The sequence below is a fragment of the Anser anser genome (assembly GCF_964211835.1).
Source record: "Anser anser genome assembly, chromosome: 2".
Taxonomy (NCBI): Eukaryota; Metazoa; Chordata; class Aves; order Anseriformes; family Anatidae; genus Anser; species Anser anser.
Window position 1 is genome coordinate 30,660,051 of NC_139721.1, and position 60,948 is coordinate 30,720,998.

General features: G+C 41.1%; 1 protein-coding gene and 1 long non-coding RNA gene across 2 annotated transcripts; one reads left to right on the plus strand and one right to left on the minus strand.

Moving 5' to 3' along the window:
• Window positions 1-20,049: 20,049 nt before the first annotated feature.
• STMN2 (stathmin 2) lies at window positions 20,050-59,898 on the minus strand. Its single transcript, XM_083825749.1, has 5 exons — window positions 59,566-59,898; window positions 35,027-35,122; window positions 34,208-34,380; window positions 25,028-25,219; window positions 20,050-21,414 (listed from the first exon to the last, which is right to left on the minus strand). The coding sequence occupies exons 1-5, from the start codon at window positions 59,582-59,584 to the stop codon at window positions 21,355-21,357; spliced, it is 540 nt and encodes a 179-aa protein (XP_083681875.1). The 5' UTR covers window positions 59,585-59,898; the 3' UTR covers window positions 20,050-21,354.
• LOC310894995 lies at window positions 35,129-58,205 on the plus strand. The gene is made up of 3 exons (XR_014580338.1): window positions 35,129-54,096; window positions 55,177-55,249; window positions 57,694-58,205. It is a non-coding gene; the product is annotated as an uncharacterized lncRNA (long non-coding RNA).
• Window positions 59,899-60,948: the final 1,050 nt, after the last annotated feature.

The window sequence follows — 60,948 nt, forward strand, 5'->3', positions numbered from 1 at the left end:
AAAAACAAGTCCAGGGCTATACAGCAACTTGTGCTGCTAACTCAGTATTTCATGCTTGGCAATCGCTTAATGATATCCGTTTTGTCAGCAGGGAAAAAGCAATGGTATTGCTTGTTCTCCTTTCTTCAGGAGACAGTGGTAGCTGGAAATTTTCTGTTTAAATGACAAATGCTGTTGTTTCTCAAAAACTGCAGTTCTGAGACATTCTGCTATTTTTATTTCCTGTAGAATGCTAGCTTTCTGCAGACAGACTGAGAAAGGCAAGATAAGCTTGCTCCCATAGGCAGCGGATAGCTCCTGAGCCCAAAATATTTACTTGTTTACCCTAGTGCAAAAAAAAAAAAAAAAAAAAAAGCAATTCAGGAGCAAAAGCTGAACCAGAGAGGTAGTGGAGAAGAAAGGAAATGCAGATGTGACTTGATCCCATGACCCCCAACTACCTTAAATCTCTTTGGATGAACCCTGTCTGTCCGGAAATCCTCAGGCTAGCATTTTGTGTGGGATGTAAGACGACGTGGTATTTTATATAAGCAAATATTGTCTTCCTTTCTTGAGGAAGCTGGATTCAAGTGCAGGATAAATTTAAGAAGCTGGAAATACTGCATAAAACCAGATACAAACCTTTGGAAATCCACTCCGATTTGGCGTAAAGGAATAGCTCATCAAAGTGATATTTTTTGCTTTTGGAAAGAAGCTGTCACTAGTTCTTAGGCCTGTTTCTGTTCAGCGCTCCCGCCTTACACTCGCAGTGTGACACAGTTTATTAGGATCATGATAAAATACATGAATCCTGACTATTGCCCTCTTCACTCACACATCAGCATGCGAGTCCCCAGGTGACAGGAGCCTTTCCAGACTATTACTTAGTGGTGGGAAGCCCACGGTTTTCCGAGAAACAAACAAGCCCAAGTGAGCGCAGATAAACTGAAACCCTTCTTCCTGTTTTATATTGTGTGCCTATTCACAAGCATTTCTTGCCAGAAACTCCCGGTTTGGATCACAATATACTCCACACTGAGCTGAAGCCTGCAGTGAATAATGTGCAGGTCATTGGCTTTGTGCTGGAAGGCAACAAAAACGATTTACAAAGCCCTTTTCTGAGGCCTTACATGAAAGGTTGCAGAGACGGGCTGTGGTGCTTGCCAGGTGACTCAGCACACGCGGTGTGAGCGTGCCCATGTATTAACCGGTCTACCTGGCCCCGTAGAGCAGCGCATGCTCTGCCAGTAACCGAATGCCTCTCCTTCCACTTGCTCAGCTTATAAATAAAAATGAGAACAGGCCCTTTCTTCTGGGGCCAGAAGATGCAGGCACTGACTCATGCTTGCAATATAGTAGCTTGACTGCAGTAATAAATGTTGAAATGCCGGTGCCAAGCAAGATACCGAAATTTGAAGGTGTCTTTTGGGAGTCTGAAGAATTCATCTGGAGAAAGCCTTTATTAAGGAAGTACTTGGGTATTTCACGTTGTTCTCTCTTATTCCACCTCATCCCATGTAATTTTTTCTTCAGCGAATTCTACTAATTAATCATACAGCATGAAGCAGTTGACCAAACTGCCTTGTTTTGACCCATGCTGTCTGCAGCCTGCCCAAGCCTTCCCAGGACCCCAGAGTTCATAGACAGAGGTTCTCTTCCAGCTGTGTCTTGTTCTTCAATATATCGTGTAACACAGCTGTATGATGCACAGGGGCTTCTCTAAGTGCTCAAAACATCTGAGCACTAGGGGCATTCTGCCCTGCTTAGAGAGCCCTTAACCACGTTCCATTGCTTGGACCTTTTCAGAGGCTTTTATCAGGCTTCTTTCTTCAGGAGAAGCCTCCTGGAAAAGAAGAGGAGATAGCTGGAGCCAGTTCTGCATATCTGCCATGCTTCTGCTTGTCAGGGCAGCCTCAGCACGGGGAAACCTCTGCAGACCACTCTCTTCTCTCTGCGTTGGGAAGTCTTCCTGGAGTTTTCCAGGCAGCTTGTATGGGCCCCAAGGTAAGCTGTAATATCCAGGAACAGACAGTAGTAATGGGTTAAATGCTGGTGGTGCGTGCATTTCTCCGTCTTGCCCTGCTTTCACAGAAGCAAGGATGTTGGAGCAGAAAAGTTGGTGGAACAGCTCTGTGAAGAGAATGGCAAAGAGCAGGAAGGAAGGCTAATGTGGATCAGAGGAAAGCTAAGGTTGTGAGCAGATGAATGAAGAGTTGCATTGTTTGCATTGCCTGTTGCAAAGATACGGAAATAACTGTCGTCAAATGACAAAATAAGCTGTATGCAAGTACGTAAATGATTTGGAAAGGGGAAGGCAATAATCTTAGTAAATCTCAGTTTTGCTCAGTCAGCCAGAACCAGATGAGCAACACACAAAAATTGAGGCACATAATTTAAAAACAGTAAGGTGATGGAACAAATATGTGTGGATATCTTTGTCTACTCTGATGGGTCATCTCCCCAGCTAGGAAGGAATCAGGACTTGGGTGATCTACTGCAAGAATGCATCGCAGCATGATTTGCTGGTTGTGTTTGTACAGCCTGGTCAAATGAGCATCAGGGGGTGAAGGAATTAAAGTGTGGCCTGTGAATGAGAGGGGGCTTGTGGCCCAACATGATGGAGAATTTGATATATCGGGATAACTGATGTAAGCTCCGAATGACTGGCAGCCATTTCCATGAATTTCTCAGTCGTAGCTGCTTAGCTCCCAAATTTTGGTACATTGTTTTTGGGCGTGTGTTAGTCAGTGACATAGGTGTGAGGTTTCCTTCACCATGAAGTGAATAGGGCAGGTGCATGTACTGGTAGAGAAAAGCTAGACCTAGTGAAAGTGAGTATGGATCCACTTCCCTCTACTTCTAGCAGAGAGCACCAAGAATTCCTGACTTGCTTTGCATTATATGTAGGCTATTTATAGTGCAGATAATAACTTTGTAATACTGGTTCCTATTATCACCAAGCCTGTCTTCTTTATCAGAGAGGCCATTTCAGGGACTGAATTTCAATATCAAAAGATGAAATGAAAATAATTGTCATCTATTGTTGTTCAGTGATGGTTATGTAAAATCTTGTGGGATTTTATGGTGATTTGAAAAAGTAGCGAAGGGAACTGAAGTGGGTGCTGTAGGAACTCTTTCACATGCTACACAGCAGGCAGATCTATTTTTTACTTCATAAGGGAAACATCAATTTGATTGAACAATGTTCCCTGTATAATGTCGATGCCTAACTGTCTGTAGATTGCCCCTTTGAATTTCTCTGGGATTCATTGCGTCTTCTGTTAAGAGGAAATTATCAACAACAAGAGGAAATCCTGTACTAGTACTGAATAGTCCTTATTTTAAAGGTACTTCCCTTCTTGTGGGAATTGTATATAATCAGAACAACACTCCATAAAACAGACGAATTATTTTAGAAGGAGACGGGTCAGCCTTTTATTTAAAAGGTCTGACGTTATCGTACAGAAGAAAATCAATTGTTAGAGTGGATGACATTCTTCCATGAGTTGCTTGTGCTTCACAAAGGTGGGGCAAAGTTTAAGGCATTGGTAACAGGAAGTTTGGGCTCCTTAGAGACTTGTTTTTTGGAGCATACAATGACAAAAGTACTCTTTTTCTTCCCAAATGCAGCACGAGGAATAAGAATGATTAAACTTTACCCTCTTAAGAATTTGCATTGGTGGGGATGTGAAGGGTGTGCATACCTGCTGGACAAAAACAAATACCCTTCACATTTGGTGGGGAAGGGGGTAAGATGCATCAGTCAGCGGTGTTGTAAAGGGCATGCAGAAGAGCAGCTCTTTGGAAAACAGACCCTTCCCTTACATTTTGGTTCCAAGGTACTGCAGTTATGACTACACAGTGTGTGTTTTTTCACCACATCAACCCATATGAGTTGAGCAAGAGGCAGGTGCAGCCCCAACCTGAAGCCAGGGGCTGGACCGCTGTGTCCCAAGACTTGGGGCACCAAATCAAACAAGCGCACCGACAGGCGTGATTGCAGATCTGAGGCCAAGTTGCTGTCACTCCCTCGCCTGTTGCGAAAGAGAGGTTTGAAACCCCACATACTCCCCTTGGCCCAGCCAGCCGCAAGCCAGACATGCACTGAAAGAAGTTCAAGCAAAATCTGTTACAGAGCTATAAAAATCTGTGGGTTGTTGTTGGTTTAGGCAACATTTGTCCAGTTTTTATCTCCTCTCTGGGAAGGAAGAAGGCTCCCTGCTTTTCCACGGTGCTGACAGAGGTCTGTGGGACTCCCTGTGCAGCCCCTCAGGAATGCCCTCATCTTGCCCGTTAACAAACCGAGGCCTCATTTTCTGCCCCGGCAGCACAGCAACATCGCAGGCTGAAAGCACAGCTTCAGTGACAGAGCTGGCCGAGAGCCACAGGGGCCCAATACTGGGAATTCCCATGGTCTGCCCCCAGGGACAAAGCTGAAGGAGTGACGCATCAGGTTTCCGGTTAGAAAAATCCCTGCTTTTCTTTTTTTCTGTTTTACACAGCATTAATATCCTCATAATGTGCTAGCCAGACAGTCTGACTTTATGCATTTTTTAAGCAAAAAGGGAGCTGTAATGAAATTGTTCATTAGCTTTCATTTTGGCTGTATGCTTTCAAGTGAAAAAAAAAAAAAGAAGAAAGAAAAAGAATCCCCTCTTATTGCCAGTTCCTATGCTAGGAAGTGCAGCCTTCCCTCCATATTATTTTCATTGCCTTCCATGAAATAGAAACCCAGTCTGTATCAAACAGTTGCTGAGAAAGCTGTGATTCAAGCTTTATATAATGAAATACTTTTATACCAAAGTCTGTTGGGACACAGCCTATTCAGCTCAGCTATCTGCATTGCATTAACTTTTATATCCCCAAACTCCCATCAGAAGGGAGATTTTTATGAGATTGCATTTGACACACCCCAAACAAGGTTCCTTTAATAACTATGTCTGAAGCTTCTGACTGCAAAAGGCTAAAGAAGACTTTGCCAGGGGCTAGTGCCACCTCGTATTTAATTTTCTGGTGACAGTATCTGCTCCTCACTCATTTGCAGCAGACAAACTGTTGCAACAATGCTGTTAATCCTAGGGAACAGTGAGAGATAATGAAGACAAATTTGTATACGCAGCCCATACTCAGCATCTAGTCCCACTTTGTTGAACGACTGCAGAAGTTGCAGAACGAATTGTATTCAAGGGGACCAGGTAGGGCACAGCAGAAAATTTCAGACACTTTTTTATATTTAAATCTGACTAAAAAGGGGATTTTTCTTAATCCTCCTTCTCCCTATCACCAAGGCTTTTCAGTTTCAGCAGTGTTTTATTTGCTCCTCCAGAGTTAGGTGGTCTTTGCAATGTCCTGTGGAGGTGTAGTTCTGGGACTCAGAAAGGTGAAAACAAAACAGCTAGTTGAAGTGCTTGGCTGAGGTGCATGGACCTGTTGTCTTTTTTTTTTTTTTTCTTTTTCCTCTTTCAGCACTTAAGCAAGATTTCCTGGACTCAACGCACAATGGCTTTTGACTTTCTGGAAGCCATGGATGATGAGTACTTCTTCACATCAGACTGAGTTAGTTCCCATGTCAGAGTTCTAGGCAATGAAGAACACCAGCAACCTTTAGAAAGCCTTTTCCTAGTATCCCAAACCATTTACGCAAATGGAAGGAATAAAAGAATCCAGTTCCCCCAGCACGCTTCAATCCCCTTAACAGAGTGGGCTGTATTTCTGTATTTCACACTCCAAAGTCTCCAAACACCTTCATCTATTTCAGCAATAACTAGACCCCTTCACTACTCCCTGATGAAAGAAAATCCAGCCTGTAGTTGGAATGAAACAGAGTTCTTAGGCAAAATTAACACTCCCTTAGATGCATTTTTGTGTATTTGACTTCACAACTCAACACTGTGTTTTTAACATCCTCATCTGTGTATTATGTGCTAGGTCTTAAAAAAATTATTTGAAGGCACAGCTTCCCAAAAGAGGCCTCAGATCATCATGCATACGATACATTAGTAGGGCTGAAGGTCTTGGATTTTCTGCTTAGACCCCTTCAGCTGGAAGGGATAATTGGTGACATATGAGGGTTATCTTCATGTGGACCAGACCTAGAGCAAAGTGGGTCTGGAGGGAAGGAAAATATCTGTCTAAGGAGCTCTGTGTGGGGGTGATGGTGCAGGATGCACAGCTGAAGGCTCTGTTAGGGTGGCACAGATTGCCGGTGTGCGACTGCGTCATGGTAGGAACATGAGGTGCAAGGCGGGATCCCAATGGGAAACCTTGCAGTGAAAAAATGTCAAGGAGGTGGAGTCCACAGTTATAGTGCAGCTTTGGGAAGGAGTTAAAGACATGAAAGGAAACTGGTTGGGACTGTGGAAAGAGGATAAGTTTGAGGAAAAGTTCGTACTTGAAGGGAGAGGAGGCTCCCCTCAATACTTCTCATTTGCTAGAAATGGTGGTTAGCAGCCCTATGTGATTCATCAGAAACTTGGACATGAGAAGTGGGGGACATGTGAGGTAGGATCACTATAGCTCGGACTGGACCCTTATTAAGACTGGGGTTGCCTCTATTTACAAAATGAACATAATTATCCAGATGAGAAGCTGGCAGTAAAACAGCTCTCCTTTTGCACAAGGTGGCCTGGAGCCTGACCTGCTGCAGACACGTCTGTGCTCTTACTATATTCTCTGGATATAAGCAGTACTGTTTTAGAATTTATTTTTCCTGACTAATTGCTTGTTTCCCTTCTGCTGCCTCTCTAGCTCTACTGCCAGATACCAGCAATAATCAGAAATATGTAGCACTAGATAAACAGCTAGATGCTTTGGCAAAGCATTTGTGCCGACACATGGCTCAGTTGCCTCAAATGGCCAATCTGTATCTTGCAGCGATGGCAAGAACCTATTCAAGAAGTGAACAAAGAGCCCTTATAAACTTGGGCAAATGGCCCCTCATGATGGCGTCAGGACAAAAGATGTAATTTATACAGGAGACCTGTTTAGGGATCCTCAGTAAAGAGAGAAAGACTGAATCTCTTTTGGGTAGGAAGGAAAACTCTTTTCTGGAGGACATACAAAACTATGTCAATTATGTCTTTCCTTAGGGAGTATACAGAAAACACAGTACAGATTAGTGTCTCTGGAACAGTTTTGGTTTATGCTCTGGCTTTCACAAGACTGGAGGAGGAAGCCTGTGAGGCAGCAGAGCAATTGCTGTGTTTATTTGGGTGGCCCATGGGAGCGAAGTAGCGCCATTTGGGGGCGGGGGTGTTGGCTCTACAATAGCAGTGGAGCTGTTTGGGTAACACTTGCATACAATTTTATGAGAGAGAGAAAAAATAGGCTTCTATAGAAATAACTTTTACAACTCTGTTGATTTAACAGAGAAGGAGAGTGCAACGAGAGTGCTTTTGTTCCAAAAAAGGACTTTATAGCATGTATTGTCTCCTGAAGTCTCAGTGGCTTTCTGCAGGTTGAGGCACAGGGGGCTGGCTCTGTTTGGTTTTCCTTCCTGTCCCTCTCTAAGGCCAGCAACTGTGGCTGAGCTCAGTTCTAACACATAGGGCACCAGGGAAAGAGGATTTCCTTAAAAACCCAAAACAAACCAAAAAAAAACTGTGCAGAGTCTTGGCACAACCCATAATAATTGGAAGTTTCGCCCTGCTGTTTTCGTGGAGGCGAGATTCTTGTAGCAGTCCAAGAATGCCTTTTCTTCCTAAGACCTGTGAGATCAAGTGTTACGTGGTCAAAACTGCAAAACAATTATTATATAACTGAGCAGGGAAATTTCCCTTCCAGAAAGTAATCTAGTGTCGGAAAGCGTCTTTCTGTCCCAGAGCTGTACTGGCAACTCTGTGGAGCAAGAATGCTATGCTCCTGCAAATGCTTTTTTCCAAATGAGAGGCTATGTTTCTGCTGGTGAAATAGTCACCATTATCAGGTTTGAATTAATTAAGAATGGGAATATTTTTCTGCAAAGGCCAGTCTGAAAAGTAAATCCCGGTGGACGCACTGAATTAGCAGAGCCCTGCTGGCTTACGAGCAAGCATACATAAAAAGTAACAGCAGTTGTGGGCATCCCTGCAAATCCTCCCTCCTGGCCCCTGAACTTTCTCTTATAATCTCAGAGATAACACAGCCTGTGCGTGACACACAGGGGATGACACTGTGTGAACTTAAAGGTTAAAGACACACTTGCCTCTAAGGTGTCCAGAGGAGCAGGGAAGGATCAGTATGACTTTTTTTTTTTTTTTTTTTTTTTTTTCCCCTAACAGATGCTTCATTCTGGATGAATCATTGAAGAAGTGAGGCATGATTTGAACCATGTACACTACTGGTGTGGAGAAAGAGTCATGCCACTTTGAATTTTAAGAAGTAGTGATGCCTTGACTAGAGTGGAAACCTGATGGCAAAGCACAGAAGTGCTGGCTGGAAGATTTGCATCAGTGCTGGCTTTCGTATCACCAAACTGACAGAAAGTAAGGCATCGTCCTGGGAGGGAATGTTTGCCATCTACTTCCCTCTGTTGACTGAGTTACTGAAGTACACTGAACTTGAGTAAACCGAAGGCAAATCTCACAGACAACAAAGTGGGATTCCAAGGCAGAAAATCAGCCAGATTCTTGGTGTTTGTAAACTGGTGGAGTCTTGCTAAAAATATTGTAATGGCTGAGGACCGGCCGACTGTGCTCGTAGTTTAAGCAGCCAACTTTGTGTAAGACCATGCTCCCAAAAAGAAAAGGCACGTATTACATGTACACACTTCTGCAGGTGCTTCTCCTTCATCTTTTTTATGTCTAGATAATAACACCCCGATCTAAACTTTTCTTTGCATCAAACTGTCAGTCATAACCTGCACTTGGCAACGAATTAAAAAGGAAAATGAAGTAGAACTACATTTTTCTTGTTCCAATCCTGTTTTTTAAAACAACAGCCTGGTATTAATCACCACAGCTACCGAGTGTGGGCAGTGCTTCAGGAGAGCTTTCCGTGAGTACTGCTTTCTGTCCCTGAAATGTTGGTAAACTCACACTGGCTATGAGAATCTGTTTCCAGTCCTTCATGGGGTGCTATGGAAATGTGATGTGCCTTATAGACAGACACCTTTATTGAGCCCCAGCAGCTCGTTTGCACTGGCGTCCAACTGCATAATATCTATCATCCTATCACGCTCTGCCTTGACCACAGAGTATACATTTCCCTCTTTTGGGCAGGCAGAAATGGCAGCAGTGACTCATGTTTGACACTTATGTCATTCGATATGAAAACCATTTCCACTGGAGACTTGCAAGGCCCTGTCTTGCAGTTTCTTTTGTTTTCTCACTACTTCTCTGGCATCCTCCTACGTGACATTATGTTTCAGAATGCTAAGAGGGATGCTCAGCTGGCACAATTTCCACACAATTGATTTTCTGCTGACAGAAGAGTGTTACTCAAAGGGGCTTCAGCTCTCCCTAAAGCACCCCTCAAATTTATGTTTTCATGGTTGCCTGAGACACTGCAAAACAGCATGTCTGTGCTCAGAACTGGACTTCATCCATGCCAAAGGCACCTACATGGCCTTGACAGGATCCTTCTTCTGGGTGCGTGGATGGCTTTGCCCCATCACCTGCTGGACACTGTTTCACAGCTCAACCTGCACTGAGATGTGACTGCTGGGGAGAGAGCTTAGAAATGCTGTGGTTTCTCTCTTTAAGAGAAGGTTTGCAAATCTCTTAAGGCTTTTTGGCAACAAGAGGTGATCATCTGTCCATCCACAAACTATATTGGCTGGCCACCACATGGTAGTGGTCAAAAATAGCCATGGGATCTCCCGAACTTGCCAAGGAATGCTGCAGCACTTTCTTGGTGGCCTTTGATCAGAGGCACAGGCTCATGATTTGCTTGGCTCTGTTCGGGAGATACATGCTTTAGGGCTCTGGCTTTAGCTGTCATCACCAGGCATCATTTATTGTTATCCTTACTTCAGGCCTGTGCCAGTACATATAACTACCAGTGGATTTACTGTTCAAAGGTCAGTCGTTTTTTAGCACTGGCACGAATCGGGTTCTCTCTTTCAGCTCCTACCCTCCCTCGGTTATTCTGCCAGAATCCTAAGTAATCCTAAGCGATGTGGGGTCACTGCTGAGCTCTGCTGCTCCCAGCACTTTCTTCTGGTTCCATCAAACGCTCTGAGTGCTGGGCCACTGGGGGCACGCTTGAAAATATACATCACAAAACAAATCGGCATCAAGGTTCTTCAGGTGAGTCATTTGCAAATCTCTCCAACAGGGCTGATAAAGAAACTCTGCTAAACATGGATTTTTATTTTTATTTTTATTTTTTTGTGGACAGATTAAAATAGTGATAAGTAATCTTTTCTGTCATCTCCACAGATTCCTAAATACAACCCATACATCATCTCCTTGACTTTAGGTTTAGCACAGTTCCAGATTAGCAGCAATATACTTCCTATTTTAGGGCATGTTATGAGGTAGCATCTAGATAAAAAGATGTTATCTGCAATGCCATAGCATGTGCCCTATTTTATTTACTCTAGAGACTCTAAATGTTTCCCTTTCACAGTGACTCAGCTTTTCAACTGTGAGATCCTGAATGACATATTTGGAGCTTGATTCATCATTTACTAAGATTAAGGAACAAATTCCGGTTGATATTAGTAGAATATTAAGGTCAGATCCTTTACTAGCCATGAAAAGATCAAATGAACGACCACACCTCTTAAATATTATTTTGTCCTTTTCTATGTTTCCAGTTAATTTTAAATTGTGTTTCTTTGTTTTAAGTTACTGTCAAAATGCAAAGGTTTAAAACTATAACTAAAATTATTTTTCTCTGAGGACATATTTATTTCTGGGTGTTAGAACACTACCGGTTTTTCTTGGAATAATAAAAATTGAGATACTGTTTCAACACCAAAAATTAATTCAGTATTCTCTTAGGGATGAAAACATGAATGATCAAGACCAAATAATGCTAACATCATACAAAACATTTGCAGCAATTATTAACAATGTCCAATTAAAATATTCCTTACATGTTCATAATGCCACAGTCATTTCACTATAATCCATACATTCCTCTTTGAAGCATCCATGAAAAGGGTCCAGGTTTAAATACAATAATTGCTATGTAATCAGATTGTGATTAACGGGAAAGAAAAGGAAAGAATCTTATCCTTAAGTAATTTTGCAGATCCACATCTGTTTTTTGAGAGGCAAAGTTAATTCTTCAAAAAGTAAAACACATCTCCAGTTTGACAACAAGTGCTGCATTCTGTGCAATTCCTTGTTTGTGACTTAAACAGGTTTTCACAGGGTAAGCACTGCACTGTTTCAAGAGGTGCACATGAATTTATGAGGTCCAAACACTCAAAACGATGTGCTACCTTGTTATTTATGTTGCTTTATCCTCTCATACAAATCCCAAAGAATGACCTATATTTGCCACACAGTGTTTTTGTCAGGGCTTGTAAGTATTATCTTATTTTATGGTATGATGGGCAAAGTAGCTAATATGGGGTGAAACAGACATATTTTAGAAACTGTCTTTGCATATCTTTCTCTACCATTGCCACAGGAGAACTCTTATTCCAGAAGACATTAAACAGTTTGTAGTAAGAGGGGGTCCTTTCTAAGACATTCATTAGCCCTTGAGAAGTTCGTAGATTCTCATTCTCTTTTGACTGCTGTACAAACTGAAGCACAGTGCACGCATGAGCTTACTCAGAGGGTGAGTAGCTTATGTGGGCAAGTCAGAGAGTTGTCTGGAGGACTTGGGTCATGAGAGAGTCCTACCTAACTAAGGTAGGAAGTATGTGAGTCATCCAAAGTGTGGGTGAAAAGACAAAATTAGTGAAGCTTTATTTTCTGCTATAAGTTGCCTAGAATCTAATACTCTTTATAGGAACAGCGTCCGTGCTTCCACTGATTTTCCAAGGAAAGTTTAAAACGTTATTGGTGACCTGTGTGATGGCAGCTACCTGAATGCAGGACATCTTCACCCAAGCTGCTATCCATCTGGCCTGCAGCAGTGGCCATTCTGTGCCTTGCAGGTGGCCTCTGGTTCACGAGCAGGCTGTTTCTGTGCAGGACTAGAGGCTGTTTCTCCTCTTCTGCATGAAGAATGCTCCTGATGGGTCCTTTGTCAGAGGGTGTTTTTCCTGTGTCTTTTTTGATGATTATGTTAAAATAATTTTATGACACTGTAAGTAGTTGCTAATGCTTCAAGGACTGTTTTTTTTTTCAGTGACTTATCGTACCCAAAGTCTGTGAAGTTATGTAGTTAATGCTTTGTCCAGTAGCAGGCCGATTGCAACACTTGCTATTAAACATGCCACATTTGTAATTTCATAGTAGGGTCATTTTATATTTAGATGTAATAAAATAACTGTAGTTACTGACATGGTTACCTTTATTGACAGGTAGCAGCTACCTCATGCAACGCAATGAATAACATGAATATTCATAGTATCACCCACATACACATTTGCTTTCGTATTCCCAAAGTCTATTGCTTCTTTGGTGTGATTTATCTCCATCTCCAGACATTTTCTCAGAATCGACCATCAAGACGGTAAGATTCATGACTCTTACCTGATTCTGTGAAAGTTATGGAGTGGTTCCAACTCTTCTCTAGGCATTTTGATACCTCACATTCATAGTCTTTCTCTGAGACAAGCAGCTGAATAAAACTACAACTGCTCTAGCTACTTGTAACTGTATTTTCAGCCAGTCCTTGTCTAGCCAAGTGTAATGGAGATTATTTCATATTTCATTTCTGCTTGCTTTCTTTTTTCTTTCATTTGAAGAACATTACTGTTGTCATAGTAATGCAAAGATGTGAGAGCATTTTTTAAGCCTTTTTCCTAACGAGATAACACGCACTGTGCAAAAGATTTTCTGTGCTTTCAGTCAACTATAGCTTCTAATAAAAGGCTAGTGGAAAGAAAATAAGTAATTGTTAATACCAGAATAATGAATAAATCTGAGCAGAATAAGGAGAAAGATCATGTTTTCCCATGTTACACAAAGATTAAGTTTATGTGTATCGCTATTCCGGGATTCAGTATCAGAGTATTTGTGTTTGATTTCCACTGCAAGGAGGCAAAACTCAATACTACATTCAGCATAAATCCATATACTGCTTGGAAACACAGTGTGTTTCTTTTTTAATAATTTGTTTTATTTACACTCCAGATCCGTACGTCATTCAGTTACTGCTAACTGGGTATGCTGGGCACAGGACTTTAGAGCTACAGAATGCATACAGAGCTCTACCACCAAGCTGAAATACCTAGCTGAGGTCTTGCTTTTGTCCCACCTTTACGCCAATTGGAAAATGGTCTGAAATGTGGTGGGAAAAAGGGAGAGATACAGGCTATGCCTACGCGCTTTATTCCCTTGGAAGCAATTATCTGTGCTTTAGAAACTCCTTGCCTTGTTCTCTTTGCCTGGAGAATCAGAAGAAGGCTACAGGTAAAATACTATCTGATTGCATGTTACCATGTGTTAAAGGACAAGAGGAAAGAGGAAAACAGGAATCCCTTTACAGTGTAGGGAATTATTTTCCTCTGAAAGAAGAAAAATCTAATTTCTCTGTGAAAGGAGTAAAATGGGAAAAAGACAAAATGTTCTGTGTATTTTATGGGTACAACTAAAAAGAGATGATTTTTTCCAGTATTAAAACTTAGGGGGAAAAAAAATCCAGTTTTCCTTGTAACCTGGGACAGTGCTCTGGGCTTTCAGTAGCAAGCAGTAGCATGTCTGGGTGGCCTGTGCCAGCCAGGAGGACTCCCATGGGGCAGGTCTTCACCCTAAGCCAGACACTTGGAAAACAGACAGTGCACATGGGTATCCATTTTCAGTGAGCAAGAAGAGGCACTCCACTTCTGAAACCCCAGGTGGAGAGAGGCCTGCTCCTCGGGGGCAGGATTACTCTGGGCTGGTGTTTGCCAAGAACAGGAGCTGGCTTGTGCAGGCCAGCAAGGCACATCTGCACGGCTGTTGTGGAGTACTGCGGAGCACATCTGTTAAAACAAACCTACACCCAAGAGTGCTTACGCTGGGAGGAAATAGGATGATTTGGTAGCATAGGCAGCCAAGCTGTACTTTTGAGGAACGACTCTGCCTTCGTACTGGTGTTTGAGCAGGGGGTGGGTGAGCTGGGTTCAGAGAGCTGGGGGTGCTGCTGGTCTGAAGGAAGAATTTTGTCCAGGAAACTCCCCTTCCGTGACAACAATTTCAAAGTTTTCTGTCTGCTTATGTCTCTGTCTCTCTCTTTTTCTCTCTCTTGAAAAAAACTGATGAGATTCTCAAAGATGTGTCAGGTAGCAGGCACCACTACCAGGTGAAATCAAACCCCTGGGGCCCACACAACCATGAATGCGAGTTCATGGGTTGTTATGGGCACCATGAGTTTGCACAGGCCTCAAAAAGTGATTAGTCATATTAACAAAAGAAAATATCCATCAGGGATTTTAAATGTACTACATAATTCTTGCTCAGGCGGCTTCAGAGGTGCATATTGTTGGAAGCTGGAGAAGAACTGCCATGAGCCTGTCTTGTTCTTATACTTGCCTGTGAGCATCTGTCACCACCCACCAGCTATGACCGAGTAGGTCTTGACTGGAAGGACACCCTCTCTTCTGCTCTGGGGAAAAGGAACAACAACAACAAAAACAACAGAGCTTGGTGCAAGACAAAGTGCCAGCCCTGCCTAGGCTCTATCGGTGCAGCCGTGGTGTCCCTGCCTGCCCTCCACAGTGGCTGATCAGAGCCAGCTGTGAGCTGGAGCCCATGAATTGCGCTACAGCAGCCGAGTGCTTGCACTGGCATGTCCTGGGACTCCCAGCATGGCACTGCTTGGCTGGGGAGCTCCTGTTTGCAAGCTGAGCTCAGCCAGCTCTGAGCCCAGGCCAGGGAGCTTGGGGCTGTTTGGATGCATCCTCACACATGTGCTGCAAGAGCCAGCAGCTGCCTTGGGCAATGCAAAGGACTTTCCTTAGCCAAGACTGCTTGCTACATCTGTGAGCATTAAACATGCCTCGGCACGGAGGCCAAATGGAGCAAACAGCCCACGTCTCTTAGTGAACTCTCGCAGGGACCAAACAACACGGCTGTGTGCAGGTGGGAGCATGGGGCCTTGCCTGTGACCCGACAGGCAGAGCAGCACCTTGCACTGGCCAAAAAGGCGCCCAGCAGCACTGTACTGCTTTGCATATTCCAGAGCTCAGAGTAAAGATGTCAAACTTATCAACTCCTTGTTAAAATGACCAGGTAGGGAAGAATGATTTTGTGTGGCTCTTTTATATTTAACTCTTTTCTCCTGCTCATCCACAGATATGTAGTTTTGAAAGAAAAAAACCAAAAAGGTCTGTGGTCTTGATATGGAGAGACAGACCACGATGGCTAACAATAAAAATAATGGGAAATAATAAGGGAGAATGACTCTAATTTTCATATTGAAATGTCCAGCTTGGTTTGCTGATGAGATGTATCAAAGCTGTGGAGGTACCCTCCTCAGAGCACAGAGATGCCTGCCTGCCTTCTGAAGTTATCATGAGCTCATAGCAGAAGCAGCACCCCCAGTTTTGTCCGTACACCCCCCAGCTTGGGTGCTGCAGCCACTTTTTCCACTGTCTCCAGGTGGCAGCCAGAGCCCCCTCCTTCCCTGCAGCGCCCAGGGGATGTCTTCTCGTTCCCCTCCAGCTCTGCTGCAGGCTGTGGTCAGGTGCAGGGACTCCAGCTATCAGACCAACCTGGGCTGAGTCAGGCTCCCTCCAGCATCGGTAGGGTGCCCTGGGAGCACAACACAAGGAAAACTGAGCTGGCCCCTCATGGGGACGTCTAAAGTCTAACAGAAACTGTTAATTCAGGCGCAGGCTGTGTTTCGTGAGCAAGTAGCTCTGCCGCTCCTAAACCTGTCCCTGGAGGCAGAAGACATGCATTTATCTGGCACTGCTCCCAAAATAATATCTATGGCAGGGATAATCTGTAGTCTGAGTAATATGTTCATGGTTGATTGAAAGCTGTTTATATGGCATTGTACTCCACCAGTTTTTCATCATTTGCAAAGGGGGAAGTGTAAAACAGTGCAGTTGTTGAGTCTGGTCGCTTCTTCATCATCCTTTCCTAAGCTGCTCTAAATTTAGCTTTAAAGGAGTTATATATAAAACACGTTATATACAACATCTTCTATATTATTTATATTATCCCATTCTATTCCAACGTACACACTCAAATCCAGATTTTAGGGCAAATAATAGAGCATCTGTCTTCATGGTGTCCTAAAGCACAATAATGCACAGCCAGTTTTTCAAAATAAAACTCACCGCCCACAGCTGCATGTTAAATAATCAGAGTTTGCCCTCTTCTGGTCACAGGTAGTTGTACATTCATTGTACAATGATTATTATGAACTTGTGACCCTATGGAAATCATCGTCTAAAAGACTCCTTGGCAAATTGCATATTTGAAGAGTTAATGTTTCAAAAACGTATTTTATTATGGAATAGTTGTATTCCACGGTTTGTTTTTAACAATCTGTTGCACATATAATAGATAAGAGAAATTTAAGTTGTAGCTCAGCTGTTTCCTTACATCATTATCTCCTTATGTCATAATTTCCTGGTATGTATCTTGGATAGTCTTTCATGTCCTCCGTCTTCAAGAGCTGCTCAAGAGCTTCCTTTTCTGGGGCCCATTTGACCAAAGCCAACCTGTTACAGTAGGAAGACATTTTCCAGCATCCATTTACTGGTACCCAAAAAAAGGGAAGCTGACATCCCACTGTAGGCCTGATGGAAGTGGATGTTTCCCTAAGTAAATTATAAAATATATGCATGACTACAGTCTTTGTGGACATTTGAATAGAAAAAAGAACCTCCCTTAATTTTCCCAGAGGAAGATTTAAAGCTCAGATGCTATCAGCATAACACTGAAGTTATGAAAGCTCAAAGCACAGGTGTTTTCTTGTACATCAGAGAAATTTACAAGATCCATGGGGAGTCTATAGCAGACTCGTGTTTCTGCAGCTCACAGAGCTTTGCGTTATATTTGCGTGCTTACTGCAGGCTGGGTTTCAGGGTCCTCTGTCTTGTGCCCTGGTTGCCAGTATTTAGAGAGGGAAAAAAAGAGTTCAGTGTTTTTGAAGGGTGACAGATCTAAGGGTGACCATCCTCTTTCTTCTCTCTGAGCTCTTTCATGGGTCATTTAGTCTCTGATCTGATGGTGGTTTTTGATGTTACCTTTTCTTGCTGTTCCCTATATTTCTGAAATTGCTTTTATCACCTCCCCAGTATCAATTTAGTGGGCTGCTGAATATTGCCTGTTGCTTTCTAGACATATTTGAAGCTGCAGAAATGTAGATACTCTCACAGTCACAAGTTTCTGACGATGGTATTGTAATTCACACAAAAAAGTCAACCCTTTTTTTTTTTGTTTTACAGCAACCCGTGGCCATGTCACTCACACTGGAATTAAATCTGAAAATATCTGGGCCCAGTCTCCAGATTTCAGAGCCACCATTTACCTTACATAAAGACCTAGGGTGAGCTGTGCAGCAGATGTAATGGGGATCCTTCAGAGGAAAGCCTTGCAACCCCCTGTATTTAGAGATTATCTCCGTTCTTAAAACCGACCGCTGCATGGCACTGTTGCACTACCGTCACTGCGGCACCACCTGCGGCACCACCCCTGGTGCACAGGGAATTTTCTCTATAATTCTCCCATTGCCCAGCGAGAGCCCTTCAGCATTGTGAAGTGCTGGCTCCATCCACCGCTGAGACGTGCTCAGCACGTGGCATGTGCTGCAAGGTGCAGGGCGGTCCTGCTGCTTCCCATGCAGTCTTCTTCTCCCTCCACCAAAAAAACTAATGAGAGGATTTCGTTTGACATGATGGTATCTGAAAACAGTTGGATAAGGTAGGTGTCCATGCTGCCCTAAGCGTAGGTTTTAAGCCATATCCCTCTTCTTCTGGGAGAAGAGAGAGAAGCACTTTTCTGTATGGCTTAAGGTGTCAGGAATAAAGCTCTTTCCTACGCCGATCACACCCTTCTGAAAGGCTTGCTAAAAAGTGGTCAGCTCTGTGTATGTGTGCACCCTACATCCAAACCTCCTGACTTTGGAAATATTTGAGTTTGTATGAGCATAAATTTTGTGGCTTCAGTAGACCACATGAACTTGTGACAGGTTTGCAACATTCCTGTCTGAGTACTCATCCAGCCTTGATGTGACTGATGGATTAACAAAAAACAGAGCCCTAACCTCATTTTGGAGGCAGTGGGGGGACATGCAGATGCCACAGGTCAAAACTGCCTTTCTCACTGGGCTGCCAGCTCTGCCCAGCAGCTGAGCCATCCCAAACCTCAGAGGGAGGAGGGAGCATCTGCTCTGCGCAGTGCCAGCGCTCCAGGCTCCCTCCTGTCCACAGGGAGGCTTCAGGCAGCCTGCAGAAAATGCTCCCCACTGCAGCACCAGCTGCTCTAAGCTCACAGCGTGCAGCTGGGCTTCTACAGTTAATCAAAGAAGCAGACTAAATTTTTTATTTTTTATTATTATTATTTTTTTTAAAATCCTGAGCATGCTACTTGCCAATGAATTAAAAAAAAAAAATAATCTGAGGTATTTCAAGTAGCCAAATGGTAATGCAGGGTATTAGCCAAAGGCTTTTAGAATATATTTATACTTTAATAAAATGAATTCTACACCCACAAACTATTAAAATATCCAAGTAAACCCAACAGGATCAAAACACCAGCTCTGACACTGACCTACTGAGGCCACATGGCCTTCTTCTTCATTCATTTCTCTGGTGCAGATTTGGTAGCCATGGAGAGACATCTACCAGGCAATGCCCAGGTCTGGTTCTGGGGAGGGCACGTGCCATGGAGCCTGCCAGCAGACACACTGGATGTGGACACCCTTGTTTGTGGAGGCTGAGAGGGCCCAGCACCAGAGGTTTGTCCTTGGCCTGTTGCCTTAGCAAGTGCAGTCAGCAGGACAAACAAGGAAAGGGCCTAAAACAACCAGGTCTTGTTATGTCAGTGGACAGGGAGAACTCTGTGATTTGTCATTTGGAAATGAAACCCAAATCCAGGAGACCTCAACCCAAAATCTGGGACCTCAAATAGAGATATAATCTTGACTGAATGACTCTTTTCATTGGGGCTTAAAGCAAAATGCAAACTTTGAAGACTTGGCAGCACTGAGGCTCGTGTCATCCAGTTTCAAAGTTTGCTCTCTGAGTTCCCTGCCAGGTTTAATTCTAGTAATTTTGCCAGAAAGACAAGGAGTTTAGGCAATGAAACCAACTTGCCATAAAAACGTTGGATTGTGCCTCTCATGCCATGTTACAGCCCATTGTGCACAGAGCTGACCTTGCAGCCCTGTGCCTGGATGAGCTTCTGCAGCTTGTTGACTGCAGGCCAGGACTTCCAGGGACATAACTTGGCTCCAGATTAAAACAGGCTGCATGGGTCAGAAACCGACTGTTGCAGATCTGGAACGTTTGGCCCATCTCTCTGAAAGAGCAAACGATGCCACTTTTATCACTTTAAATCAGAAAACTAATCCTAGGTGTAATTCTCGATCACCTTTTGAACCGCTGTAAATGAGATCAGAACCATTTTTATATCTCAGCTCTTCAGCTTTCCTAGAAATCTGATGTTTTTCCTATAAATGAACTTTCACCCTGAAAATCAGTGTGTTAACATCCAGAATCTTGACGCAGTTATTGATGTATATGCCCAAGGATACGTTATTAAATTTTCTTTCCTGATTTTTTTTTTCCCAATATTGAGTTAGGATTAAGGGTGCATGTGCATGTGTGTGTAGTTAGTTCTTTTTTAATAATCCCAGTGCTAGAGGTCACATTCATAGGCTCAGTTTATATGGTAATCTTTAAAAATAACCAGCCTAAGCACTGAAAACACATAGCAGGGGTCGGTCCTGTATTAGCAAAGAAATAGGCTAGATTTATTAATAGGTCTTATTTAAATCTAATTTCCATGCTTTTATGACTTCATTAGGCTTTCACCTCATATGGGCACATGTCAGAAGTAATGGAGCGAGAGAAGAGACAAGCCCTTTTTCAGTTCACAGAACCCCAATTCTTTATTAATCACAGCTTGCTCACAATGACATACAGGAAAATAGCACTAATGAAGAGTAGAATATGCAGGCAGCAACCTCCAGGGGGGTAGGGACAACTTCAAAACTGCAGGTATTTTGGGGATGATGTGTTAGGTTTCGTGATACTGTACTTGGCACGAGCACCCTGTCTAGTCATTCCTGCTGCTTCAGCCCTCTTTAGTCCTAGATGTCCGTCACTAGGTAGGGTTGGCTAACACTGAAGAGTAAAGGTCATGATGAATGGAAGTCAGCAGTGTCAAAAACAAAAACAAAAAAAGGTAACAACTGGCTCATGGGTTCCTGGTGAAATATTTGGTAGCCTCTTTTACTGTTACACACGTACTATGGTAGCATCAGAGAAGTATCATAGATCATGGCATCTACAAATAAAGCCATTTGATGCTATCTATTATCTGCTCCATTAATAAATTTTCAAGTGGTGAATTAAGCTCACTTTACAATTAGCATTTGTATGGCTGTTTGGCATCATTTAGAATTTGTCATAGCTGGATGGTTACAATGTGCCTTTCAAGTTCACCTCAAACTGATACCACTTGCTTTTGTTCAGTTGCAAAGCTGTATTTGTTGCCTCTTGCCTCGGAAGCAGAAGCAGCAAGTACTGCACACGGTGATTTAACCTCGGTCAAACAGCACGCTACAGAGTCCTGTAGCACAAGTTGCATTTAAAGAAACTACATTTTAAGAGCCTTTTGTCTCGGACAGCTGAATGTGAAGTCACGATACCTGTGATCTAGTCACTGTTTCAACAAAGCTTATCGATGGCAAAGCAGTCTAGGTTATCAGGCAATGACTGGTCTCTAGCACCATAGAACTACTACTGACCTCGTGGTGGGTGGGAATGAAAGTCGCAGGGAATGGAGTTAGACGTGAGGTGCTTCAAATGAACAGACTCAGCAAATTCAACCGAGTGGAAATAGACAACATCAGAAGCCTGTTACAGGACATGTAAGATTATGAAATAACTTGCATAATGCAATACTTGTATTTTTTAACAAAAATGTAAGTATTTACAAAATAAGATCCAAGTTTTTTAAACATCAAGCAAATCATTCTGCAAAGAGACCGCATTGTTTTGTTTTTATTTTTTGTTTCTTTTTTTAAAGTTTTTTATTGAGTTCTTGATTTTTTTTTTTTAAACCATGTCATACATTTCCCATACTGATATCGCATGATCCATAATAATATAGGCAGGGGGAGTTTACTAATGGTGGGGATGGGTCACATCCACCATTGCTGTTTTCAGCCAGACAGTTCCACCTGGAGCTCCTTGTTTCTACGGACCTCTGCAGCATGCCTCTCCTGGAAAACATCAAGAAGGGAAAAATCAAACCTCTTTCTCATTCTGCCTGCCTCGGAGGATCCTGATGCTAACACATTTAGGTTGTGCATTTGACGCCTGTGCAAAACTTGTTTCACAGCACAACCATCTTTAGAGGATGCAGCTCAGGAGAGGTGTCACCTACCAGCCCAGCCCAAGGCATGTTCAGTGCTTACATTCTGTTTATGCTCTGGAACCCAGTTTTGTTATATTATACGGCCTTATAGTTCTCAGCACCTCAGAAAGATTCATTTTAAGGGCCTGCATAGAGAGGTACTGCATGCAACATGAAATATGCCATGTGCTCACATTTCCTCTTTGAATTCCTAGATACTGAACTAAATAGAGGGAAGGATGAATGGTCTTGAATTAATTGCTTGCATGCTGTATGCAGAAGAAGTGACAGCTCCTATGTTATCTAGGAGCCACAAATAAAAGGTCCCAGATTGTAGTTCTGCCAAGAAGGGTCAATCTGAGTGTTTTGAACATCTGGTACAAGGACTGGAAGGCATTTCCTATGAGGAGAGGCTGAGGAGTCTTGGTTTGTCTGGTTGGGAGAAAAGAAGGCTAAGAGGTGACCTCATTGTTCTCTGCAGCTTCCTGAGGAGGGGAAGTGGAGAGGGAGATGCCAGTCTCTTTTCCCTCGTAATAGATGACAGATGTGCAGGAACACAGGCACAAAGCTGCACCTGGGAGATTCAGACTGGACATTAAGAACAGTTTCTTTACCATGAGGGTGATCAAACACTGGAACAGGCTTCCTAAAGAGGTGGTTGATGCCCCACGCCTGTCAGTGTTCTTGGACAATGCCCTCAATAACATGTTCTAGTTTTTGGTTAGCCCTGAAGAGGTTAGGTGTTTGGACTCAATGACCTTTGAAGGTCACTTCCAACTGAGCTGAACTGAACTGAACTATTTCATTCTATTCTATTATGCTCTGTTCTGTTATAATGTTCTTAGACTGAACAATGAGGTTAGCTGTCCTCTCCATTCTTACTCCTGCTGTGATGGAAAAGGGGAGTTTTTACTGTAAGTCAATGCTAGCCCCTTCTGCCAAGTTACAGCCATGTTGCGTTTTAGAAAAACAGCCACAATTAATTTAGATTTATTAGAGCCACTGTATATTCAGATAATTCTGTGGAAATGGGACTGTGGTCAGGAACAACATCTGTTAAATGTTAAGAATGTTCCACTCAGGGTGTTTATAGTACTGTGTTATTTTTGGCAGCTTATGGGGTTTGGGGCTTTTGGATTATGCCTATCTCTTTCTAACTGTCAAACTATCAGACTTTTACCTCTCATGTCTGACTACTGGAAAAAGACCCAACACATTAGACAACTAAATGACAAGTCATAAGGTAGCTATAGAAGCAAAATTATCTCTAGCTGTCTTCTGTTTATGGCACTTCCTAGGTATTTTTGTACATTAGGGGATCTTTTATGGGGATTGGTCAAAATGAACTATGGATCACAGGCCAAGACAGCTTATTGTACCAACTGAATCTGTAAATCACAGGTTCTTATAAACTCCATAATTTTGAATGCTAGATTTTCTAAGGGACTTGTTTCTCAGGAACTCAGGACTTGTTTCTCCTGTTAACTGCAGTATACAAAGTTATCTTTCACTGTAGGAGCTTCTAAACACCACAGCCTTGGGTCATCCACAATTCTTGGTCACTCTTGAAGTTATCTCACTTCATCTTTTCCTGCGTAGTCAGAGTTGGCTTTTGTGTTGGCAAAACTATAGGCATAAAATTTTTAATTTCTGGTCTGTAAAAATATTCCCAAGTGAGTTATCGACATCTTTGTTCAGAAGCCTTCTTTGGATTTCATGCACATTTGCCATCATATTGCAGAGGAAAAGGGGCTTAGGAGTCTGTTAACAATAACATAGGACTGAGAATGTCCAGCTGTCCATCCTATTTTCTTTTGGACCTTAAGGATGACTAATTGGCTTTTCTGTTTGTTCTCATAAACTTTGGGATATGTGCCTGCAAACTCATCTACTACAAAAATGTCAAATAATCTGAGTACAGTCCTTAAACTCCAGAGTTACCCAGTTCACTTATAACATCAATCTTTGGGAAACTATTATTTCTTACTTACTTTATGAGACTTTTGTTATCACCAAAGGAAACCAGGTGCTGTTCCATCTCATTGGAAATGTCTGAGAGCTATTTTCTTTTTGTTAAACCATTTACTAACATATTAGAAATTCATTGTTGAGAGAAACAAGTGTAAATTATTTTTTTTCTTAACATTTCTAAATCTTAATTTTAATGTTTCTCTTTCTTGTTTAGGAGGGCTGTTTTGGAGAAGGGCACTGTGGGGTTTGTGATTTACTGGATTCTTAAAGGAAATTCCTTTGGATTTTTCAAAGATCTTCAAAAGAAAACTTACTCTCTTTTTGTTGCAAGACTTATGGAAGAATAGGCCCCTTTTAATATATAGGAAAGACTTCTTTGCTTATTTTTTCCCCGTTCCCTTCTGGGAAGTCAAGAACTATATGTCCACGGGACAACTGTTTGATTTGGTCACTGACCTTTCTTAACGACCAAAATCTAAACACAAGTGACCTTTAATTTGTTCACAGCACTTTCTTAAAAGCTAGAAAATCAACCTTTGTTTGGCTTGCTTTCTCCTTTTCTTGATGAACCTTTGTCTTCATAATTCTAAGAATATGTGAATGTTGGCTAGCACAAAGGTCCCAAACCAAGATTAAGAACAGAAGCAGGGGACAGCTGAGTTTTTAATACACATTTCACCATGACAGTCTGGATAGCAGCTTTGCAGATAAGGACATAGAGGTCCTAGTGGACAGCAAGTTGAACATGAGTCAACAGTGTGCCCTTGCTGGTAAGAAAGATGACAGTATTCTGGTCTGGATTAGCCAAAGTATTGCCAGCAGGCCAAGGCAGGTAAATCTTCTGCTCTACTCAGCACTGGTGAGGCCACACCTGGAGCACTGTGTCCGCTTCTGGGCTCCCCAGAACCAGAGAGACACAGACGTATTGCAGAGAGTCCAGCAAAGGGCATCTAAGATGATGAAGGGACTGGAGCACCTCTAACAAAAACCTGAGAGAACTGGGACTGTTCACCCTGGAGAAGAGAAGGCTGGGGGGGGATCTTATTAATGGATATCAATACCTGAAGGGCGGGTGGAAAGAGGACAGAGCTGAGCTCTTTTCCATGGTGCCCAGGGCCAGGACAAGAGGAAATGGGAACAAACTAGAGCACAAGAGATTCCCTCAACACCAGGAAGTACTTCTGTGCTGTGCGGGTGATGGACCACTGGCACAGGTTGCCTAGAGAGGTTGTCTCCTCCTCGGAGATCTTCAAAAGTCACCTGGATGTGGTCCTGTGCAGCCCACTCTGGGTGTCCCTGCTTGGGCAGGAGGTTTGGACCACATGGACTCCAGAGGTCCCTTCCAGCCTCAGCCATTCTGTGATTTTTCAAAAGTGGTTTAGATAGGCATCAGGGGCTCTGATTTAAATATAACTCAAGTTTTGCAACAGAGGAAAGAGCTATCCACTACCTCTCTTCAAAATATTGGTTGGATTTTCTCCTCTAGTCTAGGTGAGGAGTGCAGTTACCTTTTCTTGAAGACGTTCAATAAGAGCAGCTAAATTAGCTTCACGGTTTTCTTTGATCTGTTCCATTTTCAGTATCAGCTTTTCCTCTGCCATTTTGCTGAAGTTGTTGTTCTCCTCCAAAGCCTTTTGAAGCACTTCTCGCTCATGTTCTCTCTTCTCAGCCAGATGTTTCAGCACCTGGGCCTCCTGGGACTGGAAACAGAGAGACATGTGGCTGAAATAAGTGTCTCAAACACCCACAAGGAGTAAAATAACCCCCACAGGGCTCTTCACAGTGTTTGGAAACTGCGTAAAGTTTGTTCCTTTGTTGTTACAGGCGCAGTTTGGAAAGATCACTTTTGTATATAAACCGGATTAGTGTCAATAACAGGGGCTTAGAGGCACTGGCTAAATGTGGAGAATATGACTTATGCAGCAGCAGAGAAGTCTCTGAAGCAGTTTTGTTAATGAGAAATGCTGTTATTGAGAAATGCTGCCCTCAGCTACTGCAGTGGTTGCTTAACCTCTCAGAGCTGTGATCTTTTAGATAAGAGCATTTTATTTGCAGAGATCTGGGATGAAGACTGAAGGGTACAGTGTTAAAAAGGAGGAGAGGCACATTTTTTGCCCAGGTTGGACAGTCCTTCAGTGTGCATGAATTGTTAATAACAGGCTTTGAAGTTTACCACTGTGAAAGATAAACAGAACCAAATCAGACAATGTTTTTCCCCATGATATTTATGTTTCACTTCATCTCAGTAATTATGAAAGAAAAAAAAAAGATTTTACTTTATAGAAAATATCAAAAAAGCTATTGTTAGTTTAAAGTTTAAATTCTACCAGGAAGATGAAAAGTGGAGGTAGGAATTAAGCACATTCAGCCTATGCACAACAGTGTGCTATTCTTTGTGAACGCAGAAGCACAAGCTGTGTTATTGTTTTTTAAATCAAATTACTAACATGGAACCACTAATCCTAGGAGGGAAGCCAAGGAACTTGCAGCACTGGGCCCATCCTCCAGGCAAGTCTAGCAGAAAAGACAGTATGTTTCAGAGGGGTTATTTGGAAATGATAAACAACATCGTATGCTCTTGGATAAAATAAATTAGAGGGAGCATGAGAGGCAAACAGAAATCATGGAATGAAATATGGCTCCAGGAAGATAAGTGTATATTTCAGTGCAGATAACAATACACTGTTGCCATTGTTAACCATAAAAATGAATTAGTTTAAGGCCTAAATTAAGGGTTTTAACCAACAACTACAATTAGCAGTAATGAATCCTATTAAATTATATCATGTGGCTTTTAATGAAGTGAAAAAAGCTGCAGTTCTCTTACATGTAGAAGATCAAGAGAGGAAGAGAAAACATTTTAACAAAGGTAAGATACATATACAGGCAGATGTAATGACAAGGCAAATTAAGCAGATTGTAGAAAATGGTGCAGAAACCAGCCAGACCACCTTTCATGAAGACACTGGAATAAAACATATATTGGTTTGAAAGGCTGCAATGGCTTGCTTGAGATCAGAGATAAATGCAACTTTTGTTAATCTCGGCCACTTACTATATTTGCTTTCACCTCCATCCTGGTCACAGTTTCAGGCTCCTTTCTCAACCTATGACCCTTGGAACACTTGATGATGGGAGTGGTCTACTGAACTGGATGGTACCTTAGAAAGATCTTTGTTGCTTTTACTACTATAGCACATGCTGAACAGCTAGTAGTAGAGCAAGTACTTTTCAGATCTTTTCATCAGACAAAATTAATGTTGTGCAGGCTAAAGGATGTTGCAAATGGGAACAGAAAGTCCCCAGACAGGCACAGGCAAGAAGAGCTGAGGGAGTTTCTCTGGCAGAGAATGGAAGGAGAATGAGCCAAAGGGAAAGGCACCTTGGCAAAGAAGGTGTAGCCTAACTCAAAACTCATTAAAAAGCATGCTTAACAAAAATATCAATAATTTTAATAATTGCATGATAAAAGGCTTATTTTAAAGAATGCTTTATTTCAGGCCCTCAATGTTTAACATTTCTTTAAATATATGCTGTTTCAAAATGGAAAAAAAGTTCTTTTGAAAGATTTTGTAAAATGTAAAAATTAAATAATTGAACATCTTCATCCTGTTGGACTGTCTTTGGACCAACCTGTGTGTCTCAGTTTGACTAGTGCTTGTGAAGTTTTTCTGCATTTTATCTTTAATTTAGTCTTTAATTGCAATCTTTTTTTCACTTTTAGAAAAGTTATCATCATGAAATTTCGGCTGCTGATCTGAATTTCGTTAACATATACTTAAGTGATTTAAAAGTACCTTTGATAATCTAAAAAAATACTTTCCTTTCTATTGGGAGTTTGAATAGAAAAGATAATATAATACTAATCTTCATGTCCTTTCCCATGAAACGTTAAAGAAGTGTTTTAGTTTGAAAGGCTAACATTTCAAGGTGTTTAAACATACCTTGGTATAAGGTGTTTATATACAATCAAGCATTTTGAGATTTGGACAGTAGACATGTCCATGGATGTATCCCATGGAGATGCTATAATAAAAAGCAAGCTTTGGACTATGCCTCTAAGTAGCATTTTTGAAAAGAACATTGGCTTTCAGTGGGAGGTGTCAAAATGCCTTTGGGTCTTTGGGGCACTCGCCTGTTTGTCAGGATTTGTTTTCTTCTATTGAAACCCTTTGCCTTCTGGAACTACTTCCTATTATCATAAGTCCATGAGAATTGTGAAAAATTAGAGTTACATATCAAAGTACACACAGTTCTAGAGGCCACACTGGCAGATGATGCATTCAAAAGTAATTTAGTCACTAGTGCCTGATAAGGAGGAAAATGCTTATATGGTAATTCGATATTTTCTGGATGCAAATTGCATTGGCACTGGTAAGAGTCTGAAGGAAAGCTAAGCCAGGCCACGGGAACTGACTGCACGTTCCTAATATGATTTTCCTTTATGATATTCCTTAAAAGGCATTCATTTTCGTCCTTCAAAAAGTTTGGGGTACCCAGAAATGGTTCAAAATAAAGGACTCCCCTCCCCATCACAAACCATCGAAGGGGTAGAGTCTCATTTAAACTGATGTCCCCCTTCTAATGACATTTACACCAGCTGTGAGTCTGCCTGTTTGATTGTGTTCAGATCCTTTTTGAAATCCCCTTGTGATGATTTTGGAATATAGTCAGTGTGTTTTTGTACTCGATTGTTGAATGATTTTCTGTTTCAAACACATTTGGCAAAATAAGTTGGCCACCCAGCCTGTTCAAAGTCTACTATGCATCCAGAAATTGCCAAAATGAATGACCTCTGATACCTAGTGTGGCTGGGATTAATGAACTCCCTTTGTTGGTGTTGGCTTTTAGCCACTGTGTTTGGACAGTCTTGACACAGGATTTCAACATACACAGGAAGTTTTTATTCCAAGTTTATTTTTCAACATTGTATTAAAGTGCTGGAAAGGGTATTCTCAAATCCTTGATAGTCCATTTTCTAATATACTTGTAAATGGTTTACAATAAATGCTTCTTGCATAGTTATGAGAAAATGAGGGAAAAAAAGCTGGAAAGGGAATGGGAGGTGAAGATTAATAAGGAGAGAAAAGTATAAAATGGTGGAGAAGGGAAAAAAAGAATACTTAGTGGGGAATATTCAGAAGACCTCTTAAATATTAAATGGTTTAATCAATGCAGCTACAGCTGCAGCCTCTAATGCTAGGTGTAGAGGAATAAAAATGTAGTTAGATATTCCTGGTACAGATACTTTTGCTCTCAGAAATGTACTTCTGTGCTAAAAAGATGGATAATGTAGGCCAGCTCCTTAAGAAATTCATGTCATTTTTCTAAAGGATCTTATGCACCCCCAGTTTCCAGAGATGAGTGCTTCACAAAGAAATCTGTATCTCATGCTTAGCTGGCCAGAGATAGATGCAGAAAACTTAGAGCTCACTTTAATAGAAAAATTATTTACAGAAATTCTATTTAGAGATGCTTTTTAAAAATTATTATTATTATTAATATTTTACAGAATCACAGAATCATCTAGGTTGGAAGAGACCTCCAAGATCACCTAGTCCAACCTCTGACCTAACACTACCAAGTCCTCCCCAATTATTATTATTATTATTACTCACAGGAAGAAAATTCCACTTATCTGAATAACAGGTGCTCTTATTTTCTCACATTTATCTGTTTTTCTCTGATGCATAGCTCCAGATATTGAAATCTTTTATGCAGAGATGAAGGATTACTCTTAAAGCAAGGAATGGCCTCAGAAAACTTTTAAACTGGGAATCTCAGCTTGAACCCATTCCCTTGACAATCTTGGTTACTAGGATGTGTGAGACACACTACCAGTCATGAGAGTTCCACTATTCTAATACATTTATTCACTCTCTGGCTTTATTTTAAATTAAATTGTTCTGCAGAAGCTGAGATAACTTTGGTATTCTTCAGTGTATTGTGTTCTTAAGAGATACTACAGGGCAGGATTAAAAGCTCCAACCGCCATGCAATTGAAAACATATAAATGCCTAGTTATTAATCAGAAGGAAGTCATACGTTGAAGAAGTGATGTTTTCAGGGATGGAACTGGGATTTTTCTTTCCATATAAAGCAAGGGAATGGGCCCAAGTTAGACCTTACTCATAGCACTGGCTTCCTCCGTCTATTTGTTTTTACATCATATTCCTCATTGGGGTGTATTATTATTTATTAGCACTTATTCTAGCTGTTGTGAGGACTCACTGTCCCAGGCAGTGTGCAAGCACAAAGGGAGAGACAGTTCCTCTCCCAGAGCAATGACAGTTTAAAGAGACAAGAAGAAGAGGGGGGTGTTCCTGCTCTATGAGGTTAGAGAGCAAAGGACAAAAATGGCCATTTTGCAGAAGAGCCAAAGACATCTGTGAGCTGGAACCATAGTCCCACTGCTACTGAAACCAGATGGTGCAAAATTTAGATAAGAATCTTTTTTGTTTTCCTTTTTTCAAATCTGCCAGGGAGCTTTGTGTCAGGCCTACTAAGAATCCAAGGAGGAAAAAAAATAAAAATAAAAATAAATAATAAAAAATAGCTTATTTGTATTGTGAGACAAGAAAGTTCACTTTCTCTTCCTGAACTGACATAATATGGCAGCTCTCATGGTTCTGACCCATGGGGTAAGCAAGGCATGTTGGAGGGATGCAAGGGGAGGGATGCAGTTTTAGACGTCTTTTGTCGACATTAGGGGTGAAGCATGATGTACAGAAACACTATGTATAGAAAACCAAAATGGGGCAGAAATGCCTGGTTCTAGTTGCGATTCCACATATATTGGTGGATCTTTTCATATAAAAGCACCTCATTCTGTTTTTCATCTCTCCAGAAGCCCAGACACCAGCCAAGAGTAACAGAAAGAGTAGATGGGCAAGACAGGAGGCAGACACTGTGGGCAGTGCCTGTCATCTGTCCTGGCCTGCTCACTTACAATTTGACAGGAAACCAAGGAGAGGAATAGTTGGAAGAACAAAAGAACAAAGAAAGTTCCTTTTTTTTTTTTTTTTTTTTTTTTGACAGAGGAATGTCAAAACCCAGAGCGGTTTCTAGGAGAGAGCATTTGTCCTGCGGCTTCAACATCTTCCCACCTTGGTGAAGCCTTTTCACCTAAGAGCCTCCTGGTGGTTTGCTGTGTGGTAAAGCACACGTGGCTTTTTCAATGTGTAAAGGGAGGGGGGATCAAGAGTACGAAGAAGTGCCTCCAGCAGGCAGTAGTGCCAGCTTAGAGGCAGCGGGTTGGGTGATGCAGCCCAATGCAGAGTGCAGCCCTGCTGCTGGCAGGCAGAGATGCCCCAGGCCAGCTGCCCACTGAGGGAGCACAGCAAGCCTTGCCAAGCTATAAGGCTGCACAGGGGCCCTTGTCTTGCTGTGGGGTGCTGGTCAATACCAGCTGAACGTCAGCCAGCAGTGTGTCCAGGTGGCCAAGAAGGCCAATGGCGTCCTGGCCTGCATCAGAAAGAGTGTGGCCAGCAGGACCAGGGAGATGATTGTCCCCCTGTACTCAGCTCTGGTGAGGTCACAGGTCACACCTTGAAAACTGTCTTCAGTTTTGGGCCCCTCGCTACAAGAAGCATGTGGAGGTGCTCAAGGGTGTGCAGAGAAGGGCAACAAAGCTGGTGAAGGCACTAGAAAACAAGACTTAGGAGGAGTGACTGAGGGAACTGGGGTTTTTCAGCCTGGAGAAGGCTGAGTCTGGCTGAGGGCCCATCGCTGCCCATAATTACCCGAAGGGAGGCTGCAGCCAGGAGTGTGTTGGTCTCTTTTCCCAGGTGACAAGTAATAGGACACAATGCAACCGCCTCAAGTTGTGCCAGGGGAGGTTTAGATTGGACATTAGGAAGAATTTTTTCATGGAAAGGGTGCTCAAGCATTGGAACAGGCTGCCCAGGGCAGTGGTGGAATCCCCATCCCTGGAAGTATGTAAGAGACGTGTGGATGTGGCACTGAGGGACATGGTTTGGTGATGGGACTTGGTAGGTCAAATTGATGGTTAGACGATGATCTTGACGGTCTTTTCCAATCTAGATGATTCTGTGACTATTTGATTATATGATTTTACAGTATTAACAACTCATATAGCTTTAACTCCATAATGAGAAACACAAAAGTTAAAAAAGATGATTGTTCTCCATCATTTGTTGTGGTGCTAAGCACTAGGGACTGACCTGATTTAATTTCACGCCAATACAAAGCCATTAGGAGGTTTTCATTACATACAGTTTCTCTCCTTCATTTCAAAGTCTACAAAAGTGTTCCTCCCTTTAGAGTTTCATTGTTATGCAAGTTGAATATAAGCAATAAATATACATAATTCAACATACGGCTTTTGAAATCTGTATATCCAGTGCAATTGTAGCTGAATATTCAAAACCAATGGGTAAAATTTGATAAATGCCAAAAGTTCCTTAAGAAATTAAATTCTGCTGCTTCCAATGTCACTGTGCACTAATTTCTTAAATGGAAGTGATGACGAGATCTTTCTGATTATCTATCAAGATGAGAAAATATAGTGCACACATGCCAAAAAAGTAATGGGATAATAATGACACACTACAAAGAGGATTCTATAAACAGAAAGGACAAGTCTGTAACTAGCTCAAATGGTCTTGCTGTGTGGTGCAAAAGGAAAAAATGTCTCAGGTGAAACTCTCAGTTTGGTCTGAGAGTATGAGATCTCAGTGACTGCCAACTGAGGTAGAAAAAAGGGGGAGAAAAGGAAGCAGCCCTGTAAAAACATATGAGGAAATAAACAAGAATGATGAACACGAGACAGCATAAGCAGGAGGCTGCTGGAGTGCATGTATTACTGTAGATGTTCTCATGAGTTTTAAACTCTATTAAAGAAAACACTGCTTAATTGACAGAGCAGGGCCTAATTCCTAAAAAGTGTGAAATCAGTTAGTAGTGTTTCAAAAAAGGCCATTCTCATCAATTAGTTATACTTGATTTTAATTAGAACTGTGCTGGAAGGACACGATCTGGAATGGTTATGCCAGATAGCTGCTGTACATAGACAGAAAAGTATGATAACAACTGCCATGTTGGATCTCAGAAAATATCTGCCTGATTTGTCTAGCAGCAGAGAGTGGAAGATTCTTAGGGGAAGTGTATACGAAGCTGAGCAAATCTGCCTAATTTTTTCCTACATACATCTATCTTCCTAGTTTCCATCAGGTTAGGTATTTTCTGAGCCAAAGGTTGCATCTGTATAATCATGTTCTGCAAGGTACTGCTCTACCATTTTTTTTTATTTGCTTTTTGAAATAATTAATATTTTAATAACATCCAAATAGCCTGTTAACAAACACAAAAACTTGATTAAACAATACATGCAAAGGTAATTCCCTCTCTCTGCTTTGAAATTGTTATCTAATTTCATTGAGTGTTTCTTCCCCTTTGGACTGCATGAAACAGAATATAATTGTTCCTATTTATCTTCTCATTTACTATTCATGACTTTATAGAATTTTATCTTCCATCTGTTGTCTGTCTCCAAGCTGAGAAGTGGACTGTTTAATTTATCTTCTTATGCTCTGGTTGCTTTTTACCTTTCTCTGCACTATACGCTTTTTTTAGACCAAAACTGCAGGTGATAGTTGGGATGTGTGAGCACCAAGGATTTAAACAGTGATGTAATGAGGCTTTCTGCTCACTCCTTGGTTCCTTTCCTTGCAATTTCTGCTGCATTGCCAATATGGAAGATTTAATCTATTAAAATAACTCAGTTATATGTTCATTCAAAATGAATATAGTATTAAGGGGAAGAAACGGCAGGTGTCTGTACTACCATCACTGATTACTAGTTTATGGCATAATGAGCTCTCCTTTAGGAAGAAATGAACAGTAATGAAATCAATGAACTGAAATATCTGGGACATTCAATCTATATTTCCCACTAAGTGTATGCATAATATCAGGCTTCTTAATTGCTGCCATTTCATTCTGTGTCCAAATCTTTACTTGAGTATTTGCACTCAGTACAGAGGTACTTCACAGATTGAGTCTTTCAAGCATATCATCATTTGGGTGTGTGAAGGCTCATACTTCTGGGCAGGTGCTACTGCATATGCATGTGCCTTTCACATATAGACATGTCCTTCTGCTGAAGTGAATACTTTGACACAAGTAAAGACAGAAGCGATAGTGTTAATGTGCAACATTTGAATGACTAAATTGTTCAAATCAGTGAGATACAGAATAGTCTGGTTTCATTGCAAGTCAAAAATAAGGGCCAGGTTTTAAGCAAATGTCAGCAAACCAGATTTACTGACTTCAGGGGATTCACTTTTCACCACACACCACTGTAATGGCTCCACGGACTCTCCCAGGGACCCCTGATCTGGTCTGACAGACGTGAAAGGAGAGCAGAGAGCTTTTTGCTGTTCAGGCTGTCCCATGTACTATCTGCATCTCAGGCTTCTTGTCCAAAGCTATCAGTATTTTAATGACACATGCTTCCCAAGCATCCAAATCAGTCAGGTTTGTTTGCAAGCTGCTGAAAGAAAATAAACTAATTTGTTTCTTTAAACACGTTAATAGCTTTTGTCCATGCAAACATACTGTGGTTCAGTGATGGTAATGCAAAACAATGATGGCAATGGATAGGAGACATGGCTGTTATCCTGTACAATGTCTGGTGTAATTACTAGTATTTTATTAAGGCAAAATACCTTTCTCCTCTCCTCTGCAGCCTCCAGCTTCTTCTGGATCTCCTCAAGAGAGAGTTCTTTCTTCTTTGGAGAAGCTAAAGTTCGTGGTGCTTCTGAGACCGGGGATGGCGGCTTTAGGATCAGTTCAAAAGCCTGGCCCGAGGCACGTTTGTTGATCTGTTTAACTTCCATGTCTGTATGATAAAGTGAGAAATGGTAAGTCTTTCAATACTTTGGTGGTATCAAGGAGAGAAGCAGCACTGACATTAATGTAGGATCAGAAGTACAGACAAAAGATTTAGCATCTTTGCATTGGACATTTAAAATGAAATAGCAGATTATGGGCTGAAAACTGTTCTCAGAAGAACATCCCATTTTATCTACAATAGTTTAATTATACCCTAATCTTATAAAAATAAAAATTTACAGCAGTTTTGGAAGCTTACTGGCGTTCTGTGTCATTTCACGCCCCATGCGAGCAGTGCCCAAGCTGATTAATTTTTTAAGCATGCTTTCATCTTTTCTTCATTTCCTTGGGAATTATGTCAGCTGTGAAGATCTGTAATTCTCAAATGGGAAGTATTTCTCAGGGTACTGGGAAAAAATACAGTTCACTGTGAAAGGGCTTTAAAAATTTAGTTAGTTGCTATTAGGACCAATATTGAGAATCACAGGTAATACACAATTAATAGAAGACAACAGCCAAGATCAGCAAATGAATTGTTAAATCAGCAAAGTATCGACTGCCTAACATTAGGTACCAGGATGGTTATCTGAGTCGTTTCCTAGCATTAGCACATTATCTGACCTGCAGGATGATTTCCAATGAAAGTTACTCACCATCATATTTATAGATGTTCATGTTGCGAGGTTCAGGATAAAAACAGGAGCAGATCAGAGACAGCATGGACAGCTCCTTCATCTTTTCCTTGTAAGCTGAAATGAGAGACCTTATTAGCATAATTAATTTCCCCAATTTCTCCTTAGTGAGCCTCTAACTGGGATGACAGACTAGTGACCAGAAAATCTGATTGATCATGCACCTGGCAGATTTATCTAGAATATTTACTTTCAGCTATTTCTTCTGGACATGGAGTCTTTATCACATCAAATATGAGATGCTCATTATTGCAGAGACTGCTTCTGATCTCCTGCATGACCTCAACCTCAGCTAAAATGAATACAGTCATCTTTGGTTTATAGAAAGTGAGTCTGGCTACTAGGCAATGTATTTAGTATTGGAAGAGTGCCATGACCCCACTATCTCCTGGCAGGTGCAGAGAAATGAAGCTCTTACAAAATTCTATGATGTACCCAAATGCAATTGAGAACAGAAACACTGCCCATGTATTGCCATAGGCAGATGCTAAAGACATTATCTGTTACAAATGAAAATGTCATCCAGATAATTAAAATTAAATCCAGAAATGAGGATACATTTATAAAATCCTTAGGATAATATCCTTAATTTGTGTAAGTCCTTGAGACAAATAAGCTTTTCTTTCCTCACTTGCTGGCCAAAATACTTTGCTTCCATACTCAGGTATAGTGTATATCAGCTGATGCAATAAATATGCTTGTACTTTACTGTTAGTTTGTAGCCCAGTAATTACTATAGGCCCCAGTGATATACTGAGGATGAATTGTTCTAGAAATGGTGATATCAATACCTAGCCATTACATGAGGTTCTACATTTGCCCTTCCTAATTACTAACATTTCAGCTTATTAATTGGAAAATAGTCTTGTATCTGGTTGCTTGGCAGGTCAATGACAGAGCCCAGACCACAGCCAGCTCTCCCAAGTCCTCTTTAGTCATCACGCAAGCCACCGCACACACAGCATAAAGTATATATGTTGGGGGGCTGCTTCAAAATTGACCTTGGCATACACAGATTATTGCTGCTATCAAAATCATATCTACAGAGGCAGACACACATTTTCTGCCAGCATGTGAAAATATGGCTTGAATATAATTTGGGCTGAAAGTATTGTACTTAACAGACTAGACCAAATTAATCCTTCTTGTTACTAAATGAAAATCAGAGAGCCCTTTGATCTTCAGATACTGGATACATACGATATTGTCATTCAGTCTTTCTTGTGGCTGCTTTAGAGTCTTTTAATATATATATATATTTAATTTTTCCTCAGAAAGGCCCCTGAGGTTGATGAGGGTTCGAGAACCCTAGGGTACTGCTAAGAATGGTGATATTTGAATGATACATCAGTTTAGGAATGGATTTCTAACTGCCAGCACATGATTAATTTAGCTAATGAAGCTTTGCATGGGCAATCATGGACACTAAATAACCCACCCAAAGGACATACAGCTTTATAGATACCACAAGAGAAAGACAGCACCTCAGACCAAGAGTATACTGAAGGCTTTGCTTTCTCTGAGCTAAGGTTGCCAAGGAAGCTTGGACTTCACATTTTTTGTTTTGTTTGTTTGTTTTTGAAACGTAAGTACTAAATTGCAAGAAATAACTTAAAAATCCTCTGAAGAGTCAAAGACATCAAACTGATATCTGTTGGTAGTCAAACATAATGAAATGCCTAACCATTTAAGCCTTAATTCAACAAAACTTTTAACTGCATATGTAATTCTAAGCACACAGGCGTGGTCGTCCAGACTGTCCTTGGAGGAGGGCTTGTCCAGCCAGCTGCCCACACCGCCAAAACTGCATCTTTTTCAGCAGAGAGTTTGTGGAGTGGGAGCACATGAGGCCCTGCATAAGGGGCTAGTAAACATACAGAAAACAGACTTCAAGTTGCCTATCAAAGACACGGCCATTGATGGCACAAGCTGAAAGCTAAACATTCTTGTAAAAGGTATGATGAATCACTGCTACAACACATAGCTTGAAACATCTTTATAGAAAGAGGCATGGAAAGAGGTGTCCTAGGGGGTCCTTGTCATTATTTTTTATCTTTGCTTGACATTGAATACGTGTTGTTTTCTAGCAGCATTTAAACAATCAGACAAGGATGTCTGTTCTGCCAGCTTATCATCTGCAAAACATGGCTGGAGAAAGATAAGAAAATGCTCAGCTCTCCTTCCTTTCAATACAATAGCTGCACTGAAAGCACACTGGTGAAATTATTGTCTTATTTCATTCTGGCTACTGACAGAATTAGGATGATTTTCCATGCTTTGCAAGCGTTACATTTCTTTTTTTCATGATATTGATTTAGTCTCTATTTGTCCTAGAAAGTCCTTCAGCCACACTTAGAACCTGGCTTGAACACTCACAGCAAGTTCTGGAGGCTACTGCAACCCTGGAAACCAAGCACCACATGGATGACATGGGAAAACATGGAAAAGGAGACCTGTTCTGTCTCAGGGAGAGTGTTTAATGTATTCTACTCCTGCAGTGCTGATAGTGTTTTGCCTGTTGGAGAATTGAGGTCTGAGGGCCTCAGAGGAATTGAAGACCTACACACCTCTGCAGGTGTCCAGCATCAGTGGTGTGAAGACTTCCCCCCCATGACCAGACAAAGAACAGCTTTACTTAGCAGCTTTAAATATCAGAAGCCATGCATTACTCATCTGTCCTTTCCTTAAAATGCCATGCATTAAAGAAAAAGCTGTATTATTAGCCCATTGACAACTACGTAGGTGCCTGTAGATGGTGATCTAACTAGAGTTATTGGCCAGTGTCCCACAGGGAGTTTGTGGCTGAACAGGGAGAGAACCCTGGTTTCCCAAACCCCGTACAGCTAGTGTTTTAGCCATAGAAACATGTTCTCCCTAAAAGAATTCTTTTTATGTTAAAAAATTAGAAAGCCAACATCACAACATTTATGTAATCTGCACAGGATTTATGGTGTTAAATGAAGTAGGCACAAAAATGCTCTGGTTTATAGTGGAGCATTTAAAAACCCTTAAAGAGAATCAGTGATTGCAACAAAATTTATTTTTCAAATAAACTTTTCCAAACTCATTTTCCAAATGTGTTTCAACTGGCTTCCTAATTATATAGCTCCTTGTGCAGTCATGTAGGGTACATATCATTGCATTAACTGTGCAAGTTAAATGAAGGAAAGTAAATGATGGTAATCGTAATAATACAAAAGCTTTGATAGGGAAATTACTAGGGAAGAACAATGTTGACAAAAGACAGCAACATCATCTTCTCAGTTACAGGCAGCAAGACTTAAATGTTTAGATGCATTAAATGATTTAAAGTTGGGCAAGATCCCAGAACACTAATTTTTGCTAAAAATCAGAAGGTCACAGAATCACAGAATCACAGAATCATCTAGGTTGGAAGAGACCTCCAAGATCATCTAGTCCAACCTCTGCCCTAACACTAACAAGTCCTCCACTAAACCATATCACTAAGGGCTACATCTAAACGTCTTTTAAAGACCTCCAGGGATGGCGACTCAACCACCTCCCTGGGCAGCCCATTCCAATGCCTAACAACCCTTTCAGAAGGTTGTAATACCAAAAGGTATTTTGGTGTTAACAATGCTCATGGTTTTGCTATGAATATCCTATTATTTACAGATCTCCTTAAATTCTAAGTTGTGTATTATTTCAGAACATCTTTTTTTTTTTTTTTTTAAAGAAGTGAATTCCTCACATCCATAGCTGCTGAAAAGGCTTGGAAATAAAATATTACCTAATACCCGTAAAACCTTTGACAGCTTCAGAGAAGAATCTCAGATTGGCTTGAAACTCAAGATTGCACGTTTTTTTCCCTGAATGAGTCCCCAGTGTATCTTAATATCACAGCTTTAAGCTAATATCACCACCTCCTGAAACTTCTGGCGTAATATATAACAGCAGTTTTTAGAACTTGTGAATGTTTTGATGCTCTTTTTTTTTTTTTTTTGAGGGCTCTCTACTTGCTAATCTAGGTAAGATCTCCCAGAGGATTTCAAGTACTACATCTACATGAGCAAGCAGCAAAGGATGTGGGAGGATAGGATCTGTGGAAGGACACACTTCTAAGTACTCCATCCCCATGCTGTGTGTATTTTCTTTAGAATATATCCCATGTTCTGACCAACCATTAGCTCCTGCAGCACAGTAGTACTACTAAAGGACACCTTCTAGTTTTCTTCACCTCTCAACTAAACCAGTTTGTGGGCTTTGAGATTACTCTGCAGTGTAGACCAAAGCATGGTCAGCTGGGATGTTCTGATGATTCACTTCAAAATTGCTCTCCTGATCTCAAACAATGCACTTATTCAGATGCATTCCATACTCCTTCACTAATGACAGAAAATTTGTCCACTGCCAGTCCTTCAGCTCACTTGCCCATTGATTGAAACTAACAGGGGAGAGTGCTATGGCTGCTATTAGAAGTCAGCAACCAGTTACCTGCTGCTGAGAGAAGTATGGAGATCAGGGAATATGCTGCTGAAACCACCATGTCTGCTCTTATCTGTTATCAAATAGCTATAAGGAATTTTTTACAGTTTACACTGTAACGTGAAAATCTGTCCTGACTGACGGGCCATGGGCAATTTTTGTCACATTTTGTTCCTTGGCAAAGCCAGTTAGGACAGATTGCTGTGTCACAGCAGAGTCCATTATTCATCATCAAGACTATTTTTAACACATGAAAGCAGAGAGATAGTGTAAATGTTACTTATAATTAACATCTGATGAATGCAAATCTGTTGATTCATTTTCCTTTACTGAATCCAGTTTGCATATAATAAAATGTTATAGATTTTTGAAACTTGAAGTCCCACCAGCTAACTAATTCTTGAGGTTCTGCACACCTGGAAGGAAGCAGGAGCTGGCACAATGCCCATGGTCAAAATGTGCAACCCATAGCATGACTCAGCCCCGTTCCCTTGCCTGGGAGACAGTCAGCTTGCTGTGATGAATTATAGTCACTGAAATTCTGCTTTGTCTTTTTGATTTGGAAGAGACTGTAAGAGTAAGAAATGTGATTTGATGAGGCATGGAATGCAAGGTACAGAAGACCTACCACAGCCATCTTCTGCGCTGATTTCTTAAGGGTGTTACTGACAAAGCAGTTTGCTACAAATTTCACTTTGTTAATGTTCCCTTTGAAGTGATAGAGTTTTTGGTTTGTCAAAGCAACACTTTAATTCATGAACAGCCACATCCTTTCACGAACACCAGAAGGCACGCTGTTGGCCAGTAATTTTACTTTATTTTGGTAAACCACTTTAGTAATGTACTATGTTCTTTTATGTTAAGTGAAACGGTGTTATATGATCATAACTGTAATTGATATTTAACAGAAGTAAACCAAGACAACCCTATAAAGACAACCTTGTATAGCTGGCCTGCATTTCATTCACCCTTTGTTGTTTTCTTTTCTTTTCTTTTTTTTTTTTCCTTGTTGTTGTCTTTTACAATATAATTTTGATTAATCTCTATTGATTAAAAACAAACAAACAAAAAACCCCACAAAAAACATACAAAAAACCCCCAACATTTAATTGATGTTGTTATCACTTCTGATCATAAATGTGTCCATTCTTTTGTATTGTAACCAAGTCTTTAAAATTACATACTTCATGTACTGCAAAGCAGTTTAATATTGTGACAAGTATAAAGTTTTGGTCATGCCCCCTGCCCCTGAATTTTGTGGTATGTCAGTATCTATACCACAGAGGAAGCAGGTACCACGAAAAGGAAACAAGAAACAGAACAAGGAAAACAAATTGTGAATTACTGAGATTCCTTTGTGAACACTAGCTCTAATCTTTCCTACCATAAGTCCAGAAAGAAAGAACTTGGACAGATCTAATCTACTTTGTGGTGACTGAGAATATTGTAGCACGAATTCTTCGTAAGACAAACGATGCGAGTGACAGATCTGACCCTTCACCTGCTTATTAAGGTTGTGTCAAATTGTACCATGAAAGCTACCATCAAATGCAAGCCTTTGTATGCCCTTTCTACAGCACAGCTCAGGTGACAGCACAGTATCTGACTGGAAAACCCACACAAAGGAATACACAAGCAACTATTTGCTTATGCAAAGACCGCCCAGTACTGATTTTCTTGCACATGCTGGTGTGTAGATGCAAACACAGGCACCTCGTCAACATGCAGATTGCAGGGTGGCACAAGTCAAGCTGAAAACTGCACCCAAATTTACAATTTAATCACTGATCATGACTATGCTTTTGGATTAAAATGGACTACTCCAGATGCCATGGCTATGTTTTTTACTTAATGAGTGTGATTGGATTCAAACGTCTGTTCACTTTATTTTCTGATGTCAGAATGTTAAGAAGTGAACTAACTATTTTGTATTATTTCAATGTATGTAATTCTCACTGGCGAGACTATAAGAAAATCCATTTTTCTGAACCCTGACTGCAGTGCAGGGAACTTCTGCCAGGATGTAAATAAATAAATAAATTCCACAGATCTGATGGTACTGTAGAAATTTTTGCTATGTCATGTCTTACAGAAAAATCTTCAATTTTACTTTTCATTTAAGACTACTGGCAATAGTAGTAATGATACTACATGTATCAGCCTGAGTCTGATCCTATCATTAATATTCCTGTTCTCAGGGTAAATCCCTATTGACCAAGTTCTCACTCGGAGACTTACATGAATGATTTAAGGATCAAAACCTTAAGCCCTGGAATTTTTGAATGCATGGATTTGCTTTGCATGATTTAATGCTCACCGTGTAAAGTATTTCCTTTGCCTTGTATGCCTGAAGTGTTACACACTCTTTTGCCAGCACATTAGAGACATTAGAATCCTTTACTTCTCTGACAGGTTACATATAAAGTGGCTTAAAAAGTCAGACATTTCACCCCAAACTTTCTACTGACATAGCTTTGAAGATCCTCCCTGGTAAGCAGCACTGAACCTGAATCTTAGTCTCCACATAGGCTAAAAGCTATGTTTGAAGGAATGCTAATGTTCAAGTATAAAAGCCAGAGAAGCAGAAGGCCTCAACACACCTATCTCAGCACCGCTGTACACAGGTTATCTTGTCTCAACATTTCTGAGATGGGGGCTAACGCCTGTACTAACCTGCTATAACAGTCAGGAGTTCCCTGTAGCAGGAGACCCCCACATATTTATGATCCTTCCCTCAGAAGTGGCTTCCCCCAAACCGTGCTGCTTCCTGGGTGCCAAGCTGTGGTGCTTGACTCGGTCCTGGGTCCACAATGGTGGCCAGAGCACCAGGTAACTATGATAACTACTTGGAAAGGAGATGGGACTTCCTAGTAGATAACAAACAAGTGAGGTGTGGGGTGGACAGAGCTAGAGCTCGGAAGGACACAAGTCCCAGAACCTACAGCCAGCCTGCTTTTCCCTGACAGGCCTGGCATGCAGGTACCAGTCACCACAACAGAAGTGTGCCTACAACTTTTTGCTTGCTGGTGACCTCGGCGCTGGGTGGGAGGTGCAATTTTGAGTCCTTTTGAGCACACTAGTTTCCCCTGGAGCACCCCGTGGTCAGGGACCAGACTATTGGAGGTGGTTGCTGTCTCCCAGCACGCTCTTAAGGTCATCTCATTATTGTATTGCAGGAGCACGCAGGGGTCCAGCTGGGATCTGCACTACTTTCTGTACAAACACGTCAGATGCGAACACCCTGTGCCAAAGACCTTCCAACGTAAGAGAGAAAGCCAGGGAGAGAACACTGGGGGTGAAACAACCCAGAGGTGACAAAAATTGCCTCGGGTCACAGACTTAGTCTGTAGGAAGGCTTCATGGAGAACCCAGGTCTCCTGATTTCTGTGTGAGTGACACCTCTGTTGGCCCAGGTTGTCTCACTGAGAATGGTGCAAGCAATAGAGGTGCTAGCTGGTGAAACAGCCTCTTGAGTGAGGATGCAAATCAAAATTGATGAAACAGAGCTGTAACCGGTTAGTTATGATCAGCCTGCTATGATCAAACAATGTCTCTCAAGGCATGAAGTGTGCTACAGGTTCTATTTTAGCAATAAGACTGGGTTAGTAGAGCAGCATGTGACAGAGTTGGCTTCCAGCACCGGATTTTTTCTGAATCTCAGACTCGGCCATGTATGTGTGTTTGGAACAGCTGCATGTATTTGATTTTTCATAATGACCTCTACAGAGACTTCCAGTGACTGGATTTTGTATCACTGCGATCCCTTTATGTAGGCTCAACAAACTCCTCCTGGTCTTTCATCACCTGGCCTTGCATCATCCACTAACTTTGGCTGACATTTTATTCTGTATTGGCTGTGAATATTATAGCTAGAGAGCCATGACAGAATCCTGGCATATTTTTCATCTCACAACTGAAATAAGAGTTTTGCTACTGCTTCTTGTCATCCTGACACAGTAGATTCTTTCTGGACATGTGCTGATATTATTTCAGCTATGTTATTATATGCTCCCTCCTTTCTCCACATCTCTGGAGTCAGATTGCAGTCAAATTGTTCTGAGTCACAGTGGGCTTCTGGATAGAGCAACTTTTAGCAGAATTACCCCCAGGTTCTGGAAGAAAGCCATTGATACAACATCAAGCAAAGAAATGGCTCAAGATACTTCTGCAAAGCAGACAATTAAGGAAGAATGGCTAAGGAATCCATCTTTTTCTCTTTTCATAATTTAACTGTTGTAAAGTAGAGTGCCTCCATCAAGTGAACAGAACCACATTGCTCTGTGCCAGTTTCCATTAACAAAGAGTCTGGTCCTTGCATTTTATTTGGAATCAGATTTACATGATTATTTTTTTTTCCAGAACTGTAAGTCAGATACTTTTTACTTATTTTTAAATAACTCACATAGGAGTTGTAACCACAATCCTCATTAACACACACTTTGTGCCACTCCAAAGTGCAGAGATCCTTGATGTCTTCCAATATTTTAAAAACTGTTCTTTGAACTAATGAAAGTGAAAATATTAATTAGTCATAACTTAAAGCCCGGAAAATGATTTGCAAATTAAATTGCAAGGTGCATTTGTTTGTTTTAGGCAAAGACAATATTGAGGGCAAGTCAGCTAAGTAGAAATTAGTGTTTATATTATATGGGATAAATACAATTATAATTTGCAGTTAGGATGGACTCTTGATCTTTATATTCCAGTAATTAAACGTATTCCTTGCTTGCTGAGTCATTTCAGTGAGTGCAGAACATATTGCAATTATTTTCACGCTATAATTACTGGGAGAATCCATTTTAGAAACAATATGCTGCTGTGAGGGATGTGTAAGATACCTCTCAAACAAACCTGGTCCCATAGGCTAGAAAACCTATTTTATAGAGTCTGAAAGAAACAAATAGAAGCATTTATTATTTAGGTCACACATACCTGTATACATATACGTTACATGTATTTATATAAAGCTTTTTTACTTAAGTTTATTGGTTGATTTTGAGCAATCTGCATGTGTTTAATCTACTTAACCCAAAGCCAAACATGTGTAACTGCATCTTTGTGCTACACAATCACTCATGAGCTGCCATGACTACTGGCTAAATATGAAAATGCAAAAGACAATGAAAGGAGACAGTCTGAAAAATCCATTCTTCTGGATTTTGAATGGAATTTTAATTTTGTGCTACATTTTAAAATAAGGATGTCTCATCTGTGTGAACAAAGGCATTAGTTATTTCTGTACACAATTCCAAATGGCATATATAAGAAGATTATGTAAAAATGAAGGGCTCCTATCTTTACAATAATACAATGACATACATGTTATAATTGTGTTAATTAACACAGTATTTTGAATTTGAGTGCCAGAACAAAATGAGCCCTAAGCAAATGAGTTTTGAGTCTTTATATAAAGCTCCTTAACATTAGAGCTTGTAGTTATAACATGTAATTCTGAAGATTTTTGCTTTAAACCCATGCAGGTGTGATAATGACAACTCTGGTGCAGATGTCTTGATGCTCTGCTTTATGAATGCTTTATATCATATAGCTTAAATCCCTTTCTTTCAAATGTATTTATAACAATGTAAGAGTTCCTTTGATTGGGTATATGTGGGAGCAATGGGCTGTATTTTCATTATAGGATATTCCAAAGAGACGAATTTCTGAGTTTAGACAAATTTAAAACCTGAATTAAGAAAGTCTCTCCATGTAGAAAACATAACCAAGGTATGTTAATCTTTGGAGAAATGTTTTGGTCCAATAATAATGTCTTGAGGTTTTGAAGGTCTTTGAAAGCACTGCACAGAGTAAGTTAAGATAACAGCAACTCCCTGATCAACCCTGTTGATACAAAGCAGTTTCTGTATTACTCATCTTTTCATTTGGCATTATCTTACAATGAGTGGGCAGCAGGTTGACTAGAAAAGTATCTTTTGGAAGATTCTCAAGTCTAGAAATTGGGGCAACTCATAGACATTTCAACCATCAATATGTTCACAGTGAAAATATATTTTCACAGCATTGAAGAGCATAGGGTAGTTTTCTGTTAGTCTTCTACACAGTCTTAAGAAATCCTACAAATGCCCAAGTGAGATTTCAGATGATGTTTCAGTATGTGGCCACATAAAACTCTACCTGCCAATGTTGAAAGATGAAGCCTAAGCATAAAATATGAAAGGATACTGGAGGAGTGACTTATTATTATTATTTATTTAGAGAAATTAATTCAGTACTAAAAGTCTCACATTGAAGAGCTTTTTTGCTCTTTCTTCCACCAATCCTTGAAAGGGATCAGCTGAGGGAATTGGAGAGGGGAGGGCGGCCAGAAGAAGAGAAGTGTGTGAATGAACAGTATAGGAGGCCGGGTTCACCATTTGGACCCCCAGTTTAAGAGGAACATGAACAAACAGGAGAGGGCCCAGTGAATGGTTGCCAGGAAGGTGGAGGACCTGAGCATGTAGCCTGTGAAGGCTGGTGGAGGGGACCGGTTTTGTTTAGCTGGGCAAAGCATATTCTAAGGGATGTAGATAGATATACTAGCTGCTTAGAGCTAGGGGGAAGATCAATGAAATTACAGTCACACCTGCACCTTCCCCAGGTAGTGCCTGGGGGCAAGAAGGATCAGCAGCCACAAATTGTGTCTTGGGAATTTATGATATCATCCACGGAAGCTTTCAGAAGTTGGCTAGACAAAGTGGCGATGGCCCTGCTTCAAGCAGCAGGACAGGCTAGATGACCTCTGGATGTCCCTACAACCAGAACCGTGGTTCAGTTCCCACAGTACGCTCGCCTTTACACCCTGTGTCATTGTGGGAGGTAAGGGTTGCTACCACCTTACAACACCAGCTCCCTTCCTCCTTTTTATTCGCATATTTTAATTCTTGCTATCCCAATAAAAATGCATCATATCTCACTGAACCTCTGCACTATTGCTATCATTCTGGATTTGTACATTAGCTGCAGGCTTTTGGTGAGCTCATCCCCAGTACATTACTGGACTAAATCCGTTAGGCTCATTCTTTGGTTGTTCCCCCAGCCAAACATTTCCTCACTGGCCTCCATCCTACCTTCTTTCATGTCAAAAAAACTCATGGTTTCCTTTTGCCGTGTTGCAAGATCACCTTGCCATGGTAGCACAAAAGAGACACCAGCCCATTCAGCTACTGGCCTTTAGGTGTAGTCATCACCAGAGGCCACTTCTCCAATCATCCTACCTCTTTTTGAAATGCAGTGATTCAAGTACCCTTTCAGGTTTGCAAGCAATAAGCCATACAGAACAGATGGGGTCAATTTAAAAAATAAGCGAATAGATAAAATAAAGACATAATTGTAATTTATTTATTTTTTATTTTTTTTAAAGACTTTGTGTCACTGGGAATTTAAGGGAGCTTGTGGAGTTTAAGTGATTATTTAATTCCTGGAACTACTGCATATAAAACAGCAGTCTGAGCATCAGTGAATGTTAACTCACACAACACAAGGAATACAAGTTCTCTGCAAGATTTGTTATTGAGTGAAATCACTACATCATATTGGAAATAGAGCATGCAAATAGAAATGTGCCTATTTTAACCAGAACTCACCACAATTAAAAGCATTTATCTAGGCCAACCTTAAAATGAAATCCAGTCCATACAATAAATCTTAGAGATTTATTTGATTGGACATGCTTTGCCTTTATTAGTAAAATTGATTTGGGCAGTGTCAACAATGAAGTGACTCCTGCGAAGTGATGGATGAAGTCTTCAGCAACCTTGACTCCTGTTAGATGACAAGCATTTTCCAGTTTGTCACATCCTTTCTTAGTCTGAGAAAACAAAACAAAACAAACCAAAAAAAAGATGCTATGCATATATACTACAGTAAAGTTCAACCACTGAGCTGTAGCCATTTATAAGTGGTCCTCTGTAAGCCTCTCTAGAAGATATGGTCCATGTTCTGTAACATTCTACTGTCAGGAATGCATCCTAACTCCCAGTAAAATGAATTACAATAGTTTGAAGTTATCATCAGTCCTGAACATTAGCTGATAAATACCATGTTTTACTAGCAATCAGATCATTTGTGGATGAAATTCCAGCTTTTTTCCAAGTTGATTAAAAAGTTCTCTTTGACTTTGGTACGCTTAAGTTTTACCCAGTAGATGCTTTCTGAGGGGCTAAGATGAAATTTTTGATCTACTTGTAAAATGTCTATTATTCTGTGGCTTTCAGACTTTTCTGCATGACTAAACTATCTATGCAGTTATTATTACTAATGAACTGATTTACACTTTTACTATTGTATCCTGTCATGTCTTTATACATATATTCAAATATTTGATTGCCTAAATTAAGAAAATAATGATACCACTCAGCAGCATATTGTTAAAATTTATCTGTTAGGCATAGATTATAAATATTATTGAGTACTTTAATCAGAAGATGTGTAAAGTGAATGAAAAAAAAAAAGGAATGACAGCCTCTTCTTTGAAACCATGCTGATGGTGCAACTAAATTGGTATATTATTCAGAATTGATTAAATTGCCTGAGAGAGAGCAATTGTTGGTGAGACATTTTTGTTAAAATAAACACAATAAAAAACTAGAACAAGAACCACCGGTTAGATGAAGCCACCTGTGTTTTAAGTAGCTTTGCTCAGATTTACATAATAGAAACGCTGATTTCTGAAGAAGTAAAATAAATGCATAAATTTATAAGCTACAATAAGTTATATGGGTTTTATTAATATGACTACTCTGAATTAAGTCTTTCATGATCAACCACAATTTTTTGTGTCTCTTTTCTCCTTCCCATTTTTATACTGTTTTTAAGTTTAGTGATTTTTTTCCATTTATGAAATATTACTGAAGATATAGGTATCTAGAGCTATAGAGCTTGTTCTGTCAGTCTATTTATCTCTCTGTAGCAGTCTGTCTACCAGTCTGTCTCTATTTTCCTGCAGTACTGGTCTCCCTTTACACAGAAGAGCTGATGAATTCAGAGGCACCTCTCAGCTGCTAAATTAACCACATCTGGAGTCAATCCCTGCCGAGATACTCTATTGATTTCTGTGGGGCACTGGTGGAAGGGTGCCTGGCTCATTTACAGTAAGGGAGTTTTTTTGCTTCCAACAACTAGATTTTCAGGACACTGTGCACCAGCATATCCCAGCATCAACAGCCTGTCATTAAAGGCAAATCAGAGCCTCTTCTGTGTCGTTCTGCTTGTCCTTTGTAACCTTATCAGCCTTATCAAGCTTCCACAACTGGACAGGCTGTCACATTTTTCAGTACATCCTAAAAGTAGCAGGAGCTGGAGATATCCAAATGTCAACTTATAATGGCCTGCTTTTTCTCTTTTATTGTATAATCAAATTCCTTTTCCTGTATTAAAAAGTCTCTTTTCCTGTATAATCAAATTCTCCTTTATTAGTGTAGCTGGCTCTTATATGACTTTTCAAAATAATAAAGGAGATGTTTCCTTCCTAAGCTGCTGCTTCTGGAGATTTAAAGGGGAAAAAATGGGTTCATCATACATAAATCAACAGGGGTCTATTACCGTAGATTTACATTGGTATCAGACCTAATTCTAGCACAATCGATGTTCCTGACCTTCACTCATCTTATCCACTCAGATGTACAGCCCATACGCCACAGTGAGCAGTTGCTATTTCCCATCTACTGCCACTTTTTTTTCCTCCACTGAATTAGAAAGCATGAGTCCTCCTTCCACTGAGTATCTCTTTGATAAATTATAACGATTTGGTCAATATTTTTGTTGGCTGGAGGGTCACCTCTTGCTGAGTTTGGGGAAAATTTTAGCAAAATTTGTTTCACTATTTCTGGGGAGATGACTAGGGAAAAAATACAGAGATTGTACATAATAAACTGAACAAATGCTTATTGCATTTGTTTGACGGGCTGTAGAGCTCTGTGCCAGGAAATCACTCCACCATTGAAAAATCTGCCCAGGCCTGGCTGTGGAATGTCATTGAAATATCTGATTACAGGCTTCACCCATGGCGAGGAGAGACATGTCCAAGCTTTTCAGCCAATTTCTCTGAGGACACTTCGTGCTGGACGTGACTGATTCCACATGGGCTGAGAGCAATGTTTCAAACACTGCTTCTCCTGCTTGCTGTGCTGAAGGGTTCTGGAAATTAGAAAAAGAAGAGAAAACAACTATCCCATGGTGTCAATTCCTCCCTTTCTGGCCCCTCAGAAGTGTGGAGGATTATTGGAGGATTACTAAGGGTTGCGTGAAGGGATGAGAGTTGAATCTAGATGGTGAAAGAAATTTTAGACAGCAGATAAATAAAAAAAAAAGGGGGGGGGTAAAGTTGGTTAAGGAATGGGATGATTAAAAAATGACCAAGAATGAAGGTGATATTCTGCAGTGGATAAATAGATTGGGTTAAGAAAATGAGGAAAACTGCACCAAGGAGATGGATTAGGACTGGAAGTCAGTAGGTGGGGGGGACAGAGCAGATGGGAAACTGTGTTTTAGATGGCAAGATGCTCGTAAGGAAGTTCAGAGGTGGGAAATCAGAAATAGAAATCTTCTTGAAGGCTAGCTCAGACTTTTGTCTGAGGTATAAATAGCACTAAAAGACTCAAAATGTTAGATCAGCAGCTCAGGGACAGACTGAGTATGTCTGATCCAGTATTCCATTTCCAGGATACTTTTCCTTAATTTTTGCTTTATTCTAGGAAATTATATACCATATAGCTAAGTAGAAATATATTAAATTTAATTTTGTAACTTTTGTATTGTAGATTGCTCCAGTTTGCTTCTCTAAATAGCTTGAGTTTTGTGCTGTGGTTCAGTTCAATTATGTGGTTCAATTCTTATTATTGTATTTTTTTTTATCCTTCTTGAGAATACTGGTCACTTTTTTCATGCAGAAGAGACTGGGATACCAGAAGAGCCAAGAACTGCAGAACAGCATAGGTAATCTACACCAGCTGATAACGAGAATTTTGCAGAGCACTGGAAAGTATCTCTGTCATATTTAATCCTGTTTTTCAGGCCTTCCACCACTAGAAGGTGAAAGTCTTTACACTGTTGCACCTCTTGATACTCTACTGAAAAAAAAAAGTGAATGCACTTCAGAAGGGAAGAACTTGAATCCTCTATACAGACTAAAATGAATTTTTTACTGTTATTTGCCTTAAGAGGTCGTTATAGGTATTCTACTTAAAAAAAAAAATCATGTTTAGAGTTAGAACATTGTTTTCCCAGCAGTAAGTTATTTGCATTGAGAATAAGTGTTTTACTGATAACTACTGCATGTTTATTTTTTAAACAGCCATGAGTATGGGCTTCTTTCCTATCTACAAATATAATATTGAAAGCTACTTGACTGCAATCTTGACAGTATCAAAAATATCTAAATGGATAGAAAAGGTATTAGCTTAGAAATAGTCTTTTGTATTGCATCTACTTAATAAATTGAATAAATGCCAGTACCTGGAAACAAAGGCTGTGTATGCAAGCAACTATAAACATGACTACTGAGTGACATCAATTACTCTTCCTTTTCACATATGAATGATGTAAAAAAGCAAATATATCTGAAAGGTTAAATGTGATATTTAATAAAGCCTAATAATACTGATTACAGAAGTGAATTTCACTTCAAAAATATGTCTTTAAAAATAATAGAGCTTGATTTGTGCATTCTGTTTTAATTTAAAAGATTTCCTGGGAGCATGCGAAGGTTCCTTGCAGCTCCACTCAGGCAGCTGGGAGGACTTGCAGTACAAAAATACTGGTAAACTACAAATTTTAATTTTTACTACACTATCGTAGACAAAATACAGGTCAAAATTTTTGTGAATGGATGTGGTCTCTACAATCTTTTGAGATGAAAAAATAATAACTCTAAAAATTTTAGACATTTCAGGGAATCTTGCTGGTGAAATCACATCAGGTGTCATCATAGCTGAAACAAGAGGATGAATCTGAACATGTGAATATAAGAAAACTATGGAAAAAATATTATTGGTGTTTTCAATAACTTTAGAAAGGATCAGAAATAGTATTAAGATTGGAAGTTTTAGCTCCATAGTAACTCTGTGACTAGAGAATATATTTAAATGTAAAAAAATCTTAAACGTTAAAAAGTATCTTAGCATAGCTTATGGTAAAGCATACCTTAGCTTAAGCTTACTACTCAATTTGTAGATTTCTATGCAAATCAGTATAACATATACACATCATTTTTCTTTACCTAATAATTTCCTAAGGATTATAAGAAGTACATGAACAGCACAGAAAGCTAATACAGCTTTAGAAGGTAAGTTGCTCCATCTCCTGATCCAATCAGTATGGATTTTTGCAAATTCTAGAACATAAGAGCATTGTTATACATCTCTATACATTGTGGAACATAACTTCACAACACAATGCTGAACTAATTATATAAGATTATTCTCCTGTTAATTAAGATAAAGCAAGTCATAAAATGTGTAAGAGATAAATCCAATATAGGAGCTAGATGCCTATACTGATATTTTAAGGAAAATTCTGGCTTCTAAATCCAAAATGTGGATTCTGCAACTTTTTGCAAAGCTGCAGAAAGTGACCTCTTTGCTGCTAAAACCCATAAATACTGTAATTTGTGCTCTTCTAATTGGTTGTGCATTGTAGATGCCACTTTTATTTATTTATTTTTTTTTGTGTGCAAGCAAGAGTGCCTCAGGTTTGATATGTTTAATCCCCTAATATTGGGAATTGGGTGTTCTTCAAATGTAGCTGTTACCCTTTGAGAAAATCTATTCAGCCTGTTTTCTCAAAATGTGGCCCACATGGATAGGACAGGGTTCATCATAAAAGCAGGGGCAACCACTGCTTTCTTTTAAAATGCTACTGAGGAGACACATTGTTGGCTGTCTTACTGCTGCCCTTTGATACATCTGTCTACGGTGAGCACATTGGATTGGGAAATGACAGAGATGGGTTCAACCTCATTGAAAAATTAGGGGGTTCAAGCTGAAGGGTCCTAATTACCACCCAAAGAAACTCATGTTTTGTTTTCTGCTCCCACAACTGTTTCTATTTTTTATCCCCTGGCTGTAGTGTGCACAATTCATCTATTGTTCCATAAGCCAGGGCTTCCCAGGTAGTAGGTGGGGCGCATGCCCCAGTCTGTTTGCCCTCTTGTTCTCTCTCCAGTGTGAAGCTGCTCCCATGGGATGGCAGTAAGGGCTGCAACTTGGTGGCTCCGGCGTTCTCCAGGGAGGGTGGACACACAAGGACTAGGGCCACCAAGTCCCAGTGCCACACTTGGAGACCAACCACCAGCTGTTTGGCCAAGGGAGAGGAGTGGACCCATTGCCACCTTTTTGCTCCTGTGGTGATGGAGGAGAGAAGTCTGAAGTAGGGCTTTCAGGAGCTGCAGGGGAAGTGCCTGAGGGAAGGTTTATGCCTCAACATTCACCCCCTTGTATTTCCTCTAGGTGATGGTGATGATTGCAATCACTCTGGGAAGACCTTGACCACAGCCAGAGGTGCTGACCTCTCCCCACCTTTTGTGTAGATGTAGTCACACCTGTATCCCACTGCAGGTGCCCTAGAGGTTTACTAAATGTCCTCAGTCACTTCCCTAAACTAAAAAAACTTTCATAGGCAGAAATGGGAATAAAAAAAAAACAAAAAAACAACAACGACAAAACCCAACTATCCTGGTTTGTAATTCAGAATCTAATGTGTGAAGGATCAAAATGTCTCCGCATAATAACTGTTACAACAATGATGGGTTTTGTGTATTTGAATGAGTGTACAAATTATAATTTTTAATGAACAGTTTGGATTAGACAAACTTACAAACATACAGAAAATAATGTTTATAAATGTGTAGCAATGCCTAATATTTCATGTAGATGCTGTGCATCAGTTTAACTGTACATCCTGCTGAAAGATCTTAAATTCATGTCTTTTGTTAAATTATGTATTATCAGACAGGAAAAACATAGTAAGTGGAAGAAAATGAAATAATTAGAGAGAAGCTTTGTATGTTGGATATTGCTCAGACACGTGATGTCTTGAATATTTTGTTCCCTAGGGGCCAGCACTTCTGCATTAAGCTTTTTTTTTTTTTTTTTTCCATTGGTTGAGGATGGAGGTCTGTGCATGCTGAGATCTCCAAGATATATTCTTCCAGTTTTTGAAAAGTGCTGAGCCACTAGAGTAACAGACACTGCCTTCACTGTAGATATGGGTGCCCAGCACCTTTCAGAATCGAGAAGGGCCTCCCAGGTAGAACTGCTGGCTGCTTCTCACAGACAGACTGACCCACTTCTAGCATCACACTGGAATCCACTCTCCACAGTATCCACAGAATTCATCACCTGAGGATTATGTGCACCCTAGGAAAAATCTTGAATAGCAGCCATTCCTCCAAATCGTCTACCAGATTTCTGCTTCCCCATGGGCTCAGGAACAGCCCTGATTGTGCTGAAGCCAGTGACTGAACTCCATTACTCCATGGCGGCAAGACTTGTTTTGTGAATTTGGTTCATCTACCATCCATTTTATAGTATTGCTGAAGAAGACGTTCTCTGCAATTGCAGCGATGACAACAGTACCTTTTGTTTATAAAGGTATGGACAATTAACATTGGATTTTTGAAGGTAGTTACTGCAGTGGTGAGTGATCACTGCTGTTTCATGATGCCCTATTTGCTCCTCCTCAAAGCAGTGTGCTACTGAGAGTGCGAGGATGGAAAAAAAATGAGGCCTGATAATGCAAGTTGAAAGACAAATGTACTTAATAGAGGTAAAGCCTGGGGGGAGCATGTTTAAGGAAAACGCTTGTTGGAGGACTTCAATTCCAGCTGAGATGTTGCCTACAAGCACAACAATTGGTGACTAGTTGCCACCTTCAGTCCCCTGAGGTCAAGTGGTAACTAAAGTGATGTGTAATATTTGACAAAGATTTCAGTGAGTTAATTTTCCAACTTCATCAATTTTTTGGAGTGGCACCATTTTAGTATGCCTAGTTTAAGACACCTAGGGCTTGATTTATTTCTCAGGAGCGCTGAATATCTCTTGTTGCTTTTGTCTATGAACTAATAAGGCAGTTCAAATAGACCTACACGGAAATGCTACATGGGTCAAGTACTGCCCAGACCTACCTGTCCTGGGAATCCTCTGATTTCTGTGCTTCAGAGTACATGATAATGCCTACTTCTCACAGGAGGCTTTTAGGAAAACTAATTAGTTCATTTTTGCACAGTCTTTGAAGGCTAAAATGCCACCTAAATGTATTGCTGAATATGATCATCCAGTCCCTCTGCTATAATCAGTCTTTTAATTAATGGTATTAATTTGAAAATGGAAAATTCTTTTCTAAAGAAATGAATATAAATGTCACCTGGGAAAAATGTAACCATGCTGTTAGATTACATGCATAATTATGGTAAAAAAATGTGTGTGAAATGTGATCTAGAGAAACGTGTTATTATAGTTCCAAATACCAAAGAAATGAAAAAAGATTCCAGGCTTAATTAATTAAGGGAAAAGCTGACAAAATCAATGTGAATGAATTATAAGAATACATTATTAAATAGGGAAGCCTTTAGACTGGATGGAGCTTATATTTGGACAAGAGGTGATGGAGGTAGAGGTGAGAGAACATTTTGGGAGTATTCAAGCTGCTGAATTTTATTTTTATTTCCTCAGCATGTTGTGGGATGCCTTCCATAAGATGATGGAATAGACGATGCTCTGCTCTCCTGCCTCTGCATTTCACAGGGTAAGTAAAGAACTGCTATGAGGCAATATAAATTCTTAACCATATGGACTGTTTTCAAAATTATTACTGTCTGAATTTTCAGTAGCAGGAAGAGTAATCTACTTCTTAAAAACAGGGAAAGAATGTAAGTAAATATTAACCTTGAGTTCTCAAGTGACTTGTACTCACTAGTAAATTTACATTAACATAGTGATCAAAACTGTCAAAAGAATGATCAATAGATTAATCGAAATGTTTCTTCTTCCACACCCTGACAAAATTTGGAATGGCCGTGTCTCAGTCAAATCAACATTATGAGACAGCAAATTCTCTTTTCTGAATCGTCTACATTTCTTTGCATTTTAATTTCCTATTGCTCTATTCAAATATGTGATTTTCTGACAATTAATAATAATTCAGTGATGATTTGTGTTCCTTTCTATATAAAAGGGGGAAAAAAATGATTAAAACCTTCACTTAAAACCTGCACAGTATGGAAAGGAGGATGTTGAGTCTGAATGCAGCCTGGCACTTTGCCATATGTTGTTTAAGTTGAAGCTTGTCTCTGCCATTGACGTCCAGATGACTACTAATGTGAAATTGTTAAAGACAAAGCAATTGTTTAAGTGTAGTGGCAGATCAGGGCAAAATGCTTAGCTCTGTGCAGTAAAAAAGCTAGTTATTAAAATAATTGAACCAGTTAAAATCAACAATCATGCACATGTTTATGACTTCACATGTATGTTTACATACCAGATAAAACAATAATGTAGCAGTCCATTAATAGACAAACTGAGCAATAACATTGCATCCATCAAGCTAACTATCTAGATATGAGCGTGTAACTAAAATGCCGAGGATAAAACAGAACAATACTCTGAAGCACTTTTACAACGGTTTGATCAGTGCTATTGAGAAGCTAGGTGGGGCTGCCTAAATTCTGTTATCCTAATCTCAAGATCTCAATTAAAACACTTCTTTAACACATTATTCACATGAATCTCATGTATTTCTGTTAAATGAATTGTTATAAAATAAACAAGGACCATAATCAGGACTGAGACCTTTTGTATGGTAATTGTCTGAACATGTTTTCAGAACAAATAGTCTTTAAATTAAACACCACAAGAAAACTCTCGAATAATGGGTTCAGACACCTTTTTTAGTTCCATTGGCACAACTGCCTGCTTCACCCTCACACTTCAATGTACTTACCCTAGGAGAGTTTATTCAACCACATACATGGCCTATTTGGTCTGCAGTGACCCCACCCGAAAAAAAAGCAGTTGATTTAACATTCCCTAAGGCACAGCTTGTGCAGTAGGAAGCATAAGGTATGAATAAATCCATCCATATAACCCAGATTTTATTTGGAAGAAGGTGTCAAGGGATGAGTACAATTTAAAAGCCTTCAGATTTTCTGCAGTCATGTTACATGAAACTTTAAAATAAAACACATAAATGTGCATGCTTGTGCATGATGTGCATCATTCATATATTATGCAAATTAAACAGAAAGAACTTTATCAGCAGTCAGGGTTTACAAGAAAGTTCTTGTAGCTGTTGAAATTCCCATGTAAATCAATTGAGTTTTCCTTGAAAAGATTTTATTTAATAGAGACTAAAAAAAATATAATTGTTTTCTATGGCAGAAGATAAAAGCAGATTTATCAAGGTATTTAGCATCTGCCTAAACTGAGTTAGGCGAAGACTTCTGCCTAGAGCCAGTGGGACTGTTCACATGCTCAAACTCAGACACCTGCTTAAGTGCCTTGCTGGAGAGGGGCCAGAAACATAATGGTGGGCCAGCTTAAGCCAATTAGAAATGTTCTGTTGGCTCCGATGGCAGCAGGACCTAGCCTTTATTGCCACTTTGCAAACTACAGTGCTCAAAAGGGAAAAAAATTCAGGCACTGTGTAGTTCTCTCAGTCGTCTATTGGGTAAAGCTTAGGTACCAAGCAAATGTAGCTTATTTAGCAGTAGCTGGAAATGTGTATGACTGAGAACAAGTCTGTTCTTCTACATGACAATAAAAATTGTTCTGCTGAAGAAATTCTCAAAATAGAGATGAAATAGCTTATTCTAATATGCTGCCTAGATCCACAATCTCCCTAAAATAAATACAGAAAGGAGGAATAAAGTTAAAGAAATGGCAAAGGGAAGCCTTTACCTTTGAGAGTTTAAAAAAGAAAAGATGCTTTTAATGATGTTTTTTCCTTTTTAATTGAAAGCTGTTGCAATTAGCATTTTTAGAGATCTGAGCTAGGTGGTTATATTGCTTCTTACTGCTTTCCTATGCAGCGGGTTAACCAGGTATTAATAGGCAAACGGGAGCCATACAGCCAACCGGTCTCTGGGCAAATCTAATGATTTCCGCCATGTCTCTTGCTGCAGAAGCCTTTATATTTGTGTGCTGCGAGATCATTAATCAAAGGCTGAAGAGCCCTTTCCTTCCCACTGACAGGATTCCTTGCAGGGCCTTCTGCAGCGATAAGTCTCCAGCTGACTACAAATTATCAATACCGATTACCAGATTGCTGCAGTGGGGAGGGGACGGCGTGCTCGGCACTGCAGGGCTGGCCAGACTCCCACAGCCCTGTCTCCTCTCCTCTATTTGCATATCCAGCTGTCTCATGCCTCCTTCCCAGGGGTGCCACAGCCAGGGTAAAAGGCTTTCAATCCCCACCGATTATTCCTCGGGAGTGGAAGATCAGCATTCAGATAAATAAATGTGCAATGCATCACTTATAGCCAGCGCCAGGAGGATTCGGTGCAACTTCGTGCAACACGGTTAAGAGTGGTAACAGCATCTGCACGGAATGGGAATCGTTTCTTGGGAAAGGAACATAATCACGGTGGGGCACTCCATCATTATTTTGTGTGTTTCGTGTGTGCACGGCTTTAATGGTGAATGATTGTGGAAACTTGTATTTGAATGCGACAAGCGTAGGGTTTGCCTCATTCCACACCCACCCACCCCCCCACACAGAAAAAAAAAAGAAAGGAAAAGGGAAAAAAGAAAAAAAAAGAAATAAAAAAGAAGAAAAAAAGAAAGAAAGAAAAGAAGGAAAAAAAAGAAAGAAAAAAGGAAAAAAAATCATGAAGTAGCAGGGTTTGGATGCTTTTGACCCCACGGTTGTTCTGCGTCTCTCTCTCCCACGCCCTCCCCTGCGATTTTCTGCTCCTCCACCCATCTCAGCAGCCTCCCGCAAACAAAGGGGCAGCAGCAGCAGCCGGGCTGGCGCCGGGCCCCCCCGTTTCCCCCCTCCCCCCCCCCCCCCCCCCCGCCAGGACCAACGCCCGGCGGCCACAGCGGGGCTGGGGGCTGGAGCCCCCCCGGGGCCGGGGCCGCTCCCGGGATGCGGAGCGCGGGGTGCGGGATGCGGGATGCGGGGTGCGGGGTGCGGGATGCGGTGCGGCGGCAGGGCGCGGCTCGGGGGGGGGGGCATCGAGCCGTGCGGGGGGGCTGCCGGCTCCAACACGCGACATCGCCCCAGCCCCGCAAGCTGCCCCTTGGGAGAGAGAACCAAAGCAGGGTGGGAGCCGCTAGAAAACACCAGCTAGCGACGATGCAGTGACCTACTTCCCTCCCCCTATTTTTTCCCTCCATCCCCCCCCCCCCCCCCCCCGGCAGACTGCAGGTGCGGGCAGGCGGCGGCTCCATCTCCTCCTCGCCCCCCCGCAGCCCCCGGCGCCGGGCTGGGCGCGGCCGGCCCGCAGTGCGCTCCGCAGCAGGTGCCCGCCGCAGCCCCCGGCCCCCCGCCCGCAGCCCCCCCCCCCATCGGTCCCCCCTCGGGGCGCCTCTCCCCTGGGACCCCCCTTCCCCAGATTTCCCCCACAGCCTCCCCCCAACGCCGTCCGAGGCTCGTTTGGGAACGAAAAGGGGGAAGCGCTGCCCCTCCCGGCGGGGGGCTGCGGGGCGGTGGGAGGCGTATTTACGGCGGGGATAACTTCCCGGCTCGTTTTTCTCTTTTTTTTTTTTCTATTTTTTTTTTTAATAAATATATCTGCCTCTGTATCTTTGGTGCCTTGAGATAGACTAATGTTTAAAATAAGAAAAGCCGTTCCGAAAATGAGGCTGCGCTCACGCTGCCGACCTCGCCCATCAGTAAATATTTCATCCGATCTCAGGATGTTAAAAGGGACCCGGGGTCCCCTCCCCTCTCACCCCCCCCCCCTTTTTTTTTTTTTTCCCATCAAAGAAATAAAAATATGTTCAGCGTCGTCTTGATTTTTCTAAACTTTAGGGCCACTGAGAAGAGCTGCCGGTGCAGGCAGTGCTCCCAGGAGCAGTGGCTGTTGTACTGGCTGAAGGAAAAGAGATGCGGTTTCTTACCCATTGCTGTTTTAGCCATGGTGGGATGTGCAGGCTCTCAGAGGTGGTGAAGGCAAAGGGGTCCAGCTACAGCAGTGGAGAGAGGGAGAGAAGACTGAATAAGGCACTGAGTCAGCAGAGTGGGGCTGTGCAAGAGAAGGAGCAAGAGGCAGGAGCCCATGAATAATTATCACTCCTCTACCCAAGCAGATTGGCTCTAGAGGTCCCCTGACATGACTCCTGCAGAGCCAGAATCTCCGGGCATTAAATATTGATCCACCAATGGTGCTGGAGTACAAAGTGCCAGAATGCAGTTTGAAATGGAAATCAGTCCTTGAACGCCTCTCCCCCCTCGGTCTGGCTTTAATAGTACATTCCATGTCAAACGTTTTATGTCTTACATGAAAAAAGCCTATTGGTGTTGAAGGCGCTGCTGTTGCTACCTGTGAAACATGCAGAAATTCATTTTAACACGTTTTATTCCAAAGATATGACCAAAGGAAAAAAAAAGAAAAAAAAAGACCACCAATGGAAAGGGTTTCAATAAACCATTTCAATAAACCATATCCATAAACCAGCTGCTTAGATTACTTTTTCCTCTGCGTCTCATTTCCTACAATTGCATGCAGATACCATATACAATTGTTTTATGCCGCATATTTATTCTAGAGTGCCCAGACCTAACCCTGGACAACTCGCATCGTGCCAAAACCTGGGGAATGACAGCTGGACCTGCTCACACTCATGAAGGGCTCTGGGAAGCCCAAAGCAGGATAAATGTGAAAAGCAGTGCCAGTAACCACTTCCCTGATGTACGTTGGGAAGTTGTGAGCCTGATTTACTTGATGAAGATCACAGAATGTGACCTAATAGGATTATTACACAAAATGGGATGGACCCATTTTAAGGATTCTTTTTCATTCATTTTAAGCATTCTCTACCCCTGGCAAGAGGAAAGCCAGTGACATGACTGATGGCTAAGACATGTGGGTGGTGATCTGAAATGCTTGCTAGAAACATGGCAGTGCAGGGATGTATGTGCACACCTCACGGGCTGGAAGCAGTTGCTGGCCTAGAGGAGTCGCTTCCTGGGGCTGTGCTGCCCCGAGGACGATGCACCATGCTTGCATGGCCATCTCGTCCTACACTGCCCAACTGGAGCTCATTCACCTCTCCCAGAGGAAAACCATCCTTACTTTCAAAGGCGTGCAGTGATAACAGACTCCCAGGCTGCTGGCAGAGAGGCAGCCATCGGGTGAATTTTCAGCTCAGAGTTTGGAGGATGCTACCTGTGGGGTTGTTTTGTCGGGTGGGTGAGAAAGGTGGTGAGCAGAGAGAGGTCTCAGGGAGGAGCTGTGTCCTGCCGGAGCAGGCAGGGCACTGGCACCGTTCTCCTTCCTCCAG

What these genes read in the sequence shown, in the direction of transcription:
- STMN2 (XM_083825749.1), bottom strand. An exon ending in GAACATCTATAAATATGATG is followed by an intron (nt 34,381 to 35,026) that starts GTGAGTAACTTT and finishes TTTATCATACAG; the next exon opens with ACATGGAAGTTAAACAGATC. An exon ending in TTGAACGTCTTCAAGAAAAG is followed by an intron (nt 21,415 to 25,027) that starts GTAACTGCACTC and finishes GATGTTTTCCAG; the next exon opens with GAGAGGCATGCTGCAGAGGT.